This window comes from Miscanthus floridulus, chromosome 1, assembly GCF_019320115.1.
Source record: "Miscanthus floridulus cultivar M001 chromosome 1, ASM1932011v1, whole genome shotgun sequence".
NCBI classification, from domain to species: domain Eukaryota; kingdom Viridiplantae; phylum Streptophyta; class Magnoliopsida; order Poales; family Poaceae; genus Miscanthus; species Miscanthus floridulus.
The window spans coordinates 4,835,953-4,907,242 of NC_089580.1; the positions used below are offsets into that span (position 1 = coordinate 4,835,953).

General features: G+C 45.9%; 3 protein-coding genes and 1 pseudogene across 12 annotated transcripts; 3 read left to right on the forward strand and 1 right to left on the reverse strand.

The window, feature by feature from the left end:
• Positions 1-24,215: 24,215 nt before the first annotated feature.
• LOC136451347 (uncharacterized) lies at positions 24,216-28,499 on the reverse strand (annotated as a pseudogene).
• Positions 28,500-38,836: 10,337 nt separating this feature from the next.
• Positions 38,837-44,938, forward strand: LOC136520744 (BTB/POZ domain-containing protein NPY4-like). Of its 6 annotated transcripts, none has more exons than XM_066515319.1 (6): positions 38,837-39,124; positions 39,471-39,808; positions 40,510-41,016; positions 42,410-42,479; positions 42,825-44,009; positions 44,086-44,938. In XM_066515319.1, exons 3-6 carry the CDS (start codon positions 40,955-40,957, stop codon positions 44,668-44,670), a joined length of 1,902 nt encoding a protein of 633 aa, XP_066371416.1. In that variant the 5' UTR covers positions 38,837-39,124; positions 39,471-39,808; positions 40,510-40,954; the 3' UTR covers positions 44,671-44,938. The 6 variants fall into 6 exon arrangements, with proteins under 6 accessions (XP_066371416.1, XP_066372026.1, XP_066373141.1 ...); XM_066515929.1 differs by having other exon boundaries at positions 39,471-39,611; XM_066517044.1 differs by lacking the exon at positions 39,471-39,808.
• A 2,090-nt stretch (positions 44,939-47,028) lies between these two features.
• Positions 47,029-54,474, forward strand: LOC136471489 (uncharacterized). Of its 2 annotated transcripts, XM_066469231.1 has the most exons (13): positions 47,029-47,337; positions 47,441-47,536; positions 47,644-47,721; positions 49,072-49,152; positions 49,232-49,451; positions 49,540-49,598; positions 51,770-51,819; positions 51,923-52,010; positions 52,089-52,328; positions 52,413-52,505; positions 53,021-53,125; positions 53,659-53,775; positions 54,236-54,474. In XM_066469231.1, the coding sequence occupies exons 1-13, from the start codon at positions 47,266-47,268 to the stop codon at positions 54,311-54,313; spliced, it is 1,377 nt and encodes a 458-aa protein (XP_066325328.1). In that variant the 5' UTR covers positions 47,029-47,265; the 3' UTR covers positions 54,314-54,474. The 2 variants fall into 2 exon arrangements, with proteins under 2 accessions (XP_066325328.1, XP_066325320.1); XM_066469223.1 differs by having other exon boundaries at positions 51,923-52,328.
• Positions 54,475-55,793: 1,319 nt separating this feature from the next.
• LOC136471508 (probable anion transporter 7) lies at positions 55,794-58,582 on the forward strand. 4 transcript variants are annotated; one of them, XM_066469239.1, is made up of 3 exons: positions 55,794-56,113; positions 56,250-56,424; positions 56,778-58,582. In XM_066469239.1, the coding sequence occupies exon 3, from the start codon at positions 57,030-57,032 to the stop codon at positions 58,338-58,340; it is 1,311 nt and encodes a 436-aa protein (XP_066325336.1). In that variant the 5' UTR covers positions 55,794-56,113; positions 56,250-56,424; positions 56,778-57,029; the 3' UTR covers positions 58,341-58,582. The 4 variants fall into 4 exon arrangements, with proteins under 4 accessions (XP_066325336.1, XP_066325342.1, XP_066325349.1 ...); XM_066469245.1 differs by having other exon boundaries at positions 56,788-58,582; XM_066469252.1 differs by lacking the exon at positions 56,250-56,424.
• The last annotated feature ends 12,708 nt before the right edge of the window (positions 58,583-71,290 follow it).

Here is a 71,290-nt window from a genome sequence, read left to right on the forward strand (position 1 = left end):
GCTACCCAACACCCCGGAAACCTAGGCGGTTCGCGATGAAATACAAGCCTATCTGACGGCTGCCATGGCCTAGACCACAGAGATTGTAAATCAAGTCTAGGCTCCATCCGTCTCAGTTGAGTCAAGCCACAGCCGCTAGCTCCCAAGTCGCTCACAGCCACTCAACCCACGTGGCTCGCGCAACAACGACCCATCAGACAACCGTCAAGGTAGAAACGGTGACCACGATGGTGGTCAGGATGACAACCACCGTTGGGAGGACAACCATCGCGACGTCCGGGATGATAATCGCTGAGACAACCATGACAATCGCCGTGATAACCGCGGTCGCAGGGCTAATCCAGATGTCAATCGAGATCGCCGCGATGGCAATAACGATCTCCGCCATTACCTCGGTGGACACGATCTGCGCGCTCGCATCAACCAGAGAGCCAACGATCGAGCATCCTACGAAAGCTATCGCCATATGGAGTATGACACCGCCCACGGTCCGCCGGGTTTGAAGCAGTTTACTCCACATCTTCGCCAAGTCATATGGCCCAAGAATTTCAAGCTTGAGAAACTTCAGAAGTACGATAGTAAGGAAAACCCTGAATTATGGGTCATGCTCTACGAAACTACGTGTAGATCAGCCATGGCTGATGAGCACGTCATGTCTAACTACTTCCCAGTCGCTGTTGGCCATGTAGGTCACCAATGGCTGGTCAGCTTGCCGGCGAACTACTTTGATTCTTGGCAGGAGCTTAAGCAAGCCTTCATCGATAATTTCATCGCTACTTGTGAACAACCGGGCAACAAGTATGATCTGCAATGGATCCAAGATTGGAAAGATGAGCCACTACGCGAGTACGTCCGGCGTTTCTCAGAGATGCGCATCAAGGTCCCATCAATCTCCGACAACGAGGCAATCGAGGCTTTCATCACTGGCCTCCGCTTCCACGACGCCCTAAGAGACAAGCTCCTCTAGAAGAGACCTGAATCGGTCATAGCGCTCCTAGCCACCGCTAAGAAATATGCGGATGCCGACGACGCTAAGAAGATAATTATTGAAGAAGCAGCAAGGGTTCCACGCTCCAACCACCCCCCACACCACGACGACTACCGCGACAACCGTGGTCGGAACGACGATTTTGACTGCCGCAACCAGCGCAACGACTCCCGCGACCACCACGACCAACATAATCAGCGACGTAACCGCCGTGACGATTACAGGAGCAAGCATGCTCGGGAAGACGACGGCGAGGTCAATACCATTAAAAAGGGTGGCGGGCGTCGTAATTACGAAGACGACTATGCCAAAGCATTGAAAGGGCCCTGCCAGCTCCATCCTAAGTCAAACCATACCATGGAGAATTGCCGTGTTCTCAAGTCCATCTATACGTGTCAACAGGCTCTAGACACATCCGATAAGCCTAACGATGCAGGGGAACAGCGCAACGAGGATAACGACGACGACGATGCAGACCCTCGTCACAAGTACGTCAAGCCAACTGATCGCGTGCACACCATCATCGGAGGCAAAGTGTCCATTGAGACTAAGCGGGAACGCAAGCTGCTCGCCCGTGCTTGCTTGAACGTGGCCAACGCCGATAACCTCCTCGTCGATCCACGGCTCCCTCCGTGGTCTCACCGCAAAATCTCTTTCAGAAGGAAGGACCAATGGGCCGCAATACCGGAGCTAGGACATTTTCCCCTGGTCCTCGATCCTTGTATCAACAAGGTCTAGTTCGACAGAGTACTGATCGACGGTGGCAGCTCCATCGATATACTGTTTAAGAACAGTCTACCCGCCTTGAAGATAGCTCAGGCGGACCTTAAGCCATATGAGGCACAGTTCTAGGGTGTTCTCCCCGGCCAGAGCTCTACACCTCTCGGGTAGATCACGCTACCTGTGTAGTTTGGAACCCCGGACCACTTCCGCACCGACTACGTCAACTTTGTGGTCGCTGACTTTGACGGCACCTACCATGCTATTCTTGGTCGACCGTTGCTCACCAAGTTCATGGCCATACCTCATTACAGGTATCTGGTGCTCAACATGCCTATCGAGAAAGGAATCCTAACCCTCCGAGGTAACGTGTACGCCGCTTACACCTGCAAAGACGACAGTTTCAAAATAGCAGAGGCCCATGACCTCTCTATTCGCATGGCCGAGACCATGCTCGATGCTAAGAAGACCTCAGCCGACCACCTGGAGATCCCAGAGCTCGAGGCTCCACGCAAGAACATCAAGTCAAAGGAGCACAAGGTGATCTAGCTGGTCGACGGTGACTCCAGCAAAACGGCCCTTATCGGGGCCAACCTAGATCCCAAATAGGAAGACGCGCTCATCGGGTTCTTGAGGAGCAACGTGGATGTGTTCGCATGGAAACCTGCCGACATGCCCAGTGTACCTTGGGACTTGATCGAGCACTCCTTGAATGTCAACAGCAAGGCCAAACCTATCAAGCAGAAGCTACGACGGTTCACTCGCGACAAAAAGGAGGTGATTTGGGTAGAAGTGACACGGCTTTTGGCAGCCGGATTTATCAAAGAAGTGTATCATCCAGAGTGGTTAGCCAACCCGGTTCTTGTACACAAAAAGAATAATGAATAGAGAATGTGCGTTGATTACACTGATCTCAACAAACACTGCCCTAAGGACCCCTTCAGCTTACCTCGCATAGACGAGGTCGTAGATTCAACCGCCGGTTGTGGGCTCCTTTCCTTTCTCGATTGCTACTCTGGTTATCACCAGATCGCTCTCAAAAAGGACGAACAGATCAAGACGTCTTTCATCACGCCTTTCGGCGCCTACTGCTACACGACTATGTCGTTCGGGCTCAAGAACGCCGGGGCTACATACCAACGCGCTATTTAGGCCTGCCTCACAGACGAGATAAAAGACGACCTTGTAGAGGCCTATGTGGATGATGTAGTTGTCAAAACCAAGGAAGCACATACCCTTGTTGACAACCTAAAACGCACCTTTGCAGCCCTCAATACATTCCAATGGATGTTAAACCCAAAGAAGTGCATCTTTGGTGTTCCTTCTGGTATATTGCTAGGCAACATCGTCAGTTACAATGGCATACGCCCTAATCCGGAGAAAGTCAAAGCTGTCTTAGACATGAAGCCCCCCAAAAAGGTGAAGGATGTCCAGAAGCTTACCGGATGCATGGCTGCTCTCAGCTGTTTCATATCAAGATTAGGAGAAAAAGGGCTATCGTTTTTCAAACTGCTCAAAGCATCCGAGAAGTTTGAGTGGTCGGAGAAAGCAGACGCTGCCTTCACGTAGCTAAAACAATACCTTACATCACCTCCAGTCCTTACTGCTCCCAGAGAAGACGAAACTCTCCTACTTTACATTGCGGCAACCAATCGGGTGGTCTCCACTACCATGGTGGTCGAGCGCGACGAGTCGGGCCACGCCTATAAGGTACAGCGCCCAATTTATTTCATCAGTGAGGTACTCAACGAATCCAAGACCAGGTACCCACAGATTCAGAAACTGCTCTACGCCATACTGATAACTTCCCGAAAGTTGAGACATTACTTCGACGGATATCGTGTGGTGGTCATGACCGAGTTCCCTTTGGGGGACATCATTCGCAATAAGGATGCGAATGGGCGCATCGCCAAATGGGCAATGGAGCTATGCCCCTTCTCCTTGGAATTTGCAAGCCGTACTACAATCAAGTCTCAGGCACTCGTCGATTTCATCGTCGAGTGGACAGACTTAAGCACGCCTGCCTCTCTGGGATCCGACGAATATTGGACGATGTACTTCGATGGCTCTCTCAACATTGATGGTATGGGAGCAGGAGTTCTTTTCGTGTCACCATCCAAGGAGCAGCTCCGGTACGTCCTCAGGATTTATTTCCCGGCATCTAATAACGCCGCCGAATATGAAGCATGCCTGCATGGTTTACGCATTGCGGTTGAGCTTGGTGTTAAACGTCTCTATGTCTACGGAGACTCGGCTCTGGTCATCAACCAACTCAACAAGGACTGGGACACGACCAGCGAAAAGATAGATGCATACTGCAAATCAATAAGAAAGCTGGAAGGCAGGTTCTATGTCATCGAGTACATACACGTGGTCTGGGACAGGAACCAAACAACGGATGCGCTATCAAAGTTAGGATCATCCCGAGCCAAAATCCCACATGGCGTATTCATCCAAGACCTGCTCATGCCTTCCATCGAAGAGGAAGATTCCATGATCGACAAAGCTCTAGACCAGCAATTGGTGGCTATGGTTCTGGCGCCGAGCACAACCGAGCCGCCTCGGACCCTCATGAGCCAGACTGGAGAACACCTTTCATCAAGTACTTAACAGATGGCAGCGGTTATACTGATGGACAGAACACGAGCGCCTGATGCGTCGCAGTAAGCAGTATCTGCTCGTCGATGGCAAGTTATGGCGCAAAAACGCGAAGGAGGAAATCTTGATGAAGTGTATAACCCAGGAGGAAGGCGAACATCTCCTGGACCAAATCCACTCTGGCTCCTGCAGCAACCACGCGGCCTCAAGAACACTGGTCGGTAAGGCTTTCCGGGCAGGGTTCTATTGGCCGTCAGCAGTAGCCGACGCAGAGAAGCTAGTCCACCACTGTGAGGGTTGTCAGTTCTTCGCCAAGAGAATCCACGTACCAGCACATGAGATCCAGACGATTCTAGCCATTTGGCCCTTCGCATGCTAGGGACTGGATATGATCGGGCCTTTTAAACCGGCTCTCGGGAAATTTACATGCGTCTTCGTGCTGATTGACAAATTTTCTAAGTGGATAGAATACATGCCTTTGGTACAGGCATCTTCAGAGAAGGCTGTCACGTTCCTTGACCAAGTCATCCACCGTTTCGGTGTACTCAATAGCATCATCACCGATCTGGGTACTCAGTTCCCCGGGAACGCTTTTTGGGACTTCTGCGATGAAAGGAGCATAGTAGTAAAATACGTCTCGGTGGCGCATCCTAGAGCTAATGGACAAGTCGAGCGGGCAAATGGCATGATCTTGGACGCATTGAAGAAGAGGATGTATAGAGAAAACGACAAAGCTCCCAGACGATGGCTCAAAGAGTTACCAGCCGTGGTCTGGGGCCTCAGAACTCAGCCCAGTCGTAACACCGGCGTCTCACCATACTTTATGGTTTACGGCGCTGAGGCAGTCCTCCCACTAGATATAGCTTTTAGATCAGCACGGGTAGAGAACTTCGACGAAGGCAAGGTCAATGAAGTACGGGAGCTAGAAGTGAACAGCGCAGAAGAGAAAAGGCTTGATTCTTGTGTACGTACGGCCAAATACCTTGCTGTTTTGCGCAGGTACTACAACAAGAACATTAAAGAACGGTTCTTCGTGGTCGAGGATTTGGTCCTGAAGTGGAAGACGAACCAGGCTGGTGTCCACAAACTCGCAACCCCATGGGAGGGACCCTTCATGATCAAGGAAGTCACACGACCAACGTCTTACAGGTTAGCTCACCTGGATGGTACGGATGTACCAAACTCGTGGCACATCGACAAGCTTAGACGTTTCTATGCTTAACTACTGAGATATGTACTCCTCTTGTACTTTCGATTTACTTCAATAAAGCAATTATGATTTCTCCGACCACTCTAATGTGTCACTTCGAATTTTATGGTTATTCTAACTTAGCCAGTAAAAGCCGACCACCACTCCTTCTATGGTTTTCGGAGCAGGCCCTGTCTTCGGTTCTTCCCAACGCGTGCATGGGATCCGCTCTCTACGTTACGGGTGATCGGCAGGCCCCCCTTGGTTTGACTTGTCCGCGTCTACATGTGCATAGGTCACCGTACCTCACACTCCGACCACATGGCAAACTAGGGCCGCACAAACTTTTCGGGATGATGTGTCGAGCAAAATGGTATAACTAAACAGAACGTTAACATGTTCTCACTCAGTTACACCAAGAAAAAGTTTCAAGCTTAAATACGTTTTATACAAAGCAAACAAGCTTATAATGATATACAGTTACGTTATTACAAGCTTGCCTAAAGAGGCTCAAGTTTACAATAACACAACTATGTCCTCCTTCTACAACTCTAAGCCTATTACATTGGCTGGTCGAGGCGCGTGGCACTTACTGCTCGCCGCTTCCAATATCCTACTCGAGTCTCGGGGACTCTTGTGCTAGTCGAGCTGAAGGGGATGGCCCCGCCGGTGCCTGGCTGGTCGAGACCGCAGGCTTCGTTGGTTGGCTTGCAACTGACGGCGTTTCCAGTTGACTTGTCGATGGCGTCCCCTGTACAGGTGTTGTCCCCACCTCCACACAGGTTAATGTCACCAATTATCTTTGACGACAAGTCTAGCTGGGCCGTCCGAAGCTCCTCCGCCTTGTCTGGGTCTACCTCCTTTGGGTACCCAGACTCCAGACGCTTAAGATCGATTAGGGGGTAGTGGGCACGCACCATGCTTAGTACATGGGCACCCGTGTACTCACCCGCCTCCTTCACAAACTCTTGGAACCATCCCCACGCTTGTCTGCATCTCTCGACCAGTCCGAGCTAGGGCGTCCTTGGCTCTTCCTCTATGAGCGCCGGGTCAATAAGGTCGAGGACGGGCACAATGCCAGTTGCCACTTCTTGGCACCGGTTCTTCCACATGTCCCGCTCCTCGGTGGCCTCAAGGCATCGTGCTTTTCAGTCGTCATGCTCTTTGATCACGGCCTCTAGGTGCCTCTTGGCATTGACTTTTAAAACTGAACACCGTACAAGACATCAAATGTAATGACACGACAAGACAAGGTGGGCAATAGAATGAGAAAGGTGGTCTGGAATACTTACTTTTCAGTTCCTCCTTCATTTTGGTTGTGCGGTCCCGGAGTTCAGACTGGTCGCGCGCTAGTTTCTCGTTGTCCTGCTTCAGGTGACCACATTCTGCGGTCACGCGGCTATTCTCCCCTTGGAGGCAGGTCACTTCAGCTTCTAAACCTGCATTAAAGCTGTTACTGCCAACAATGCAACAACACAAGTCCTGCACTTGCTATATTAAGATTAAAACTTACTTGTTTTCTCCCGCTCTTTGTTATTGAGCTGGCCGACTAGGTTTTGGTTCTGTGCCTCTCGCTCTGTCCTCTCCTGGTCGGCGGTTTCAAGTTGGTGGCACAAGCGTTCCACCTCGGCCACCAGTTCTTTGTTATTCGCCGTGATTCCCTTAATCTGGTCGAAGCACCTCTTTCGGTACTTCGCAGTCTTCATCAAGTCCTGCATATAAACAAGCTCAGTCAGACAGATCGACTACATAATAGGGTCAAGTGGTCAAGCCAAACATACCTGGACTTCTGTCACCAGACGCTTTGCCGCCCGTTCGACTCTTAGGGTCTCTTTGACCTCTGGGATCTCTTCGTGCATAACCCACTCGTCGTTCCGCCAGCACGACACATATACATGTTGTCGCTTATCTTGGGGATGGCCCTAGACCTCTTCTACTTCGTCCTCTATAGCCTCCTGTTCAGGGGGCGGCACTGGTCTGGAATCTACAGTCTCCGCGACCACCACGGCTTTCCCACGAGCCATTGCATCGGCAAGAGTGCTCTGTGCCACCTCTGGCTGCTGCTCCTTGGCTTGGTTTGATTCCCTTGGTGCCAAGGTATCCACCTCAGTAGGGTTAGTGCTCGGAACACTTGTACTTAGCTCAGCTATCTTCTCGACGAGCTGCTCGGGGACTGTCATCGGGCCACTCGCCTGTTGAGGTTCCGGTGGAGTTTCTTCTACATGTTCCTCTATGGCTGGCTGATGGGTAGTTTTTTCTGCTATTGTTGGCGAAGTCGTGCCACACCCGGCTAGCTGGTCGGGGTTTTCGGTGGACGCCGACCTGATACACCACGAAAGAGTTCAGAAGACAATAATATTCAATACAAATTACAAGCTTACATCAAAGTCACAGATACTTACAGCTTTGAAGCACGGAATGATGTGGCGAAGGAGCGTCTCCTCGATCACCCCTGCTCCGCATGCTCGGCGGGTTCCACCGGGTCTTTCCCGATGACCGGTACTGGCGCGGGGGTTTGATGCTCAACATTTCCCTCACTTGTCCTCTATGTTGCAGTGGTCGGTGATGTGATCACTGCTGGCACAGAGGAGCCACCCTGCTCTGTCGACCCCATTTGTCTCCTCTTCTTTCGGGGGACGAGCCGGAAGATGTCTGCATCCTCTGCTTCGTCGTCTGAAAGGGGGAAGATGGCTTGGCATCGTTTGTTGGCAGCCGGACGCTTGCCAGCAGCTCTAGTCGATGTGTCCTCCACAGCCTCGAGTGCCGCCCAGTGGACGTCGTCGGTCCTAGCGCTGGTCTGGGTGGCTGGGCCGGCAACTTGCGGCCAATCCACACCGGGGGGCGGAGACACGAACACTGCTACCCGGTCACGACCATTACTCTAAGACACATAATGGAGACAACAGTCAATTTCTTGTTACAAGATGATTCTACAGTTACAAGGAAGCATCATTTACCTTTGGGGGAGGTCGGGCCAGCTTGAAGGCGTGCTCGATGTCATTTAACCTGACGTAATTGGGATCGGCCAGGTTGAATAGCTCCCCAATCCTGGCCTTGACTTCTATCTTGTTGAGCGCCTCTTTCCTGGTCCTCATTGGATCTGTGCTCCCCTAGTACTCGAAGCCAGGATGTACCCTCTTCTGGTAGGGCTGGATCCTTCGGCTGACGAAGTTCCCGACCACGCTTGGACCATCTAGTTTTCCCCACGGGATCATCCCGAGCAGTTCTGTGATCTGTTCCAAGTTCTCGGGCTTCTCCGACCAGGTGTTCTTCTTCTCTGGAATCAACCCCATGTCGCAGAGGGTGATTGTGTTCGGCTCTTCACGGATGTAGAACCACTTCTTGTACCATTCATCCAGCGAGGTGTTCCAGGGGCAGTGCAGGTACTGGGCCTTCATACCATCATGCAGATTGAGGTAGACGCCTCTAGCTATCTTTGAGCCGCTGCTCCCTTTCTTCCGCAGATAGAATAGGTGGTGAAAGAGGTCGAAATGGGGCTGGAAGCCACCATAAGCCTCGCAGAGATGGATGAAGGTGGAGACAAGAAGAATCGAGTTGGGATGCAGATTGCAAATCCCAATCTCGTAATACAAGCAGAGACCCTGAAGGAAAGGGTGCACTGGAACCCCAAAACCACGTTTGAAGAAATCCTCGAACACCACAATCTCACCTGGTTGTGGATCGGGGAAGCTTTCTCCTTCCAACGCACGCCATCCCGCGAGTGCCTTGTTGTGGAGCACTCCCATGGCGACGAGGTCTTTGATGGTCTGCTCATTGCTCCACGATTTCCACCACTCCTTCGCCATGACTCCGCCTTTCTTCTGGGCGTCTCTCTTCGCCATTAGTCTGTCCTTGCTAAGGGGGTGGATGCGGTGGCGAGGGGATTGGTGATGATTTTTGGAGGAATAGGGTTCGGCAAGAGGAAGAAGGAGGTTGCGGCGGCGAATGACAATGGGGATCGGTAAAAGTAACTTATCAGATCTATATTATAAATAACAAAGAGCTCCGTCGTTTTGTCCGCCTGAGATTCTTGGGAGACGTGCGCACGCACCGCAGACGGTTGTTCACACAACCTCGAGATCTACGCCAATAAACGCCATCGTTACCAGTGTACGTGCCTCTTCGTTAATAGTGTAAGAGGGCCCACACTGACGCACCTCCATACAGGTGCCAAGCGACTGTTTGCTAGAAAAGAGCAAGAAGACAGAGTGACGTACTATACCCGTCTGCTTTTTTGACCAGACGTGTCAGACTGGACTTGGCAGAGAAAGGAGATAAATAGATACACCAAACAAATACACCAATGGCGTTTGTATTTTCTATACTTGTCTTGTGCTCAAGGATGGATCAGACTACTACAATGCTCGGGGACTGCCCAGACCACTGCCATGCTCGGGGACTGCCCAGACCACTGCCGTGCTCGTGGACTGCCAAGACCACTACTGTGCTTGGGGATTGCTCTGACCAAAGCCGTGCTCGGGGACTGCTCCGACCACTGCCATGCTCGGGGACTGCTCCGACAACTGATGTGCTCGGGGACTGTCCCGACCATTGCTTGGAGAATGGTTCTCCTCGGCTACATGTGATTTGTACTCATATACAGTTGAGAGACATTTATTTAGACCTTGCTACAAGGTTCATACCTCGCCTTCCAGCAAGCTCAGGGACTACGTCGGTACGATGCACCTGCCGGTGCATCTCATTTTTGTTTGTACGACAATTGGGATCTCAACTTAACTGGGAATTCTTTTTAGACCCTGGCACCACGTGCCTACGTCACCTACTACTAGGCTCGGGGACTAAGTGGGCACACTTCACCTTGCGGTGAATGTGTTGGTTTTTTCGACCCCTACGCCTCTGACGTTCAAGGACGCTATGCTTCAAGACCACTTACATTTCTTTCCAGAAATACAAGTGGGCACACTTCTCAGGACGGAAATCTTTTTCTTTTTTCTTAAGAGCACCATACATTCTTCGGACAACTTACTTCTCCGGTGATGACGGTGGTCAGAAATGTCAAGAACTCAAGCCATACTTGTCGGAGAAGGTTAAAATGGCGTGTCTCAGCATAATACATGGTGCTCAGGGACTAGCTGTGGGGGTATTAACCCCTATACCCTTACGGCTAAGCTTGGGCCGGCTCGGATCGATGGGTCCGGTCCACCCGAAAGACGACGTGCGGCCCAGCCAACCTGATCAGAGTCCCGCACAAGGAGTCAAGGCGAATTTGGCGATCAAGCAGGATCCTGGTAGGTTAGAATAGGAATCCTTATCCGGCCGCATATGGCAATTGTAACTGACTAGGATTCGTTTCCAGATCTGTAACCCTGCCTCCCGGACTATATAAGGCGGGCAGGGGATCCCTCTAAAAACATCTCTCATTGACATACAGCAATACAAATCAGACGTAGGACATAGGTATTACGCCTTCTTAGCGGCCGAACCTGGATAAAACCTCGTGTCTGTCTTGCGTCACCGTCTTGTTTGTGGCTTGCGCATCTGTCTGCCGATAATCTACTACCTTGGGCATACCCCTAGGTAGACTGTCGACCATATTTCGTCGACAGTGGCGGATATTATCAACGCCGGCACCAATGCGGATATAGATGACACGAGTCAGTACTTTGCTGATTATGAGGATATCCTAAATATCCCGGTGGTTGAAGATCAACAAATTGTCGCGCAAGAAAATACTGGCGAGGTATATTCGATTATCTATCATCTCTTATAGATGCATGCGTACGTATATTTGTTGTTAATCATTGTGTTTCTACTCATGTAGCCGGTCTCTGGATCTACATCAACCACCGGCAAGAGTAGGAAAGTCCGAGGGCCAAAAAAGTCATTAGAGGGCCGTTTCATAATATCATAATTCGACACCGACACCAACAAACCATTGGGACCACATGCTTAGACATATGTCAATCAATGTGGGTTCATTGTAAGGGATAGGATCCCAGTTAGTGCTCATGAATGGAAGCAGAAGATATCTGCTCCTAATGTTAGTTTTGTATCTGATCGTGACAAGAACCTACCTTGGAGAGATATCACTCAGCATTTCACATTACAAGTAGATGATGCTTTGAAGGAGCTAGTGAGGGATTGGATAATGAAGAAGATGGCAACATTGTTCTAGAGTTGGAAGAAGACATTGTATAAAAAGTTTATCTTGAAGAATGATACGCTGGATTTCAATGCTAAGGCATTTGTCAAGTTGGAGTCCCATTGGGATGACTTCGTACAATACAAGACATCTCAAGAGAGTGAGGAACGTGTGATGAGGAATCAACAGAATGCCCGATAGAAACAATACCATCATCGCATGGGATCAGGTGGTTATAGGAGTGCTATTCCCAAGTGGCAGAACCTAGAAGCAGATATTACTGCCAAGGGAATCATACATGAAACAATAGAGAAGAACTAGCCTCAACGCGCGAAGAATTGGTTCTACGCTCATGGGGGAAGCCTAGACCCAGACACTGGCAAGCTAATTTTTGGCCAAAAAATTGAGAGAGCAACACAGTTATTCAACCTGGATACAACACTTTCATGGTGGCTGTCGGGGTTGTATCTCCAATAGACCGAACGAATACACCAAGAATCTATGGGTCAGTTATTCAACCTGGATATGCTAGCGTCTCGGTCGATAGAGTGCTCAAAGGTTACAGCAATGTTCCTCTTGACATTGAAGGCGGTGATGGGGAGAAGACACTAGGAGAAGCAGAGAAGACATTTATTCAATGGCGCAAACGCTTCATCATCATTCCCGGGGCACCATCGCTTCCCCTACCTCACCCTAGGTATGAATGAAAGTGAATGAAATATTATTTTCCATTAATTTTATATTGGCTTCAAAAATAATTGACTCACAACTTGTTTTTGTAGCAGGGTCTCCCCCCAGCCTAGCCTAATCATTCATTCCCCATCTCATCACAGCGTCGTGGAGGGCGAGACGACTTCATCCCCACGGCGATCTCCAACTCCTACACCGGCCCCATCGCCTCCACAACGATCTCCAACTCCTACACCGGCCCCACCGCCTCCACAATGATCTCCAACGCCTCCACGCCGGTCTCCAACACTGGCCTCATCGCCTCCACACCGGTCCCCAACACCGCCCCCACCCCCTCCACAGCGACGCACTACAGAGACGTCTAAGGTCCTAGCGGCAAAGAAGACCCAAAAAAAAGAGTTATTTCTCAAGAAATACTTCCTAAAAAGACTGATGAGCAAATAGCAGCTGAAGAAGACAAAAAAGTGAAAGATTTTTTTTATAGATATCGAAAAGCAGAGACAAGCGAAGCTTAAGGAGAAGTCGTACTTTTACATACCACGAGATCTGCTGAGGCAGAAGGTCGAAGCTCACAAGAAAAAGATGCTTAAACTTCGTAAGCCTCCGCCACTATTAGACTATGACCGCTCCCTCATGAAGTCACATGATACAGATAAGAAAAGGAAAAGAGCATCAGGGAAGGATGTAACATAGCTCGGACAACAGAAACAACCAATGCAAAATCTTGTTGTTGCTAATGAATATGGTTCCAACATAGAAGTCTATTGACCAGACAACTCTAGAGAAGTGTCGGTTCAAGACCTTAATGCTTTTTTTGAACTAACTGGTTTAACCTTGGATCAATTGACGGGCAAAGCTCCAATCCAGAACCTGGAAGTTGATACCTGGAAGACTTATAAATTTGGCAAAAGTCTGTACAACCCTGCGGCTCTGAATGAATTGGGTACGCAAATGTACTTGCTCAACAAGTGGTACATGCAGGCGTGTGGCAGGGGTGAGGAGTGGATCTTTGTCAGATTTAGAGACCATCATTACTTTCGTGGCGATGACATCTTACATATTAGTTTCGAAGAATTGCATCAACTATACCACATGGACGCTCTGGACAAATCAATCATTAGCTGCTTTTGTTTGTAAGTGATTCTTACTTTTATTTAATAAACTCACTTCCATGCGTACGCGTATATAATTATCCTCACATATAACTTATATTTATATACAGATTCCAGATGTCAGAGCTCCAAAGAATACAAGACACTAGTGTTGGCTTCATTGATCCTTATATCGTATTCAAAACCGATATTATTGTCAAGGAGCAGTGGGTATCTGAAGCACAGAAGAATATCATGAGGTTCTTCGTGAAGCAGCACGACAAGACAACAATACTTTTCCCGTACAACTTTGAGTAAGTGTTAATAATAATGTAGTCTACACATTTTATGTAATATCAATACAACTTATATGCATGTACGTGTGCGTATAAACCAATGCAGGTTTTACTGGATACTCATTGTCATTGAGTTAAACTCAAGTCGGTTAGTAATCTTAGACTCGTTGAGAAAAGAGCGGGCACTATACCAAGATATGATAGACATTATCTAGAGGTAATTTCGATCTCTCGCGCACAACTATTATTGAATAGACTTTGCCATAATTTATTAACGATCATACATTATTGGTCGCACAGGTAAGGATGGCAACGGGTATATACCCGTCGGGTATCGCTGGAACGTTCTCTTCCCCGCTACGGAGAATTCATCCCGTCCCCATCCCCATTAACTGTCTCGGGTATAGATTCTTGCCCATCCCCGTACCCGTCGGGTATCGGTCGGGTAACAGATACCCGACGGGTACTGCATACCCGATAAACAAGGACACTTGGGGTCGCAGCTTTGCAATCGGAGACGTTTCTTCTTCATCCGGGTATAAGTGTCGGAGTCTCGGAGATGCCGAGGAGAAGGAGCGAGGTTGCGAGGAGGACGAGCAAAGGTGGCAGAGAGACCGAACTGAGGAAGCGAGGGGCACGAGCGCTCGTGAGACAGGCGTGCTTGTGCTGCTGGCGGAGATGGTGAGGAAAAATTGAACGAGGGTTCCTAGAACACACAAATTATATATATGACTGTTCAGATTTGGACCAAAATATCTATGTTGAGCTTCTTTGGGCCTAATACTCGCATGACAGCTCAAATAGTCGGGTTCCCCAACGGGTAACGGGGACGGGTAAACAGGGAACGTTCCCGTACCCGCTATACCCGTCGGGTATGGATTCTTGCCCATTTAGATGCCCGCGGGTAAAGATATGATCCCATCCCCGTCCCCTAATGGATCAAATACCCATCGGGTATCGGGTATCGGGTCCCCGTTGCCATCCTTACGCACAGGGTTTGGAAAGAGTTTATTTGGTAACACCGCAAGGATTGCAAGGCACCACTTAATGTAGTTAAAATACCAGTAAGTTGTACTATATATACTTCCTCACGTATTTAATTACTATATCGTACTTCAATTTACGTGTGAGATGATGAGAATAATCTTCTTCTCGTACAGTGGTGTTTACGGCAGCAACCAGATAATAACTTGTGTGGATACTACGTTTGTGAATTTATCACTGCACACATAAAAAGAACTCCTGAAGATGTTCTTAGAGTACGTATATATCAATTTTTTATTTATTTTTAAATGAATATATATATATATATATATATATATATATATGTATTAATACTTTTCCTTTTATTTCAAATGCAAGACTGAATGGTTGAAACAAAGGGTCATGCAAAAAGACCATCTGAAAGCAGTTCAAGAATCAATAGCAGGATTTCTTCTAGAAAAAGTGCTAAATCCCAACGGCGAGTTCTACTTTGATCCTAAGAAATAAATGATGTAAATTAAATGTTTATTGATATCGTTATTTTTGAGAACAAGATTATGAAAGTGTTGTATATATACATATATATATCTATAATATATATAGTTTTATACTTTATTCGAATATAATAATGCTCCAGATGAGAATTAGATGTAATTATATGTGTGCGTGTATTTATATTAGCAGCGTAGAATACGTACATAAAAACATATTATATATTAAACAAATATGTGTAACTGAACTGAAAACAAATTAAACAAAAAAAAGAAAAAGAAAATGAACATTTAGTCTCGGTTGGGGTTACCAACCGGGACTAAAGGGTGCGGCCACGTTTGCTCGGTTGGAGGGCCTTTAGTCCCGGTTGGTAACACCAACCGGGACTAAAGGTCTCTCTTTAGTCCCGGGATCGTTGTCCCGGCGCGGTAACCGGGACTAAAGGCCGTTACCGCCCGAAACAACAAGACCATCCTATAGTAGTGCACAATAGCCATGTCATCTCACTAACTTTCAATCTCTTAATTGCAAGCTATCTACGTACATAATCTCTGCCGAATTTTATTCTAAATTCTTCGTAAGTTCTGCATCAACGCGAGATGTATCTTCTAGTTCATTACAAGAGAGTGTTTATTGATCTCCGTTTTTGTCCCCGTGTAGGCTGAGAGAGTGGGGATATGAACTCATATACAGTGTGTGCATTACTTGCCTTGTTTTCCTAGGCCGAACTAGCATCATGGGTCCAAAGCTCCAAAGCAGGTTTTCCCACGCACATTTCAAGCCATGCTCGGTATGCACTTGTGTCTGGGCTTGAATTCTTGGTTAGCCCAAGGATCGACAATTGGGCTTCATAGGAATAGTAGTTTTCTCTCGAATTGTTAAGATGGTGTTTTACCTTGTGGCAAAAGATGGCGTTTCCATCCCGTGGGGCCCACCATTGTACGGCGTTGGTCCCATGCATCAATGACCCGGCGTTGTGTCCAACTGCCCATAGATTCTCGCTGGCTGAAATGGAGCTTGCAGCTGGCAAAACATGGCGAATATCACCATTGTGAATAAATGGACGGGGCTTTATCAAATCACAAGTTCAGCTCACGTAAGAGAGTATCAAATCCGTACCTTTATCTCAAGAAATTTCAGTATAATTTGTACTCTTTTTTCAGGATGGAAAGCTCAACAAAACATTGCGAAGAAGCCGCCATTCCCACTTGCATTGTAATGGACGGGACTCCCTCTGCAGCAGGCAGCCACGTTTGGCGAGGCGCCATTTCCGGCCACGTCGCCCGCCTCAGGGGACAAGTCACTGTTTGTTTAAAAACTTGCTTGGCCGCACATGATGTCAACCGATCTAGATTAAAAATACGTAAGCTAGCTAGAAACCGATCCAGTCACAAGCTAGCTAGCTAGCTAGTCAGGTTAAGTCGATGCAGCACTGGTTGCATATGCATGCATGGGATTCCATTGTTCTCGATCTTTAGATGGACAACAAATGTTTTGTTTATTAAGTAAGGTTAATCAGTGGCATCCTATGTGGAATCATCCCTGCTAAGCTAGTGCGTGTGCATGCATTATATTCACATGCATGCATCTGTTTCACCGTCTTTGGATGCTCATAGCTTCCTTTACTTTAATTGTTATGTACTATATTTTTTTGATGACATGTTCTTTATTTGAATTCTTTATTGTATGTGAGTGGCCTGGGTAGGTATATATACGGTTCGTTCGGTTGGGCGGCCGGGCCTAACTGTAACTGTCTTGGGGAAAGGTCAACTTTTATTTATTTTCGTTCTAGTAAATTTGAAGCTATACTAGGAGCGATCGCTGGCAGTGTCAAAGTGTTGGTCTGTTGGATATGAATATATATGATAGTTGTGACGTCAAGCACCAGCTAGGGCTCGCCGGCCGGCGAGAGGATGGTGGAGCGGGTGTAGATTATGGATTCACAGATGTAGATCATGAGGTCCATGTGATATGAGTGAATGTGTACTACTAAAAAGTAATTTTAGAAGACAGCCTCATTTATATGTAGAGGCGGTTCAAAATGTCTGTAACTCTAAATATACTAGTGAATTTCAGAGGAGGGCATTCATTTACGATGACAATCAATAAACACCGCCTCTATAAATAAGGATTATTTACTGATGCAACTCTCTTAAGAGGCCTCTTTTGAAAAACTGGCATAACCAATTACACATGGTGTGGTCCACATACTTTTTGGGCTTATATATCGCGTCTCCTAGCTAGGGTTCTTAGTCGTCGCCTCTCTCTCACCTCCGTGCTCATGCCCCTCCCACATCCACGCCTTGGGAGTGGGTCCACGACCTAATTTATGGTCGGAGCGCGATCCTCTCTCTTGACGATGAAGTGACTAAATGATGACTTCATCCTCAGGAGCGGGTCCACAATGGTGGAGTGAGGTTGCCCCGTTGCCCTTCCCACTTCATTAAGTATGTGACGACGGTGCAAGTCACCCCTGGCCCTAGCTCGCCAAATCCACGATGAAGGAGCCCATGGTGCACCCTGTGTCTACCTCATGTGGATCCATGTTGCAGGAGGTCACCTTCGCCCCTACCTCGCTGGATTCGCGGTGCTAGAGGTTTGCCCCGACCCCTAACCTCACTAGATCTGCAGTGGAGGAGGTTCCCTAAGCCCTAACTCATCGAATCCGTGGTGGTGAAGGCCACCGTGTTCTACCTTGCTCGATCTGTGTTGTAGAAGGTCTAACTCGCCGTATTTGGAACGGAGCAAGTGGCCCCTAGCCCTACCTTGCAAATCCGCAACGGGGGATGTTGCAAGTGTCCGCAACGGGCAGCGGTAGGGTTCCAACACAAAAGGAGCGGCAATTGTCGAACTATTCTTTTTGTTTCTTATGTGTCACTAATATAGATGGGGATGCCACCCGCCTCTGATATTTTCCATAACATGCCTCCGAAAACCAGTATTGTCCATCCCTGAAAAATATTTATGTAATAGCTAGTGTGAGATGCTTATGACAACATGTTAAGTTATACACTAATTGATCATCCTAAAAAAGTTATGCATAGATTATATTGGTTCTATTAATTGTCCAATGTATTGACTGTGACTCGCTTATGACATTTAATTAGTTGCAAGTGGCTCATGGAAATCGACTTCTAGGGGCGGTCCAGAAGTTTGAGCCCAGTTAGACATGAGGGGCGGTTTTATTCCAACAATTACTATATTTAAGAAATCAGATACTTTTATCAATAGGTGTATTTACTCGGTAAATATTGTTTTCCACAATGCAAGTCCATACGAAATCAAGAGTTCAAAATTGGCAATATGAAAGGTAGTAGACAAGCACATACTCCATTCATTTGAATTATTAGGCATATTTTATTTCGTTTTACAAACTACATCTAGTAATTTTAGACGAAGGATGGAGCTAGGGAGTATATGATCGAACATGTGCTAGCATTAAAAAGCCGTTGCCTCTAATGCAATGCAAATTTTCAAATACTGCTTTTGAGAGGGCTGCGTCTATGATGACTTTTTTTACGAGGGACAATGATTGGTTTTCTGTGGACAACTTCGCGCGATGTTCCACTTTCAAAGAGAGTGACTGGTTGTATATATGTAGGCATGCTTAACGTGTGAATTACATCAGAGTTCCACCTTTAGTCCCGGGATCGTTGTCCCGGCGCGGTAACCGGGACTAAAGGCCGTTACCACCCGGGACAACAAGTCCATTCTGTAGTAGTGTACACAACCGTACAACTTTTTCAAAGAGAAAAGGTTTCATTATTTTCATTTAAAAATAGGTGTTAGTGTGATTCTATTTATTTTGTTCCCAGAGTCAGTGCGTCGTTGACCTGTTGCTGCCGTAGTTTTGTTTTTATTTTTGTGAGCTCTGGCCAAATTGTTTTTATATAGTATATTCCAGTAGTTTTTTTTAGGGGAGTATATTCCAGTAGTGTTGGGCATGGAGAGTGGAGACGGACAAGATTGTACAAACGTTGTTGTCATCAATAAATTAGGATAGCTAGGTCCTCCACACAGAAAATGGGCCGTCCAAGTTAATTATTGGACCGGCAAGAAACCAGCCTGGCCAACCTGTACGTACGCCAAGTTAGATCATCGTGTACTATCTCGGCGTCAAGCCGCTATATGCGAATGCGCTATCCACTGCATCTGCATGCATCATATCAGATCTGTGGTCTATATTTAAAGAGAAAATACATGCGTGTACCTTTTGTATCTATATAGGAATACATTAATAATAGGCTTTATATATATAAATACGGAGTACGGGATTAAGCACAATAAACATGTGGTTACATACTAAGCTCGAAAAGTGAGAGAGGGTTAAGATACGGCGCCAAAGCATGCATGGAGGCCGTCTCAGTGCAAAAAGATTCGATGCCACTGGCTGAATGCCAAATGAAGCCATGCAGGAGGACCGTGGATTGCTTGGCGTGGCGCGCTGCCTCTCTACCAATTCCAAACGATAATTTTGTCCACGGGACACTCATAAAGAGTGGATTTATGTGCAGCACACTCAATTCGTCAATTTTATCCGCTGGACATCGTGATTTTGTGCATTTTGCCTCCAACACACCAAAGCAAATAAAATGACCAGCTAGCCCACGGGCCCACTATCCATCCCCTTCGCATTTCTCCCTCTACTAATCTTCTTTTCTCCTCCCGCAGCCAACAATTGTGTTGACTTCACCAGGCATGTGATCTCTCTTTCACTGTTGAGTAGTACAGTACATCATCAAGAACTCTTGATTCCAATTGAGGGCGGCACGCTGTTGCTACTGCAGTCCGAATTAACAAGAAGTGGAGAAGGAGAGTATAAAACGTATGAGCAGCACACAGATTTTACAAGGCTTCGAGTTGTTCTTGACTGGAATGCTTGTCACCTTTGAAAATAATAGTCTAATTTACACTTAAAAAATAAAGACAACAGCTCAACTTGGATGAAAGAGATTTATCAATCTAAAGATTTGATGTGGCCTGTTCTATTGGCGTGCATAGGTGATCATTTTCCTGAGGCGCTTGTTTCCTACATAACACCAATTCGTGATTAACAAAAAAAATGAGGAAAGTGACAGAAAATTTTGATAAAGTTTAATCAACAAAACTTCTCAGCCCACTAACTTAATACCTAGCACAGTTGTAGATGGATCAAAAGAAATCTATTCTTGAGAAATGAGTGGAAGGGGAGGAACGGGGAAAGAGTCAAGGGCAAGATGGTCCTTTAACTGGGTGTGGTGTGTTGTGGACAAAAACAATGCTTTTGCAGTGTGTTTGTGACTAATTCAATGAGTACAGTGTGCTACACACAAATCCACTCTTTATGAGTGTCCTGTGGACAAAATTCTCAATTCCAAACAGACGGGAAGAAGTGATCCAAATCACGCTTTTGACTTCCCGGCCACTCTATGCATTGCCAACCCTACTACTGCGCTAGTAGTCGCTGTTATGGTAACTGAAACATACCTACAAGTACAAGCTGTAGATCGATCACCTCCGTTAGTTGAACATGCATAGAGAAGTTGCTCACGAAAATCCGTTTTCTACAACAGAGGCGCGCGGGTGAGGGTCCTAATAAAGCTAATAAGCACCTGACTCTCCAAAAGATCGACTCTCTCTATCCTTTCTGGTCTATAGATACTGAGATTTTAGTAAAAAAACTATAAATATAGAAAAATATGTTGGAGGGTACAGAGATATAGAAAACAATTTTTTTCTTAAAAAATAACTCTCTAAATAGTGATGTAATTAGATTTTTAAAATAATTTTGGATCGATGCCTCTTCTTTAAAGATGTCAGATTATATATCCATTATCTAAAGAATTTCCTCCATGAGTCGTGGATTTCATAAGCTGCAGGTTTGCGGCTAGCTGGTCTGAAAGCTAATAGAATTTACTTTTTCCCCTGAAAACAGTTTTCAATTGCACTAGTTTTGGGATGACACAGTAACTAACTTGCAAGATCATATACTGAATAAACGCATCAGATCAGTTATATATTGCATCACTCACTACTGGAGGCCGCGGCTTTGCCGAGTGTTTTTACACTCGGCAAAGAGCCCCTTGCACTCGGCAAAGTCCGCTCGGCAAAATTTTTTGCCGAGTGCTTTTTATCGGGGCACTCGGCAAAATAAAAAATAATTTTGTCGAGTGCACATCGGCCGTTAACGGTTATTTTGCCGAGGGTCTGACCCAGCACTCGGCAAAAAAAATTTATTTTTTTAAAAAATTACTTTGCCGAGTGTCCAAGTCCAGGCACTCGGCAAAGTTTTTTAATTATTTTTTTTTAAAATTACTTTGCCGAGTGCCCCTGTGGCACTCGGCAAATTTTTTTTTATTTTTTTAGAAAAAATTACTTTGCCGAGTGCCCCAGCCCAGGCACTCGGCAAAGAATTTCTGGATTTTTTTTAAAAAATACTTTGCCGAGTGCCCCTGCTTAGGCACTCGGCAAAGTTTTTTTATTTTTTTTAAAAATACTTTGTCGAGTGCCCCTGTCCAGACACTCGGCAAAGTTTTTTTTTAAAAAAAATACTTTGCCGAGTGCCCCAGCCCAGGCACTCGGCAAAGAATTTCTGGATTTTTTTGGAAAAAACTTTGCCGAGTGCCTTGTCCATGGCACTCGGCAAAGACCCCGAGAATTGTATTTTTTTTACATTCCATTGTAACAGACAATATATATATATATACACCAATCATCACATCTATATCACCAACATGCATTATATATCACAAGCACACGCATATTTAATAAATCCATCGAAAATCCATCACAAATGCACCAAAGTTCAACATCACAAGTTTATTATTACAAGTTCAACATCACAAAGTTCAACATCTCTACTGCGGCGACGGAACTACAGGTGTGGCCCCTGGACAGCGGTGAAGGACCGGACTGTGGTGAAGGGTTGACGTGATCAGCCGCCGGTGACACGCTAGCGGGATTGTTTGAACCCGCCGACGGAGGCTGCACAAAAGAGAAGAGATTGCATGTGTTAGACTAAAAATTGAAAATTTCGGCAGCACCTCCCCTGCACGGGGAGGTTTCCAACCTGCAAGAAACAACGGCACGAAGGCCGACAATCCCAACAGCACGAAGGCCGAAAATCACAATGGCACGAAGGCCGACAATCCCAACGGCACGAACGCATTAAACTTCCATACTCACAGGAGTAAAGTGTCGAACCGGAGCTGGAGTTGGCAACTGCACTTGGACACCCGATGCTTGCCCGATGGTTTGCATGATCTGATACATGTCCGCCATCTGCTTCTTCGTGGCCTCCAGCTCTGCGGTCAGGTGCGCTTGCGTCTCCCTTGTCTCCGCCAGCTCGGCCTGCAGTGTTTCAATCACATGTTTCAGTATTGCAAATCTGATCAATGTGTGTAACGTTCAATGTACGACGAGTGAAACCAGAATTACCTGAAGTTCGTCGACCCACGATAGTGTTGGAGTAGGCCGTGCATGTATGGGAAGGCTTCTGGCCGTGCTCCGTGCCCTCACGTCGGAGAGAGAGGGTGCAGAGCTCGAGGAGGCAGCGCCGTCAGCAATCCACAACCGCCCATGCTTCCTGCCTTGCCCCAGCCTCACGATCACCTCTGTCTCAAGGGGCTTAGTGCTCAGATTGTGATCTGAGCCACGGAGCGCCCTAACCGCCTCCGTGTAGTCTCTGACCTTAGCGTGGACGCTCGGGTCAGAGTAAGCCTGGGCAGGGGCATCCGGGTTGAAGATGACACCGGATTTCACCGGGCCCATGTGGGACACAGCCCATGCCCCAAACTCTGACATCGGCACATCCGGGTGTGCCACCTCCTGCGAGAAAGACGGCAAGATGATTAGAAATCAGGCAAAATTGAGCGTTAGAATAGATAAATGACATCTCGTACAAGTGCCCGCTTGAATGCGGGGAGGTTGCGGCTGCCTTGGTGGTGAGTTGGAGCGGTCCTCAGTGCCCGCTTCCACTTGCCTTGCTCGTGCTTTGCGATGTACGCCGGGTCAAGGTACCTGTCCACGATCCTCGACCATGCCGATCTATGCGACATGCACCACGAGGCCGGCACCTACACATCATCAAGTGTTTGATATATAAGAAGATCAATTCTGGACCTACTAAATCTCAAAACGAATTAATATTATTCACCTACCTGAAGGTACTGCTCCTTGGTCAGCGCCACATTTCTTGTGCCGGTTTTGTTGAGGGGCTCTTTCTTGATGGACCTATAGTAGTCGACGTGGGCCTAGAGTTGCGCCTCGTGAATCATGTCGCCGACGTACTTCTTACAGGCTCTGTGTGCCGTCTGATCCGCCAGGGTCTCTCTACCTTCTTCGGCCTTGAAGTACCTCTGCATACAAACACGATGTATCCGTTCATTATTTCAATAAAAAACTTAAGCAATAGAGGAGATGTATTGAGCTATGTTGTGAGACACTTACCCAAAAGTCCACCAAAACCCGCTCCTGCTTGTTGTCCTGCTCATCATCCGAGCCGAGCTTGTACCTGTCCCACGACCAGGCCGGCTCCCACCTCCCCTCTTTCAAGTCCACAAGGCCGGGGAAGTGTTTCCTGCACAGACATCCCAGGACGGTAGCGGGGGTGCGTGGGGGGTCAAGAGCACCCGACAGAACTAGCCAGCCCCTGCACAAGTGATTACGAAAAATTATCAGTTTCTCTTTTGATTTTCAACGTATCATATGAAGTACTAGTGATAACATCTATAGTTACTTACCTTCTTCCCACAGGACGAACCAGTGGGCGTCGGTCAGGAAGCGGAACCGGAGGAAGGCTTGTGGGACCTCGCAGGTAGGGAGCCAAGAAAGCAGAACTGTCCTCCGTCTGCTGAGTCCCCTCGTCCCCCGACGGAGTGTCTGTGGTCGTGCCCGTGGCCGCCACGTGCTCCTCTGGGGTAGGAGACGGGTCCTCTGGCTGGTCGAGAGCCGGGGGAGGAGGCGGGTCCCTCCTGGGGCGACCCCGGCCCCTCCCCCTCCCCCTCCCCATGCTGGGGCGACCCGGGCCTGCTCTCGCCGCTGGGGGTGAAGACGTCCCCTCGCCTCCATCAGGAGGGCGTAGCCTCTAGTACACCGAGAGCACCTGCCTCGGTGAACGGTTGCCCACCATCTTTGTTCTGTCACCTGCAATGTACAAAGAATGAACAACAAGCGTTAGTACATACATGTCAAATAGTTCAAAATGAATAAACATAACAAAATTTAATAAAAAACATAGTATTACATGGTTTAGGAATAATCTTCATGATTGGGGTCATAGGTCTCATCATCACTGTCAAAATTGTCCAAATGGGCAACACTATTCAAAGGTTCTGTGTCTTCTTCATTGTCTTTGCCTAAATGGAATCGCTCAAGCATTTGAATGTCCTTCGGATTTAGCACTACATCTCCAGGGTCCTCGTCATCAACCGTTTCATTGTCTACTTCCATGGCGGTCGTCACACCGGGTAAGACTATCTCAAAGCTCCCTTGTAGCTCATCTGCTTGATAGAACTCTCCATCATATGTGTTTGTGTCGAAGGTGTAATCTTCATCGTTTGGAACAGGTAGTTTACCGTGCGAAGATACCTAGTGCACAATAGACCAACCCTTAAGATGGTCTTTGTCTTGGCACGCGTATGGCGTATGATACACCTGCACGGCCTGTTGAGCCACAATATAGACATCTTTTCCTTTATAGACAGAATCATGCCTAATCTTGACTAGCCCAAGATGAGGGGTCCGTCTCGTTCGTGCAGGATCAAACCAGTGGCACTTGAATATGACAGGAGTAAGAGGTACCCGACCCTCATATTCAAGTTCATAGATCTCCTCAATTATTCCGTAGTATTTGACGTCATTAGTGCCCGGCGTAAAAACTTGGCTGTTGGTGGTTTTCCGACCGGGCCGAGTCTGCTCGTGTCTTGATGTGTGGAAGCGATATCCGTTCACATCATAACCGGTATATGACTTCACCCTTAACTTGAAGCTGTTTGCAACCTATCTCAACTCGTCACTCATGGACGCATTGGTTTGCGCCTGCAAGCTCAAGCATGATACATCGTTATACTATTGGAACGTACAAGCTACTAAGGAATATCGACGAACGTACGACCTTTTGTTTGAACCAAGAAATGAAATCAGGCCTCCCAGCTCCTGCACCCTCTGAAAGAAGGGTATCATGTTCGTGCGAGGTAGGATCCCTTGATTGATGCCACTCTTGACGAACAAATTCCCTGTACCAAAGAGAATCAATGGGGTTCGATACAGAACAGTGACGTCGTATTGAAACAAGTTCGTTAAGAACTTACTTAATGAATGGCGCAACCTCGACAAGGTTGGTGAACACATATAGCGTGATTCTGCGCCACTCTTCTGGATCCAATCTCTTGGGGGTCGATCCACTTGCGCTGCCTACTTGGCATTTGAAAAGGCTGAGGGTCGATTCAACTTCGCCAGCATTGTAACGAGGGGGTGGATTATGCTTGCAAGGAAGGTTCGGCTTGTAGTAGGATGTCGTGAAGTTTGCAACCTCCTCCCAAATGCTTGCCTCTGCAATGGAAGCCTCAATTCTAGCTTTATTTGTACATTTCTTGCGAAGAGTCTTTAGACATCGCTCGATTGGACAGCACCAACGGGCCTGCACGGGCCCCCCAACCGTGCCTCGGTCGGGAGGTGCACAATTAGATGCTGCTTCGGCAAGAAGAAGCCGGGTGGAAAGATCTTCTCAAGCTCATAGACCAACTTAGGTGCCATAGTTTCCAATTCTGTAATGATGGTCGAAGATAGCTCCTTGGCACAAAGCTGGCGAAAGAAGTAGCTCAACTTTGCCAGCACTAGCCAGACATGCTCAGGGACATAGCCTCGAACCATCGACGGAAGTATGTGCTCAATTCATATGTGGTAGTCATGACTCTTCATCCCATTGACTCGCAGAGTCTCTAAGTTCACTCCCCTGCTCAGATTCGCTACATACCCATCAGGGTACATTAAATTCTTGATCCATTGAAGTACTTCCCTCCTTTGATCGATTTTCAAGACATAGGGGGCCCTAGGCCTTCTCCACTGCTTTCCTGTTGCAGGAGGCCGCATCTCTAGGTTTGGCCTATCGCACAACGTCGCCAGGTCCACTCTAGCCTTAGGGTTGTCCTTAGACTTGTCAGTATCCATGAGCGTTGCCCAAAGTGCCTCGGCGATATTCTTTTCAGTGTGCATGACATCAATGTTATGGGGCAGTAGGAGGTCATCGAAATAGGGGAGCCTCGTCAAGCCGGACTTATGAGTCCACATATGTTGCTCACCATATCCCACGAAACCACCATCTTCGTTGGGCATGAGAGCATCTATCTGAGCATGAATCTCTGCCCCAGTCCTCAAGTACGGTCTAGGGTCCATCGCTTTGACACCTTTCGTAAAGCTCTTGACGTCTTCTCTGAATGGATGGTCAAGAGGGAGGAATTGACGATGTTTGTCGAACGACGAATACTTGCCACCCTTCTTCAACCATATGAACCTCACAACTTCCTTGCATATTGGGCATGGGAACTTCCCCTGAACACACCAGGCGCACATTAACCCATACGCTAGGAAGTCATGCAGGGAGTAGTGGTACCAAACGTGCATTTTGAAGCTAGTCTTCATAGCTCGGTCGTATGTCCACACCCCTTTGACCCAAGCATCGATCAACTCATCTATCATAGGCTCCATGAAGACACCCATATTACTCCCCGGGTGTCCAGGGATTATCAACGATAGGAACATGGTATGTCGTTGAAAGGAGACGCCGGGGGGGGGGAGATTCAGGGGGATGACGAACACGGGCCAACATGTGTATGGTGCAGCCATCATGCCATATGGATTGAACCCATCTGTTGCCAGCGCGACACATACATTACGAGCCTCCTCTGCTTTGAGAGGATGCCGTGAATTGAAGTACTTCCATGCATCAGCATCGGATGGATGTACCATCTTCTCAGGATTGTATCGTGTGCCGTTTTTGTGCCATGTCATCTATTTCGCGGATTCCTTGGTCATGAATAGCTGTTGGAGCCTCGGCAGGAATGGAAGGTGTCGTAGGACTCTCATGGGGATCTTAAGCTGCCTCTTCTGGCCATCGCCTGAGTCTACCTCCACGTACCTGGAGGATTTACACTTCGGGCAGTACTTTGCATCCGCGTGTTCTTTCCTAAATAGGATGCACCCCTTCGGACACACATGTATCTTGTCATATGGCATCTTAAGTGCAAGAAGAAGCTTCTCTGACTCGTACAAGTTCTTCGGCATAATGTGTGTCTTTGGTAGCATATCGCTCCACATGGCCACCATCTTGTCGAAGCCTTCTCGACTTAGGTTTAACTCGGCCTTCAACCCCATTACGCGACCAATGGCGTCCAGCTGAGAAACATTAGTATGATAATGAAGGGGTCTCTGTGCCGAGTCCAACATCAGGTAGAAGGCATCTGCGGCAGCCTCCATCTCCTCCTTGTCACGTCCTTCAGCGAACTAAGCTTGGTGCATGTCATCCAGCATGTCTGCTACCCCGGCATCATCATCGAAAGCCTTGAGCCATGGTCTCACCACCTCCTCCCTGATACGATCGGCTTCACCATGGTGGATCCACCGGTGGTAGCCCGGAGTAAATCCAAACTTCACAATATGTTTACCCATGGTTAACCTATCTTTCCTTCTTTTGTTGTCACAACCGCTGCACGGACAAACCACTAGAGAATGGCCTCCGACACTCTCACCAAATGCATGCTGTAAGAATTCTTCGACCTTGACTATAAACAGCAAGTCGTAATCGTGCTCGTCTCTCCGGAGCGTGTACATCCACTCACGGTCCTCCATCCTTTAACAGACGTATCAGCACATATGAGTCACCATCAATTGCATCTACGCGGTGTCTCTACCCTCTAATAGGTGAGGATAGGTCCTAATCCCACCCATGGATCCGTAGATGAGGTTAGTTTCCATGCTCCGCTCCTATCTGAGACGGAATTTTGGCAGCACCTCCCTGCTGTTCTCCCGATACACGTCCTGCAAGGGAGAGTGTGTATCCGAAGAACAACAGGGGGTGATGCCGAAACACCGTCTCGGACCGAAGCGGACCATGGAAACTAACTCATCTACGCATCCGCGGGCTGTCCAAAAAACGTGGACAATCTGAAACAGAAATGCTCGCAGATATGCAAAGATCTGCATACCTCCAAAGATATCTCTTTCGGACGGGAGACGCCTAACTAGGCTACACCGATCTACGACGACAGACAAGCGGAAAAAGAGATGATTTATACCTAGGGTGTCGGTGAAGTCAGGCTAGCGAGGCAGTGGCGAGTCGACGCAGTGGCGAGGCGACGCAGTGCAGGCAGACCCACGACGCCGACGAAAATGATCGGGGACCTCCGGGTAACCTCCGACAGGTCCTGCTCTGCAAAAGAAGAAACACGACACTATAAGTTCAAAATTTCGGCAGCACCTCCCTTGCACGGGGAGGTTTCCAAAACCTGCAAAAAACAACGGCACGAAGGCCGACAATCACAAACGGCACGAAGGCCGATAAGAACAGCGGCACGAAGGCCGACGTCACAACAGCACGAAGGCTGACAAACGGAGAAAGGGTGGATATACCTTGCCCACGCTCGTAGGCGGTTCGGTGACGGTAGGGGCGTCGGCGGGACGGGCAACGGAGAAGACGGCCGAGGCACCTCCTCCTCCCCTCTACCTCAGCTTCCTCCCCCTCTCCCCTTCTCCTCCTCCTTCCTCTCCTCCTCCTTCTTCCTTTTTCTTCTCTTTTTTCCTTCTCCTTTTCTTCCTTTTCCTTTTCCTTTTCTTTCTTTCTCCTCTTTTTTCTTCCTTCTTCTTCCTTCTTCTCCTTACTGCTGCTTCCTCCTCTTTCTTCCAAGCCGGCGGCAAGAGCAGGGGCGCACGGGGCCGGCACGTGCAGGGGAGGACAGCCGCGCGCGTCGCAGTTGGCAGCACGTGCGGACGACGGCGGCGGGCCGCGCTTACGGCGCGGCGCGGCCGGGCTGGGGGGTACTCGGGGGTGGGGGCGCGCCGGTGGCGGGGGCTCGCCGGCGTGGGCGCGCCGGGGAGCCGCGCGGCCGTGCTGGGGTGCTCGGGGGCGGGGGATCGCCGGCATGGGCGCGCCGGGGAGCCGTGCGGCCGGGCGGCGCGGCGGGGCTGGGGGGTACCTCGGGGGCGGGGGCGGGGGGCGGGGGCGCGCGGTGGCGCGGTCTCGCCGGCGTGGGCGCGCCGGGGAGCCGCGCGGTGGGGCTGGGGGTGTTCGGGGGCGGGGTCTCGCCGGCTGGGCGCGCTGGGGAGCCGCGCGGCCGGGCTGGGGGGTGCTCGGGGCGGGGGCTCGCCGGCGTGGGCGCGCCGGCACGGCGGAGCGGCGCTGGCCGGCAGGGGAGGCGTGGCGGGCGTCGGGGTGCTCGGGGGCGGGGTCTCGCCGGCGTGGGCGCGCCGGGGAGCCACGCGGCCGGGCTGGGGGCTGCTCGGGGGGGGGGGGCGCGGTGGCGGGGGCTCGCCGGCGTGGGCGCGCCGGCGCGGCGGAGCGGCGCTGGCCGGCAGGGGAGGCGCGGCGGGCGTCGGGACAGAGCAGGCGGCTAGGGTACTGGGGGTGGGGGGATTTTGGGCCGGCGGTTTTATTTTTTTTTAAAAAAAAATTTGCCGAGTGTAAGCCCCTTGAGCACTCGGCAAAAAAAAAATTTAATTTTTTAAAACTTATTTTGCCGAGTGCCAGCGTCAGGCACTCGGCAAATTTTTTTTTATTTTTGAAAATCAGCTTTGCCGAGTGCCCCCCATGGCACTCGGCAATTTTTTTTTTATTTTGGGCCCAAATTTTTTTCTGTGGCCTTGTGACAGTATTTAAAACTCTATTTTAAAATTTGGGGCAATTTTGACTTTTTTTGATATATTTCATTAGTTTATTTCGTTTCGTCTAATTGTTTGGGATATTTCAAATTTGAACTGTAGGTACATGGAATAATGAACTTTGGTCATCCAAAAATTGATACTCATGATATTTATGGTATGTTTAGGCCGTATGCAGAAAGTCACATGAAATCTCGAGTATCTCGTTGACGTAACATGTCGAGGTACTTGCCGGAAATGTGATTTTAAATTATATAAAATGCAAACGAAGTCCGAAAATCATGAAACTTGTCGAGGCGTCGTGTTATCACATGTGGAGGCTGTGGTAAAAAATTGTAAAGGTTTCGAGCAAATTGTGACGTCGGATGCCAAAAACTCAGGTTTTTGGCATCCGACGTCACAATTTGCTCGAAACCTTTACAATTTTTTACCACAGCCTCTAGGGGGCACTCGGCAAAGCTGATTTTCAAAAATAAAAAAAAATTTACCGAGTGCCCAAGGTTTACACTCGGCAAAATAAGTTTTTAAAAATAATAATTTTTTTTTTGCCGAGTGCCATCCGTTAGGCACTTGGCAAAGTCTGACGGTAGATGCCCGCCGTCACGGGCCGGCCACCTTTTGCCGAGTGGAACTTTTGCCGAGTGCCGCGGCACTCGGCAAAGCCTAGATTTGCCGAGAGCCAGGCTTTGCCGAGTGCATGGCGCTCGGCAAAGCCACCTTTGCCGAGTGCTTTATTTTGCCGAGTGCGGCACTCGGCAAAATATTTCTTTGCCGAGTGCCCCGATAAAAAGCACTCGGCAAAGTCTTAGGCACTCGGCAAAGTACAGTTTTCCAGTAGCGACTCCTACCTAGAGTCTTTCTCGATCATACTATCTGATATTTCTCCCACTAGCTCTATATATATATACCTCCTATGCAGCAGCCAAATAATGGAGCAAGTAGGTAGGTAGGCAATGCAAGTTCAAGCTCGAGCCGAGGTAGTAACCAAAAACGATCAGGCACGAGGAAAGGCCGCCGGCCGGTACCAGCCGCCCTCTGTATAGACCGCGTAGAAATCTGGTGTCGTGCTGGGCCTCAGACGTCGCAGTCATCGCTTGTAGTACCTTCCATCCATGCCACTGGCCGAGGTGAGATACCATGGGTTTGTCCGCCACAAACATATATATCACGCACACTGCACACGGACATGACAAATTCATCGATCGATATATCGCTGCCTAAACCAACACATATATGCCTCTGCCTAACTGCCCACGTACGTAGGTAACGCACCGTTTATATATACAGAGACCCACTAGAGCAAGTTAAAGCTAGGAGAAGCAACTATTTCAGTTTTCATCCCGCATCAATTCCTTATGAGAGCATGTTTTAATGAATCTATTTGAAAATACCCTTTTGGCACAAAACAGCTTTAAACAACTCGTAAATCTCCACTTGGGCAAAGAAAAAAGAAATCCAAGCTACCTATGGCACCAAGCATAATACTAGGGACAAATTTTGACCAGTAGCGTCAACTGTCAAGAGAACTTGTGTCCCCTGGTGGCAGCGACGGGGAGGATTTTGTCTGCCCGCTGAAGGCTACGTGGAGAAAATCCAGGCAGAAAATCCCATGTTTGCATACGAGGATAACCACAGTTACATTTTTTGTGGCCTTCAAGTGCTGCGCCGACATGCACGAGATGGAACGGGGAAAGCGACTCCATCCAGCATCCATGGATGGATGGATGAACAGCATGTGCAAGCCACACCATGCATCCGTGACCGACGTGCCTTTCTTCGAAACCAGGATCTGGAACAACCAACATACGCGATATGGAGACTATCCCATTATTAATTAAGGCCTCGATCGATTGTATGGGATTGATTCCCTGCCACACCGTTTCTTCACTAATTTCTATAACGCTGGAACCGTTCCTAGCGCGCGTTCCGGGGGTAACCAAACAGAGCCTAACTGCCGCATTATTCGTGATAGCTTTGTCCAAACATACTACTCTTTAATAAAGGGTGTGTTTAGTTGGTGGAAAAGTTGAAATTTGGGTACTGTAGCACTTTTGTTTTTATTTGGCAAATAGTGTTCAATTATGGACTAATTAGGCTCAAAACGTTCGTCTCGCGATTTTCAACCAAACTGTGCAATTAGTTTTTTTTCGTCTACATTTAATGCTCCATGCACGTATCGCAAGATTCGATGTGACAGGTACTGTAGCACTTTTTTGGAACTATTTTTGGAACTGAACACGGGCAAAGTCACAGTGGAACCTACTGTACAAGATAACATATGGCAACTCTTCAATCTCACATGCACCACACCACACATGACACAACCATGGTCAATGGGTTGTGGGCCTCCGTCCTTGCAGCTGTAGCGTATGCCTCTGCAAATGCTCTGGCGTCACTTGATAATCGCCCGGGGACAAAGACCAGGAAACCCGAAAAAGTTGATCAATGGATAGCTGGATGACCTGTATTAGGAGTTTCTTTTTCACTCACATCATCATGGGATACATCGACCTGTTTTGAGAGTTTGCACCTCCTAACTTGAACTCTTTTCTTACCACATTTATATGTTCCAAATGTGCTTTACTAGTGTGGCTTACCTCTTCTGCGGTACGTAGCTAGCAGTAGTCAATATAACTAGCTCTAATTTGATGATCTCCGTGAGTTTGGATAACACTAGATAAACTTAAATGCACACCTTATTAGTTAGATGTAATGAGACTTCAAGTAGAACCAAAGGTTAAGTTTCTAGCTAGCAACTCAACTTACATCTCTTCCTCTTGGGAGGCACTCAAGTTACCTACAAGTGGAATGAAGTCCAGCAGTAGCGTGGCTATGAATTTTCAAAGCTATCAGTTTCAAGATGTTTATAGGTGTATGATTCACTAGCAAAAACCTTTGAAAGGATAATAGTTTAATGAAGTGAGCGTAGCTAAGTTTAAGTTTTTGACTTGGCATGAATACTTGTTTTTTATTCTAATTTAATTCAAGAAGTAACAACCCTATTCTTTATGTAGCATGTGAATGCTAGCAAGTGCATGTTTGTCGACAACAAAACGCTTATAGTAATTTTGTCAATCTCGTATGTGCTACTAATATACTAGAGTTAGCCATTGTTCTCCTTGCATTTCAGAACAAAATGCATCAAGATCCTGCTGCACAGGCATCGAGTGCACAAAGGGGGTACACGCCCTTAAAGGAAAAAATAACTTTTCCGCTGTGACACTTCTCCAGTTCAAGCGATCCTTCCTCTTCAACTAGTCCACAAACACATTTGCTTCACGGGAAGCAGGCACTGACTATTGCCTCTAGGAGGGTGTTGGCTATGCCAGTGTCTCTGACCACGTCACTGTTCTTGACCTCAGTAGTCATGGCTTATCAACTACAGTTTTGACGGAGCGCTCTTCAACCTCACCTCACTCCAGTGACTTGATCTGAGTAAGAGTGACTTTGGTGGATCCCATATTTCGGTGGTTTGCTTTGAGAGGCTTTTGATACTCACACACCTCAGCCTTTCTTATGTAGAGGTTTCTATGGATGAATTCCAATTATGTTTGGCAAACTCCTGAGTGTCACATCGTTGGATGTTTCTTCGATCCATAGCATTGATGGTGCTAAAATAGACACACTTTATAATGTTGTTGATAGCTATAATTTTTTGCTCCTGCAAGAGCCTAGTTTCAAGACACTAGTGTCAAAACTCACAAATTTGAGAGAGTTCTACCTTGACGGAGTGAACATATTGGAAGATAACCGGGCCGGGGCAGAACTCTTGGAAAAATTTGTTCCTCGTCTTTAGGTTCTTAGCATGGAATATTGTAGTCTTGTTTGTCTATACATTACTCCATGTCACTTCTCCCCTCAATTGAAGTAATCAATCTCAAAGTGAATGGAATTTTCGGTGTGGTTCTAGAACGTACTCTATGTATATTTTCTCAATTTAAGAATTCTTTAGCTTTAATAGTTTGAGAGTAGGTTTCCTCCCAGAATCTTTCAACTAAAGAATTCAGGAGTACGGATGTGTCAAATAACTACGGATGAAGAAAATTTGCCTAGGGGGCATATAGCCCCATATGCATCAACCACTGAATGTACATGAGGATGCGCGTGTAGCAGGATCTCTCTGAGTTTTTAGTTGCAATGATTTTATGGTAATGATATTTGAAACTAAATTTCATTATGGTATAATCTAATCATCAAGGCCAAGGAGTAAATGGACTAGTTCTTTGTTGCTTGCTTGACCTAATAATTACAAACGAATGCATCATTTAACAATTTTTTGCTCTAGAAATGTTGCCGGTCACCACACCTCGATGCGGAGCTATAGGCGACCGTGTATAAATCCTTGAGGTGAAAGCAGATCAATGTGTAGCCCTGCAGAGAAATCAATAGCAAGGTGCAGCGAGCATGATGAATATGAGTTGGGTGGGCAGGCAATGCAAAGGCAGGAAACACACCTTGAAGTTGCTGGGCAAAGGGTATCGCCCGACATTGGGACGAGCAACGGTCAACCTCACCGCTCAGGGAAGAGCTGTCAGTCAGCATCAGGATCACGAAGGCTAGCGGGACCCTAACTTGAGTTGTGCCGCATGGACGGGTGCTTTCCAAATCTCTCCAAGCGGCAATCTAGGAAGGGGGTAGGGTCATGCCGCTACCCGATCCATTGTACCCTTGTCAGAACCGACGCTATACTTGAATCGTTGCACTGCAATCCGAATCGCCATGCCCCTGGCCGTTTTTGCCCCTGGGTGTTGGGAAGGTAGAGGGGGCGACGGTGGAGAGGTGGTGGGAAGGAGGAGGTGGCTCAGACTACGACGCCCAACTGGTGGCTGAGAGGCATGGGGAGAAGAGGAGGGGTAGACACAAGAAGGTGGAAGGGTGGCGGGCTCTTGTGACGTGATAGATAGAGAAGGGTGGTGGGCTCGTGTGACGTGATAGACAGAGGGGCGTGATTGGTTGCAGAGCAAGCCTCGAGCCAGTATGGCTAGGCTGTGCAGGACCAAAGAAGCCGGGTTGAGCTCGTGCAAGTGGTCGTGTTTGGTTGTCTTTGTTGTTGGTTCAGTACGAGATGAGATCATGTTTGGTTGCATGCATGTATCAAAGTTTTGGGTGTCTGACACATGGGTCCCTGCACCATGTGTGAATCAAGATGTCTTGCACGGAGAGGGAAGTGAAAAATGAGAAGACGTAGGCGTGCGGGATGGAGGAGGGCAGATGAACGAAAGGATGCAGACGAAAGGTACGAGCAGAGGAACCAAACACGGCCGCAATGCACCGAGTGATACCGGATGACCCTTCGGACGGCGTGAGCCGGGCAACCAATCACGCCCAGAGGGACCTGATGTGACCTGGTGTGCTGTGCTACACTTCATAATATTTTTGGGTCCTTGACCTGCAGTGACGCGGATTGTTCTTATGTGTCTGTGATTTGCCCCGTATCACAGACACGTCTCAATCAATCATCGCATATGTGTTTTCTTGACCCGCATATGTGATATGCGTCCTTAGAAGACCTGTTTATTCTGAGCCAACACATTATAGACACGTTTCATCTAGACGTGTCTATGATCACATATCATAGACGTGTTTTATTTCTGCGTCACTAGTCGGATGTCCTCTTTGTGTGCTTTTTTGGCATAGTGAATGTAAAACAATAAAGATAATTATCTATGATATTTCAATTGACTCTTTATTGAACGACAAATTCGATGTGTGTGGTTCGCCACGTCTATGCTGCTTGCTGTGCGGCCAGGGCCAGAGGCGGAGAGACCGCCGCCCTTCACGCTCTCGCTAGCCCCAGCTGCTCGTCTCTCGATTGGCCGTTGTCGTTGCAACTATCAGAGTGCACGTAAATGGGAAAGGAGGAGAGATGTGAGAAGCAGGGAGAGGGAGCTCATCACCGTGTCACGGCGTCAGGCTGTCACGGAGAGATACGAGAGACGAGCTTCTAGTAGTAGGCTTGAAGAGAGCCTACTTGTCGTGTCGGATTGTTGGGACATAAAAAACTGCAGGTGGGCAGATTGGATGGCTAGAGCGCATGGACTAGTAGGCATACATCAGCCCCTGCTCTAAGCAAAAACCATTACATTTATTGAAAGCTTTACAAGGTCGATTGTATTACATGCAACCAACCCTTTGTAACGAAAATTTATTTATATAATTCATATGGTCCGCTTTTACATTAAAATAGTTTAATTTTCTTCCACCTGCCCCATGAAATGACATTGATAATTTAATAAACATCTAGGTGCGCAATTTCAGCTTAAACAATCCCACCACACATAATGCACGCGTCGTAAACCTGCTATTAACCCTAGCGTCTAATACATACACCATTTTTCCAATGTACTATATTTATCCGAGCAGTTTACAAGTCGTTGGACTAATCTGCACTCACCTAGCAAGTTGTTGTATGGTGAATGTAATTTACTCTTTACCGAATTAATATGAGTGTCATGTCTATTATCATCAATTGGAATTGTAAAACCATAACATTAATTTCTCACACTCCCAAATGATGAAATATTGACAACCCACTAAAAGCAATAAAACGAGCCATTTAAATTCCTTTAATTATCAAGAAAATTTAATGCTCATTATAAAGGCATAGGACTATGCATGTTATATTTATGAAACAAATCTATTCATCGAATTGGTTAGTAGTAGAGAAATATGACATAATAAAATATTTTCACCTTGTCCTTGACCAAAATAAGTCAATTATATCTCCATTATCTATGCAACATTATTGGCAAACTTTTAGAAATAAAGATGACTTCTTTCATGGAAAAGAGAATTCTTCAAGTCACAAAATTGCCTTCATAAATCCTACTAGCTAAGGAAAAATGTTTTCATGTTGAATCACAAAGCACTGGCAAAAGCTAGACCCATAACCGATTCAATTGCCTATAAAACAAGAGAAATGTCAACACATAGAATTGATCATTAGGACCATTGTATATGAATTGTAAAACATTTAATGACAAGCATCTATGTCTGTCGCTTGATAAGCTTTCATTCATCCATAATCATTCAGATGAATACATCATTTTGCTCAATCAGAATTTCGTCCATCTCAATGGCAAACATTGCAATATCGTATGAACCTAAACTTGTGGTTGGAAAACAAGTCTCTTACTAACTCAAACCATAAGGCAAACATATAGACAACCAGACACATCAGTCATATCATTATGTACATACAACACAATAAACTTTTATGTTGCATGTCTTTTACATGGCATGTACGAGACAACAAAATCAAGAGCAACTATCATAGTAAATCAAATATGCTAAAACCTGTTGTAGTACCAAATGTAATTAAAACAATTAAAATTAGCAAAACCTTTACATGATCATAAATTATAGAATTGTACCACAAATCGACTCTCTGCACCAGATCGATAATCGATTGTATTGGCATCTTTAAGCTGATCTACCAATAAGGGTTGTTGATTCTTAGTTTTCTATATATCTTGAGTGATCTGGTCTGTAGCATTTATGATAAATAAATCTAGGTTTGATATCTCAGATGTCTCATTAATGTGGTTATTTATTTTATGGTCATGACGTTGCATGTAAATAGACATATCTGTTATTGGTTACTAATTGTTGAACCAAAGTAGGAGACGGAACCAGCGCAAGCCACTCGATGTGGTTGATTACATGGTTATGATTGGCGTATATGTAGAAAAGGAAAAGGAAATAGACGTTTTAAACCCATGTCGATAAAAAATTATCTAAAAACAAGATACTAGTTTTTTTGGGCTAAGAGAAGTTTGTAAGAAATCTAAACAGTAGTGTACACTCATCTCCATAACTCCCACAAAACAAATACACACACACATGATCAGCTCCTTGGACAACAGGAAGTAAATACGGAGACAAAAGTATTATTTTTCATGTCATATATAGCGAATAATTATAGTGTCCTAACTAAACAAATTTAGTTACATGTCAACTACACAACCTATCCATTTAAACTTACTAGAACCATTTTTTTGTGGTTGCCTTGAAAATATCTAGACCTTCTGCACACAGCATGCATGATTATGAATTTGTAGGACTAAATTATATCTAGACCTTCTGCACACAGCATAAATTTGTAGGAATAAATTATATGCTAGTCATGATTATGAAAACTTAAAAAAAAATCTGTTGGGGCAGTTCAGAAAAATCACATAGGACGATGGACGCTTTGGTTGCATGCAATTGATTGCCTTTAAGACAGCCTAATGAATTGTGACCATTTCTCATGTAGATATTTCATCCTGGTCCCCTAGCTAAGCTAAGCAGGGCTCCAATCAGATTATTGACTCCAAGTCTAATCACCATATCCTTCATCCCCCAAAAGATAAAAATTGCCTGACCACTGTTCAGCTAATGCTGCGATAATTCCAAAAGAACTTAGTCTTAATTATTGCATGCAAGAAATTAATCATATTCATTCTCATCAGGTCTTATCTTGAAGCAAGCACTCTTTTTTTTACAAAGGGTGGGAAAAGGGAGCTGAATATATACAATACCAAAAGTGTGCCTATTTTCTTCTGCTACAAAATTCTCCAAACCACACCACCAGAAAACTTTAGTTAAACAAGGTAAAGCGAGATGAAAAGCATGGACATGATTGTAAATAAATTAGGCTACATGATCTTTGGAGTCTGTCTAGGGAGGAGAGGGGCTCAGCCGCTCATCAGTGGACAGCAAGAGAAAGAGAATGGCCACGAAACATTGTAGAGGGTGGGGGCAAAACAGTCCATTCACAGGACCACCCCCATGGCCATGGGCATCAGCCATGAGCCCATCAGTCCTCCATCTCCATGCATCGCCACCCCAGTACGGCCCACCACAACTCCCACCCCCACCCCGCCGCAGCAGCTTTTAAAGATAAACCAAATCCGCTGCCCTTCCTTGCCCTGCATCGCAGTTCGCAGCAGCTGCTGCAACTTGCTCAGTCACAGGCACAGCTGATGAGCAGCGGCCAAAACAGAAAAGCGCGATTTGATCGCTTCCTCCTCCTCCACTACCACCACTAGCTAGCCTGCCGCCGACCGCCGTGCGAGCTCCGGCCTTGTGGAGCAGCTCGTGCAGCGCTGCGCGGCCGGTGCCGGAGGCAGAGAAGGAAAGGTGAGCTGCCGCTCGTGTGTTCTGTTCTGTCCGTCCTCCTTTTTTTTTCTCTTTCCCCTCACAGTTTTGCAAAGACAACAACTTCAGAACTTTGAATTCATTTCTGCGTCGAGGAAGCTTTTTCTAAAATTTGCATCGCATTTCCCCCCCAATCTTCCTCTTTTTTTTTTTTTAAATGTATAAATCCCTGGGATCGGCTACTGTTCCCCCCCCCCCCCCCCCCCCCCCCCCCCCCCTTCTTCTGGTAGTTAGTTACTGGAGTCGGTTAGGAATGTTTCTATGAATGATGTTGGTTTGGTCATTTCCTCGTCCTGAAAAGCTGCCTCTTCTTCTGCCTTTTGTCCAGTCCCCTCTCTGAAAAATCGCAGTTTTCATCTCTGCTCCGGGGGCCAGAACAGAAGCTCCGTTCCGTTCCAAGAAAGCCCCCGTTTGTCTCCCTGTCTTCCTCCGCAAATCCTCCCGGATCTCCTTGGCGCCGCCGGCGCAGGTAGGTCGCGCCATTGCCGTCACCCCCATCCCCCATCCAGGTTCTTGGGAATCACTTACTTCTGTGAAAGATGATCTTTTTGGGACTTAATTGCCACGAATTCTTCAAGGTCGGAAATGATTTCCGAGAGAAATTGTGATTTCAAGATCGGCTGCGCTGTCAGGCTGAGGCTGGCCTTACTCACCTTGCGCCCTCAGGTTAACTGAGGTCCCGTTTAGTTCCATCCAAAATCCAAAAAATTTTGCATAGTACCTGTCACATCGAATCTTGCGGCGAGTACTAAATGTAGACGAAAAAAAAACTAATTACACAGTTGGCCGAGAAATCGTGAGACGAATCTTTTAAGCCTAAATAGTACATAATTGGACAATTTTTGCCAAATAAAAACGAAAGTGATACCGTAGCCAAAAGCCAAAAATTTTCGGAGCTAAACACGCCCTGAATATAAATTGCAAATTTCTGGGAGCCACGCGTGTTCTTTCCGTTTCTTCAACCGGTGAGGAGGCTAGGCTGGACATAAGTGTGTATGTCGGGATGAGTAGTGGAGATCAACCTACTGGAAAATTTTCTCTGTCAATTTCCTTGTGCGCATTCCAAACCTGTTTTTGTCTGCGTTTTTTTCTTTTTCTTTTTTGAGTGTGCAGAACCAGTGGTCTGTGGATTGCAATTCTTTAGTCACCGTTTGACTGCCTACATGTGCCAGATCCTAAAACAATACAACAATTTCCCTGTTGCAACGCGTTTCGCCATCCATCCATTCATTCATGTGATTGCTTGCAAAATTAACGAGCTAAAGATTCCTCCCCTCACTGGTGCTTGTTCCAATGTCTCCCAACATCGAGTCGCCAATTATTCCCACTGTCCCCTCACCACAAGATGCTGCCCTTGTGCTCTGCAGGTGCTGCTGCTCCCCCTGCCGCCTGCGTCCTGTGACTGAGATCCATCCAGCTCGGAGGAGAAGGAAGAGGAGGAGCTCCTGGTCCTGGCTTCTAGACGTTGTGACCCAGATCTTGATGCAGCTGCCCGAGTAGTTTACTCATCTAGAGGAGGGGTTGGGTTCTTGACCCGATTTGGTGGGGGCTTTGCCACTGGGATAGGGGGACAGTTTGGCCTGCTGGATCTTTATCGCCAGTTGTTGGTCCTGTCCTTTCCGTTGGGCTGGGAAGCATTCACATGGCGGTGGCTGCCGGTTTGGTACTTTCTTGACGGATTGGTTAAGCGCTGTCTGTGGGGTTGTTGTGCTCCTCCTCCTTTCATCTCATTTTGTGGTGATTGGTGGAGGGAGGAGGAAGAGCTAGGAGGATCTTCTCTCTTGTTTTTGGGTCATTTCTCGGTGTGGCACAATGAAGTACATGAAGCTTGGATCAAAGCCGGATGTCTTTCAGGCAGAGAGCAGCAATATCAGGTTAGTTGATTTGTTCCTACCTTAGCACCTCAGTTCGTTCAAATTACAGAGGCATATATGTTGTTTTTTGACTGGTCATCCTGGACTTTGTTCTCATTGATTTAATCAGCTTCACCGCTGCTGGTCATGTTGCACTGAATTTATCTTGATGAAATGTTCTAGAGATTCTGGGATAGAAATTTCAAGATCCATTTCACTTGATAGGAAATAGGTCTCAGCAGTTATAATTCATTTTTCTTAACATATTTGTGTCTTAATATGCATCTTGTCTGCTATTGGGCCAAGATTTAGTGGATCTGCTTTTTGACTATTCGTTTAAAAGAAAATTTAAATCAATGGAGTTGCTCAAGGGGCCAATCATACTGAGTTTTTCTGTGCTATGTTTCTTAAATGGGAAGGAAAGGAAGTGACGATATCCATAGGGGCTTTTGCTTTGCTTTCTATTTGTTTGAGTTTAGAATTTAGCATGGAACATCCAATAATTTTGAAGTGTGTAAAATTAGTGTTATGAATTAGAACAACACTAAAATTAAAATTAAGACTAGTTCCATCTTCACAGAGCTATATGACTGACAGCTGTGTTTTATATGTGGCTTGTGTGTTAGTTATTAAGGTGTGGATTACCCTCTCATTTAACAACCAACATGAAACTCATGGTCTGGAATACTAGCAGGCGCATCTGATGATGACATGCAGATGGCTAACTGTATAACTGATCTTGTTTATACGCTAAGTTGTCCTTGATTCTTTTCAGTGGCATATGTTCTTAAAGCTCTTATGTACTTTGGAGGCTTGTGACGATTTAACCATAGGAGTTCTTTTCTCTAGTTTGCTTTGTTTTTTACCTTTTTGGATAAGTGGATTGGTTGGTGGCATTGTGGTCCATCAAGTAAATTTAATTCCTGGAGCTCAATAATTTCTCTTTACCTTTGATAGAACTAAGTTTTTAATCATCTATATGTTGGACCACATGTCAATTCAAATTAGTTATACCTGTCATACACGCTGCTGGTATATCTGAAGTTGCTTTTGCCTTTTTCTAGTTTTGCTTATGGTACTTGGGCAAAAGGCTAATGTTCTGTCACTGTTATCTCACCTTTAGCTGATTCGCTGAGCGATGATTTTGTTTTGTTGCGTCATTTCAGCTCTGCATTATTGCAACATTTGCAGTATAAGGATTTATCTAACAATCATTGCATCCACATAACAAGTTTTTCTATCCTAACATATCTTACCATGATTTTAGATAAATGATACATGTGTACTTACTATGTTGCCTCACATTGGGTAATTCTGCTTATCATGCAATATCTTCACTTATTTGCTCCCATTTCCTTTCCTCTACTTGCATCACTTAGCTTCAATGCTAATGTTTTGCAATCATGCTTTTCAGGTTTGTTGCGACAGAGCTGGCAACAGACATTGTTATATCCATTGGGGATGTCAAGTTTTATCTTCACAAGGTATTGACTTCTTTATATTCCACACATTATTAGCCTCAGCATGCATTGAACAAGAGTAGACCTTATTGTGGTAGAGCTATATTTTGTGCCACCTGAAAATCTTAGGTGTGGTTATGAGTACCATTGGCACATCACATCCTACTCCTTTTACTTGCTCAAAAAGAAAAACATCCTACTCCCTTTGTCTGCATATTCCGCCAATTGTGTCTGCGTTCTGACTAGATGCATTTGCTTAGCAGCTCGTTCATATCTAATGCAGCATAGTTCTGTGTCAAACAACTAGTTTACATGCTTTTTTATGTACAAAGGGAAAACAATCACATACCCTGCAATTTTTTTTTTCAGTTCCCTCTTATATCAAAGAGTTCACGCCTACAAAGGTTAGTTGCTTCAAGCAATGAGGAGAAAAATGATGAAGTGGATATCTCTGACATCCCTGGTGGACCTTCAGCATTTGAAATATGTGCTAAGTTCTGCTATGGCATGATTGTAACACTCAATGCATATAATGTCCTCGCTGCCCGCTGTGCAGCTGAGTACCTAGAAATGTTTGAGACCATTGACAAAGGAAACCTCATATACAAGATTGATGTGTTTCTGACATCAAGCATATTTCGCACCTGGAAGGACTTGATCATAGTTTTACAGAGCACAAAGTCACTGCTACCTTGGTGTGAAAATTTGAAGGTAATCAACCACTGCATTGACTCTATCGCGTCGAAGGCATCAATTGATCCATCAGAGGTTGAATGGTCATACACTTACAACAGAAAGAAACTCCCATCTGAGAATGGTATTGATTCACATTGGAATGGTGTTAGGAAGCAACCTATGGTCCCTAGTGACTGGTGGGTTGAGGACCTTTGTGAGCTTGAAGTGGATTTGTACAAGCGGGTGATCATGACCATCAAGGCAAAGGGAAGCACACCAGCTGTTGTCATCGGAGAAGCATTGAGGGCCTACGCATACCGCCGCCTGCTTGGCTCCCTTGAAGATGCTGTGAGCAATGGAGTTGATTGCACAAAACGTCGTGCAGCTTTTGATGCTATTATATTTCTCTTGCCTGCTGAGGAAGGCTCAGTGTCATGTGGTTTTCTTCTTAAGCTGCTAAGAGCTGCATGTTTGCTGGAATCTGGGGAGTCCCATCGCGTTAACTTGATCAAGAGAATAGGCACACAATTGGATGGAGCTTCAGTTTCAGACCTTCTTATACCACCAAATACTGATGAAAGCAATATATACAGCATAGACCTGATCATGGCAATAGTGGAAGAATTCATGTTACAGAATAGTGATAGTGTTAAGGAAAAAATTCAAGATGATGAAGAAATCGTGGAGATTGAGAATGTGACATCTGTTTCCAGCCCGTCAAAACTGGCAGTTGCAATGCTGATCGATGGATATCTTGCTGAGATCGCCAAAGATCCCAACCTTCCTCTTCCAAAGTTGATCGAACTTGCTGAAATGGTGTCTTCTCTACCCCGACCAACACATGACGGGCTCTATCGTGCCATTGACATGTATCTGAAGGTATCTCATTGTGTTTCCACCAAGTGCTCCCATTGTAGGGAGTTTGAATACTTAACACTGCTTTCCATGCTTACAGGAGCACCCCAGCCTATCAAAGAGCGAAAAGAAGAAATTATGCGGACTGATGGACTGCAAGCAGCTGTCACAGGATGCGTGCATGCACGCCGTGCAGAATGAGCGTCTCCCCTTACGCGTGGTTGTGCAAGTTCTCTTCTTTGAGCAAGTCCGGGCATCAATTGCTTCTGCAAGGAGCGACCCTTCATCTGAGCTCCCATCTGCTGTTCGCTCGCTTCTTCCCAGAGAGAATGGCAACTCTATTGGTAGCTCCAGGTCAGCTGCGACAACGACAACGGAGGAGGAATGTGGGGTCCCGGCATCGAGTGACATCAACTCTTTGAGGTCAATGAGGCTCGCCAACAACAGCGGTGGAAGCGAGAGGAGCAGTGGCAGCAGTGACATCAACAAGAACAGCGATGACAAGAGCGCTGCAGGGAAAGCAAAGGGGATGCTGATGCCGAAGAAGATACTGAGCAAGCTCTGGTCTGGGAAAACAAACGCCGGTGAGAACAGCAGCTCAGACACATCGGAGAGCCCTGGGTCCGTGAACCCGGAGGAGGCGAAGTCCACGCAATCACGGATCACAAGGCGCTCAGTATCCTAGTCGCAGGGGGTTAACGGAGTCACAGCTTAGTTTTGTTCTTGCTCTTGATTTGCCTTCACTCGAGAGTAGTAGCAATCTCAAAATGTGGAGTACTACTACTGGCCTCACTTTGTCATGTCGCCAATGACTCCTTTTTTTTTGGCATGGGATTGCTTGTAGCTGGAGTAGGTTTGGTCATTGGTGATGTTTTCAGCGAAGCTCCATGGGATATTTATGTGACCTTTTTTCATGGTAGGAATACAAAGAAAGTACAGGTCGTTATAATTGATGTATTTTTGCAGGCAAAATCATAGTGTTTTAGTTTGCTTCTTACTATATAAGTATAACATCCCTTATACTTATACATAGCATATATTTGAGTGAAATGGTCTTAAAGTGTTGAGGCTGATCAGAAAACATCGGCTGCTCATGTTTTTAATACGAACAGTAGTTATGAGCTGTTTTCGGCAGTTCGGCTACACGTAGGAATTTGTGAGAAATACGAGCTACAGTCGGGCTGAAAATAGAGAGAAGAAGATGCATTATGAGTGCGATACTTGGCCTAGCTCGCCATATTCATGACTCATGCACCTCTCATGGGCAGGTCCACTGAAGCCACCACAAACCAAACACATCACGACTAACTCAAATTAAAAGACTAACTTGATATACGAGGGTTGTCTATCTTATACGAGGGTTGTCTATTTATATGTTGTGCTCATAACCATCAGCTTCTATTATTCTAAAAAAAACATCAGCTTCTAATGTGAGACTAAACAGAACAGAATTTGAGCAATGTTTCATATTAGATATTTTTTTTAACTCTTCTCAGTTCTAGTTATATGCCCGTGCTGATATCAAATTACTGTAATTTTGCGTTCCGTGGTCTATTTCCCTATGTTATGTTGAGACGTATGGAAAAATGAAACAATGTATAGTTTTTAGATAATGATACCTTTAGGGCGTCCGTCATTTTCCGGACGGGACCGACCCGCCTGCCCCACGCCTCGCGTTGTGCACCCTCCCCTGTGCCTCGCGCCCTCGCCCGCATCTCACGCCTCGCGCTGCTGCTCCCCCGCATCTTGCGCCTCCTGCCACGGCCGCGATCCATCTGTTGTCGACCGTGGGCGATCTCGAGTTCTGTGTCAACAAGCCTCTGTTAGGAGGCAGCAAGTAGATGAGCATATGTTGCAACCGTATATTTCATGCGTTTCAGATGTATATTGCATATGTTTTATCGGGATGTTGCAAAAGTAGATCTAGTGTTGCATATGTTGTGGCTATACACGTATGTTGCAAGTGTTGTTTCAAACGTTTAAGCTATTTCAAACATATGTTGCAAGTATTTTTATCTGGGTGTTGTACTGGCTATACACGTATATTACAAGTGCATGTTTCAAATGTTTCAGCTGTTTCAAACGTATGTTGCAAATATTTTATCTGGATGTTGCATATGTCGTAGTGGTCATATACATATGTTGCAAGCGTACGTTGTAAATGTTTCATCTGTTTCGGACGTATGTTGCAGCAAATGCTTTATGTTCCAAGTATTGCATGACTAGGTGTGGGAAGTGGGCGCAGGTGGAGGTGGTCCCCTCGGGTGCAGCGGTCCCCGCGTGCGCGTGAGAAGTGAAGCGGGCGCGACGGTCCCCACGTGCATGCGCAGGCATATGCGTACCGCAACAACAGGCGGGGCCGAGCCGCAGTAGTAGTAGCGCGCGGGCAGGTGCGGCAGCAGCGCGGGCCAAGCGCAACAGCAGTGGGTGGACGGGCGGGCAGGAGCTGCATGCATATGCGTGGGCATGCGGCAGACGTGGGTGTCCGGACTGACGCCCCGTCCGGATGTCCGAGCGTTCGGGTGCTAGTCTTTTCCATAGTTTTTTTCAGACCATATTGATACGGACATCACTGCTTCAAGGTATACAATAACAATACCAAATCCGTCGTTGCTAAAGACCTTTTAGAGCTTATTATTAGATCAAATTGGTTGGACGGGAGGCGTGAACCGCTCAGGCTCAAGCCCTCTTTCCTCTCCAACTCTAACTTATTCTTTCATATTAGGTTATTTGGCTTTGAATTTGATATTAATATGTGCCTAAATTATAATTATTAGAATGAATTTAATTTTAAGGATCTAAAAGGGGCCTTAATGAAAATTTGCATAATTCCACATTTTTTACGATTGGTGCTAACTTGCTGATATCAAACTATTACTAAAAAAGCATTACAATTTTTTTACTTCCTGTACAAGTCTCGCGCATGTCTCTCTATTCTGTTACGGAGTACAACGTAGCCCCAATGGCCCAGTTCGTTTCACAGTACGAAAGCCCGGCCCGACGATAAGGAAAAGGCCCAGTTTGGCAATTGCAGCCCCAAGCCTCCAGAGTCTCCCACTCCCCATCGGGAATCGGCGCCGCCACGGCCGACGCTTGAGACGCTCGCCGCCGCCTGGCAGGCCGCCACCGCGCACGACTCCGTCTTGCTGTCCTTCGCCGCCTCATCCTCTCCTCCCCGGTTCTCGCCCCTAACACTAGCACTAGTACCAAGTCGAGAGGCGTCGTCAAGGGGCTGTCCAACGCGCCGGCGACCCCCTCAACCACCGCAGTTTCGCCGCAGATGGACTTCCAGGTCGTCGTCCTCGCCGGCGGCACCTCCGACTCCGAGAAACTGTCGCCCCTCGTTTCCAAGGTGGTATCCCCCCTCTCTCTCCTTTTCCCCATCCCACCTCACCTCATCCATGTTAGTCCCGCGTCTTAACCTCTACCTAAGCTTCCTCCTCTTCACTGCGCAGGACGTCCCGAAGGCGTTGCTCCCGGTCGCCAACCGCCCCGTGCTCTCTTACGTGCTTGACCTCCTTGAGGCCAGCGACCTCAAGGACCTCATCGTGGTGAGCTCCTCGCTCTTCCGCTTCTCTTCCTCCCGTCACGGCTGTGGTCCCAACTTCCCAAGCCAGCCACGAGCAGGATATTGTTTGGCTGATGTGGTGTGGTGCAGGTGGTTGAGGGGCAGGAGGCAGCGCAGCTTGTCGACGCTTGGGTATCCAGCGCGTACCTGGATCGGCTTCGAGTGGAGGTGAGTTTGGTTCTGATTCGGCGTCTGAGATTGCAATGCCCAATGCTCGGTTACTTGGGGTATTGCCTTTGTGTTAGTGCTATAAGAGTGATACGTAATTGGAGAATGTCCTAGAAACAAGCATATAAATTTGTTCTAAGGATGCATGAAGATAAATTAGTTGGATACATTTTCATGGCAGAACCGAAACAAGCCTTTAGAACTAGGTATTAGGTGAATGTTTCAGTTCTTAGATTAGATTATTGTTCATGTGGATTTTTAGTTAGTTTGACTAGGCACCCATCTACTAGCATTGTTATGGTAGGCTGTCTATGGAGGCAGGTTACCTATGTTTATATTGTGACTATATATGATTTTTTTTTTGTAAAATTTTCTCTTGTGTTGTGAGTGGAATTTCATTTAAACAAACTGGTTTTGAACCGTGGATATTCTATCATACCTGATACCTGTTTGTCTGGGTTGTTGAGATGCTGATCTTACGATTATTGAAGGCTAATCAGCGTTGGAGAGGGTGCCACTTAGGTGTTGCTGGGCCTCCCCTACTGTCCTTTTTGAGCGAGCTCTTATCCTTTTTGGCTACGACTTCCTTTCATGCTAGTTAGCCACCTAAGTGGAGATGAGGCACTAGGCAGCAGCCAATCGCTCCCCAAGTTTTGAATCGAATGCCTTCTACAACACGGATGTTAATATATTTATGATTTATGAATGTAGCATAACATAAACGAATTCTTTAGTTCTAAATGAAAATTTGATTTCAAGTATGTTCCCTCTATATCTCAGTACCATTTCATGTTGTTCATTTGTTAACTGTTATTGAAACAAGAGTGCACTATCACTGTGCTCTCCCATTGTTGCTTTTTCTTGTGTTTAAAGTTGGAGTTAAGCTGCTAGTAGTTTGAATCTTGCAAGATTTATATTTTGTTTACCAATGCTTGAATGTAATCTTTATTGTTTTTTCAACACTTTCTTTGATGAAGTGAGAATGTGAAGTTTGCGGACTATATGTCAATCCAAACATAGCTCCATTAAAATTTAAATATCTTGTGAGCATGTCTTTGTTCTAACTTATTTCCTTTTTTCATCAATGCTAATCATTAAGCCCATGGATGTTTCTGTTCATGTTATATTATATATAAAGTCAGTATAATATATGATTCTATTTCTAGTAACTTCAACTTCTTGAGTTCATTCTTGTTTTTATAAAGTTCTCTCCTAATTCTTTGTTTTCTTTGATTGACATTTGTTTATTTATGGTATACTAGAAGCTCAATCTCATTGACAAACAATTGAATTACTGTAGGGGAACATATTTTCATTTTGTTTGTGGAAGTAACTCTTGTTTGTATTCAGGTAGTTGTGGTTTCTGAAGACCTTGGAAGTGCTGGTGCATTACGAGCTATTTCAAAGCGACTGACGGCAAATGATATTTTGGTAATTTTTGTGATTTCATACTATGCCAATGTTGACAAAATGTTGCATGATTCTAACAAATTGAGCTGTGTTTGAATAGGTAGTTAGCGGTGATCTGGTAACAGATGTGTTGCCTGGGGCTGTTGCTGCTACTCATAGAAGAAATGGTGCAGCTGTTACTGCTTTACTATGTTCTGTTCCTGTTAGTGGTCCTTCAGACACTGCTTCTTCTAGTGGGAAGGATAAAGCTAAAAAGCCAAATCGTTTGAACATAGTAGGGCTGGACAGGAGTAAACAATTCTTGTTGCATATCGTGTCAGGTTTGCTTACTGTGATTTCATTAAGTGTAATAGAAGGCTAGTAATGTCATGCATGCATGATTCTCATACCTGTCAATGTCACCTGTAGGAACCGATGTTGAAAAAGATGTTCAAGTTCATAAAAGAAAAATACAGGCTGTTGGTCAGGTAAGGCAGCTATTCTATGAAGTCAGCTACATTTGTTTCTGAGGAATTTCGAGTTTCAGTGCTATACTTATGTTGACATTGTTATGCATCATGATTCTTGAAAAACAAACAGGCCAACGTAGGTTGTGTCAGTCTCAAATTTTTGCAACTGGGTTGTCCTTGCAGTGATTTAGATAGACAAATCGGCGGCCCATGGGCATATAAGATATAGGAGTATTGCTGGACGATTGGGTTCTTGTCATAGGCACTCGGAGTGGTGTATGGATCTCAGGAGTAAAAACTAATCCTGGGTTTTGGATGCCAAATAGGAGGACTAACCATGGGCTAAAAAATTAATGATGATTAATTGATGGTTAGACCGTTAGAGGCCATTAGAAAAATTAGTTCACATTTAGCCTATTACTGCACGATGACTAATTTTTAGCCCTGAGATCTAAACACCCCTTAGGCATGGCAACTGTGGAGTATTTGTAACATGGGAAAAATCTTGTGCTATATTGCTATTAGATTTAGCACTATACCTGAAGGGCGGGCCTGGTGCAAGCGGTAGAGTCTTACCGCCTGTGACCGGAAGGTCCTGGGTTCGAGTCGCAGTCTCCTCGCATTGCACAGGCGAGGGTAAGGCTTGCCACTGACACCCTTCCCCAGACCCCGCACAGAGCAGGAGCTCTCTGCATTGGGTATGCCCTTTATTTAGCACTATACCTCTCACTAAAATAATTCGATGTTCACACAGTGATAAGCTAGCTTTACAGACTCAAAGTAGCTGCTGTTTATACTGGCAGTCAAGCACAAATGATGACAGTCAAGCACAAATGATGAGTTGCACAAATCTGATAAGTAATAATTAAGAACTCACACCTCTTCATTTCCATTGGAAGCATCGGAAAAATGGAAACTTTCAGAAAGTCTATTTCAGCTTTCAACAATGTTCTCCTATATAAATTATAAAATGCATGTCTTTACTATTTGTCTTCTCTATTTCATATACTGGCCTTTTAATCATGTTCATAATGCTGTGTTGTTGGATTATGACATTGAACAGTATCTGGTATGGTCGTTCCTTTGGAGTTTGGGCATTCCTTTATTTTTTTTGATATGATTATCTTTGGGGTGCATGGAGTAATCTTGTTACTTTGTTTTCTGCTGTTCTGTCTTATGTTATGGTTAGCAGGTCTTGAAAGTCAATAATGTACATAATCCAATGACTTCGCATTTCTAAGTTGAAGTGAGATATTTTATTTTATTTTGGTTGTTTTTGCTCCTGTGCATGGGCACTGGTATAGGATGTACTTTTACCAAATGTAAATGTATTTCAAAGCTTAATTCACCCTTTATTTTTTGATTTGTAAAACCTCCTTTTAACAAAGTTGTGGCCTGTGGGTTGGTATCGCAAGACATGCCCATTTTGGGCAAAAACTTTAGTGCCTTAGCTATGGACACATTACTTGATAAAAGTATTGAGTCTGTCAAATTTTATTGATTGCTGAGGCAATCTGATATAACCTTAAACTTCACAAATGCACAACTTAGCTGTGAGAAGTCTGTAAATCTCATTCATTCTTTCTTTGTTGTCTGTGTACATTATTTGTTTACAAGTAACACAACAACTGCTAATATAGGAGTCATACTCTTCTAAGGAAGAAAGTGAAGAAACTTATCGTCCCTTTATGGATGATCTGTTCTTGGAACTGAATGATAGCTCAATTGGTAGAACCTCCAGTAGAGAGGCTCGCCACTCACCAGCCAGCTTTCCTGAGAACTGGTTTCACCGAGTTTTCTAGCCAGCCATGTTTGGACACTGGCACTCCTTAAGCCAGGGTGAAGTATTCTCCCTGTGGTCAAGTTCTTTTTTCTTTTTAAGATGGCCTCGGTCCCTTGATAGCTTAGTTGCAAGGATGCTATCATTTTTATAATAATTGCATTTTTGTTGGATGTTCATATCAAATTTTACTTCTGCTGGGTTTCAACTCTAGCCTACCCCAACTTGTTTGGGACTTAAAGGCTTTGTTGTTGTTGTTGTTGTTCATATCAAATTTTAATGGGAAGTAGTAACAGTCATGTTAATTGGGCTGTAATGATTTGGTTTAATTTAAATTCAGAAAAGCACTCAGTTTGAATGGTTTGATGAACTATAAGTTGAACTAAATATGCTATCCTTCTTTTGTTAGATGGAAATTCGAAGTGACCTAATGGATGCACATCTTTATGCTTTTAAGAGGTTAGTTTATATTTTTTTAACCTTTTGTGATGTCTTATTTGATCGTTCTTTTATATGCTCACACTAAAGCATAGATTTTGCCATAATTTACTACTGGTCACAGGACAATATTACAGGACGTACTGGAACAGAAGGAAGCATACCGTAGCATTAGACTTGAAGTCCTCCCGTATTTAGTTAGGAGTCAATTGGTATGCTCATGCTTAATAACATGTATACATGTAACACTTTTGTCTGAAGCAGTATTTAACTGTTGTAAAATTGAACAGAGATCAGCTCCATCAGGTGGCAGTGGAACAGCGGTTGACGAAACTGGGAGTAGTGCTGTTCAGTCCAGTAGTAATTTGCATTGTTTGTCGCAGCATCGTGTCATTGCACCATCTGCTTTCAAGCAGGATGTACTATCAAGATCAAGTGGTGGACATAGGTGCTGTGCTTATATTGCTACTAAAAGCAAATACTGTCACCGCTTGAACTCAATTCAGTCATATTGTGATATCAATCGAGATGTAAGGATTTCATGCTACAGGGAATTATTTGTCACATGCACCACTATCAAATCATGATTAAATTATTATTATTTTGTATTGCAGGTTATAGGGGAAGCTAGCCACCTGTCTGGTTATTCGTTCTCTGCACAAAACAATATCATCCACCCATCCTCTGTTCTTGGATCAAAGACTACAGTAAGTCTGTTGAACTACTAGCAAGCTAGCATCATGAGATGGCTGCCTGAAAATACAGAACATATCATGAAATGAATTTAGGATGTGATTATGTTAGCTGCTACCATGTTGCGTATATATATAAAAATATTCATTTGTTTGCTTTAACTAAGATAATATTGATCTTTCATTTGTGGGATTTCAGTATCAGTATGCTTCAGTTAAAATTGTGATTACTTTGCCATGTTGGCAAGCATTTAAAGAGGGATCATGACATGAAAGTACTTTTATTGAGAGGTTAATAATGGTTTTTCATGTGACAAATCTAAGACTTTTTTAATGCATGACAATTATCAAACTCTACAATGTTTGGTTGGCTGTCTAGATTATCTAGTTGACTTCAGAGGTAGTAATAAATTGCTTTTGGTATGTTAATAATTAGATTTTTTTTTCATCCAATTCTGCATGATGTTTGATGTTTGAAATGGTTACAATTTCTATTTTGGCTTATTTTGTTGTATTTTATGTTTGTTTAGATAGGACCACATTGTATTCTTGCTGAGGGTTCACAGCTAGGTGACAAGTGTAGTGTGAAGCGATCCATGATTGGTCGTCATTGCCGAATTGGTTCCAATGTAAAGGTAATTCCAGTGTGACTTGTTATTTCGTTGTAATGATTTTTGTATGCTCTAGGTTTAAAAAAATTACTACCCCGATATCATGTTAAAAAGTTGTACTTGCTGGCTTATGTAGCAAAACTTGGAATTGGCATGTTCGGTGTGCATTACAGGGTACAGAAACTGGTTGTATTTGTAACCAGTAGTGTTCTTTTAGATATAGCCTGCTTAGGCTTAAGAGTGTTCCTTAAGCCTTCCTTGCAGAGGCATAGGTATCCATATTTCTATACTATTATTCTTTGCCATTATGCTGTATTCCTTGGAAAAGGAGTCAATGTTCATAAACCTTTCAAAGATTCTGTTAACTAGCAAGATGCAATTGATAATATCTGTTTGTTCTCTGTAAGGTATCCTTTGTGATTGTCTTGCAATTATATCTTGATGCTTTATTGAATTACTGTTTTGCTTTAGATATCCATGCCAGATTTGAGTTCCATTCTGGGTTAAGCTTCTTTGTTTCCTTCTCATGAAAGAAATCATTTCCACCCATGCTGCAGATTGTCAACGCTGTTGTGATGAATCACGTTGTTATTGAAGATGGTTGCCACATCCAAGGTTCTGTTGTATGTAATAATGTTCAACTGCAAGAACGGGCTGTTCTGAAAGATTGCCAGGTACTCTCTTCTGTAATCCCTGTAGCAAAAAGAGAGGGACATTTTAAAATGCATGCACAAGAATTGGCCAGCAATATCTTCCATTGTGTCAGTCTTACTAGGTCTGTTTAATACTCCCTCCGCAAATTATAAGTCACTTTGACTTTTTTGTTACATCCATTTTGCTATGTATTAGATATAACGTATGTCTAATCTATGTACCACAAAAGTCAAAGCAACTTATAATTTGGAACGGAGGAAGTAGAAAAAATAACCATTAGTGGCCAAAAGTTTGTTTTTTGGACTGTCAAGGTCCATAGTGATTTAATCTTGATCAGGAGTGGAGCTCCTTAGTTGCCCAGTGATGGTCTTATCATTTGGAGTGCAGCTGCTTTACCAGTTTGTTAACTGAAAAGGATGCAAAGCTTAAATTCATATTTAGTGTCTTATTCAGTAATTTCTTCAATCTCCCATTTTTCAGGTTGGAGCTGGTTATATTGTGACTGCTGGCAGCGAGCACAAAGCAGAATCCCTAGCAAGAAAGTACAGTGAGCTTTGACTGTTTTGTTGGATCCTGAATGATTTTGTGTTCACTTGAGATGCACCCCCTTAGAGAAAAAAGGGTAGCAGTTCTTGTCCAAAATTTATAAAATATGTCATTATATGTACAACAGCACAGTTTTGATTGCAGTGTAACAGTGCGAAAGGTTTTGTTGCTTATTCGGTACCAGTTTTGTACCAGGCTGCTTGAGCAAGTTGCATGCTGTCTTCAGCAGCACTTCTCAACGAATGAACAGTGCTTTTCTTTCACAACAAATTAGCATCAGCATAAGCCAGATTTCATGGAAATGAACAGAGAAATTCTAGATCCGGTTCCTTGCGCGGGACTCACCTGTCAGTCGTGGGCCAAAACCGTGGGCCACCCTTGTGCATCCTCCTCTCTACCGTGGTCTGCCCCGCGTGCATCACGCCTCAGTACCTCACCCTATGGTGAGGAGCACGGCTGATCTGCTCCGACCTGCCTCGGTAGCCAGCTAATGCGTGAGGAGCGTGGCCTAGAGAGTGCCATGAACTTGCCAAGCGCCGCACTCCCTCACTCTATCAAACCTTTCACTTGATGTGGGAGAGGAAGAGCTTTGCCCCGCCCTTAAGTTCATCGGAGCTATGCTCCTTCACCGCTCTGGGTTCACTGCTGCCTCCTGTCATCCCGTGCCAAAACTCTGCTCGTGGACACCTGAAGCGAGCCTATCTCCTCGTATTGGAGGGATAGGCTTGGCCTAAATCTTTGACGGACATTCTTTCCTCGTTTTGGAGGGATAGGCTTGTCCTAAATCTTTGACGAACATTCTTTCTGAGTGACGGTTCTATCTCTTGTGACTCTAATCCAAGCATCGTAGTTTTAGGGTAGCCTTGTCCCATCCTCGTGAGCCTCTCAACCAATTGTAAACTAGATTTTAGAATGTGAGGCGATTGTTTCACACAACGATGACGACTTTCGTTTAGCTTTTTTCTCTCTACATCATCAAAAATTCTACATGATTTTGTATGAGACGATCTACGAGATTGTTGATATGTAGCAATGTTTTTTAGTGCCTTTTGGTCTTCCGCGTTGGTGAACACCGTCCACCAATTACATCGTGTTACGTAGGACAGTTATAAACTTATAATCAACTTGAAGCATGCCATCGTGCCAGCTCGTTTTAGGGTGTGTTTAGTTGGGTGAAATTTTGGAATTTGGCTACCGTAGCATTTTCGTTTTTATTTGGCAATTAGTATTCAGTCATAGACTAATTAGGCTCAAAACGTTCGTCTCGCGATTTTCAACCAAACTGTGTAATTAGTTTTTTTCGTCTACATTTAATGCTTCATACACGTATCGCAAGATTCGATGTGATGACTACTGTAGCACTTTTTGGAAAAAAAATTTTGGAAGTAAACGAGGCCTTATATGAACTTAGAAGCCATCATGCACACCGAATCCTCGCTCGGTGGGGTTTCTGGGCCTCAAAGCCCGTTTGTGCTGCCAAGGTCCGAACACTCGGTTTTCTTTTGAGACGGCGGACTCCTCCCTCGGCTGCTCCGTCCTTTGCTCGCGCCGCCACCGTGAATCCTCGCTTCGCGACCCCGCCTGCTCCTGCTGAACTCCATCGCGCTCCTCCTGCCACATCGCCAGGGCCCCACTGCAGTCCCTCTCGAGTACTCCCCCTCTCTCTCTCTCTCTCTCTCTCTCTCTCTCTCGTGGTTCTCCCGTGCCCCGCTCTCTGTGTCTAGTGGCGACTGGCGACGACTGTGCCGCCGCCCTACGCCAGGTGCCCAGGTCTCCATCTTCGGCACTGCGCCGGCGACGAGCACCCACCAGGTACGCCCACCCCTTCTCGTCCGTTCTTGCCGTGCGAAACCGAGCGCCCATACCCTAGCTGGAGCTATTTGTATTCGGATCTGATCTGATCCAATTACAATTATGTCACGCCTACATTTTTTTTTCTTTTTTGCAGAAATTATTGGACCCATTTCCTTTACTGGGTCCGCCCCTGGATTCGAGCTTGGGGCCAAGTTAATTCGAGCTCTGAGCATTTTTTTGTAGTATCTTGCAATAAAAAAGCTAGCACTTGGAATCCGAGTGAGATCTAGCTCAGACAGTGCAGTGGCAGGTCATTTTCTCTGGCCAAGGTTTGTAATATCTTATAGCAAAAGCTTGCTTCTCACTGCTTGGATTTTAGCAAGATCTGGCTCCCAAAGTGTAGACTTGTAGACTGGCGTGTTCAGTCATTTTTCAGGAGCAACACTTGTTTTTCCTCTAGAAGCCAAAATCCAAGTTTACTTATGCAAGTCTTCTTGTTTCCTCCCCGGGATCTCTGGGTTGTAGAGGTTGTGAAAGGTTTTATGCCTTTAGATCACCCTTTTAGAAAACATCAATCATGCTCAAATCTTGTGCATAATTTCAGCTATTCGTTTAGTCGGTCAGCTAAATTGAAGTATCCATTTGGAGTTCTAAATGTTGCTCCTTTGTTGTTTTTGGGCAGGGCTTTTCAGTTCAGCGCAGCATATCAAGATTGTCTCTGTTAATTTGTGTATGAGATCAGTTAACTGATAAGGACATGTGAAGAACCAATGATCAGTAATTTGTACACTTCAGATCCAGATTGTAGTATCCTCTGAGATGGACAGAAGAGAATCAGGCTTATGGTAAATCCTGGTGAATATTCATGGGAGGTCAGCAAGTTCTGGCCTGACTAAGACTAGTTAAAAAAACAGTGCTTCATCTCAGATCATCAATGGTGAGAATGAGGTTCCCGAAACGTTATCTCATAGTATTGCTGACATTCATCTGCACAAATGTTTGCTACATTGAGCGTGTGGGTTTCTCGATTGCTTACACCGTCGCAGCTGATGCCATCGGTGTGAATCAAGCCAACAAGGGCATGATACTGTCTATGTTCTATTATGGTTATGTTTTATCACAGATTCCTGGTGGATGGGCAGCACAGAGAGTAGGAGGTAGACGTGTTCTGCTACTGTCATTTGTATTGTGGTCTATGATATGTGGTTTAATCCCACTCGATCCCAATAGAGTAACCATTCTGGTCCTTTCTCGCCTATTTGTTGGTGTAGCACAAGGTTTCATATTTCCTGCCATTCACACTGTTCTGGCACAGTGGGTGCCACCACAGGAGCGCTCTCGCTCTGTATCTCTCACTACCTCAGGGATGTATCTTGGTGCAGCCTGTGGCATGCTTTTCTTCCCAAGTCTGGTGAAGCACACAGGACCCCAGTCAGTTTTCTTTGTTGAAGCAGTGTTGGGAGTAGCATGGTCTGTAATATGGTTGAAATTTTCCAGTGATCCACCTCGTACTGATCTTCCAAAGGTATCAATGCCAAAAGTGGCATCTCGAGACATGATTAAGGCACAAGCAGGAGGGGTTGTCGCACCTCGGACGGTAAAGATCCCATGGCGAAGGATAATATTCAGTCTACCTGTTTGGGCAATCGTTGTAAACAACTTCACCTTCCACTATGCCCTGTATGTTCTTATGAACTGGCTCCCTACCTATTTTGAGCTTGGCCTTAAGCTTAGCCTCCAGGACATGGGTTCCTCAAAGATGCTTCCCTATTTCAATATGTTCATTTTCTCCAATATCGGTGGTGTGATTGCTGATCACTTGATTACAAGGAGGATTTTGTCTGTTACCAAGACAAGGAAGCTTCTGAACACCATCGGGTTCATTGTCTCAGCATTTGCACTCATGGCCCTTCCTTTATTTAGCACACCCTCAGGCACTGTAATGTGTTCAGCATTATCCCTTGGTTTTCTTGCTCTAGGAAGAGCAGGGTTTGCTGTAAACCATATGGATGTTGCTCCGAAGTTTGCAGGGATAGTGATGGGGGTCTCAAATACGGCGGGGACACTGGCTGGAATTGTTGGTGTCGGCCTCACTGGGAATATTCTGGAGGCGGCAAAGGCTTCTAACAAGGATCTAACAGACTCGGAAACCTGGAAAACAGTCTTCTTTGTTCCAGCATACCTTTGTATTTTCAGTTCTGTCATTTTTTTAATCTTTTCGACTGGTGAAAAGATCTTCGAATAAAGTGTGGTTATTTTTTGCCTATTCTTTTCTTCTCATTTACAGTGAGGCAGGATAGCAAAACGGGAATCCCACATGTATCTGTAGCATTTGTTACTAAATTTCAGATTTCAGACTGCATCATACACGTGATCTAAAGTTATGTCAGGAAAACTCACATTTTCATTATGAAGACTCATCTCATTGGCACAGTCGCACTCACACGCTGAGTGCAGCTAACAGAATTTGTTGTGCACCAAGTTTATCTTGTCTTCTTGGTTTTGGTACATATAATCTCACCCAAAGTTTGTCGAGTTCCCTTATCTTTGCCCTGCAATGTAAACATATGATGATCCCAATGAGAATAAACAACATTGCCATTTGCGTATCTGCATGACCCTTGTTGAGTTTAGGCAAATTCACTAGCTTAAATGCTCTGAACCATTTTTCGTCTTTGGATCTTTATTTGAGTTGTGGTCATAGACTTGGTCTTTCAAGCATTTGCTGAATTCACGGTTCAGGTGAGCATGTGTGTTTACTTAGTAGTATATGGTGTTTTTTCCTGCCCTGATGATATATTGCCTTGGTTAAATGCTTATCCTTTCTCAATTCTTCATTCATCCTTTTTAAGTTATTTTTTCTTGTCAGCACAGGATTTCTTGACTATTTGACTTCTCTGAATGTGCATGTGCAAGGTCTAGATGAACACTGACCATATATTAGTTGAAGCTTGGTTGTGCATGCTGCATAGGCCGTAGCGGTTTCTTCCTTCTGGTTTTCAAGTACTGTGCTTATTATATCTGAAAAAAAACATGTGCAGAAAGTATATAATCTGATGCCAGTTTGGAACTCTTTTCTCAATGATGATGTTTGCTTCAACTGGAGGTCCTAGATTATCGTTATACGCGTTCAGAAAGGTTGTCGTCACATGCATCTTTCGATTGGAAACATTTGGGCTGGCCACATGTCCGCGTGCTCTTTGCTGACCACGGCGGCCGTGCAGCACGACAGCACCGCACCCTCGGTGGCTTGGTGCAGCAGAACAAAACCTCAGGCCACGTTTAGTTCAAAAAGCTTTTCAAAAAGTGATATAGTAGTTATCATATTAAATCTTGCGTGCATGGAGCATTAAATGTAGACGAAAAAAACTAAGTGTACAATTTGGTTAGAAATTACGAGACGAACATTTTAAACCTAATTAATTCATAATTAAATACTAATTGCTAAATATAAATGAAAGTGCTATCGTAATCAAATTCTCAAATTTCGCACCGGTAAACGAGGCCTCAGTATAGTTTGCACTTTGCAGCGCCATGTGCGGAGAACGTGCCCATCCCATCATTCCAGTGCCCCAATCCCAGGGCCAGGGGCCCGGACGGCCGGACCTCTTCGTTGAATCGCTGTGAGTTGTGACGCCCGGCGCACGTAAGAGGGAGCAGCAGGTGGCCTCGGTCACCAGATCGATTTTTTTTAATTTTAACATTTTTTTCGAAACTAATTTTAAATTTATCTCCGTTTTTTTTAAACTAACACTTTTTGTCGTGCCTATTGCTCTGGCGCGGCCATATGCCTGTGCCGCGTCATACATGGTGACACAGCACAGGGCTGACGTGGCGGCGATCAGGAGCGATGACCGTTGACGGGACAGGGCATACCGCGCCACCCATCTTGACGCGGTAGTGCCGCGCCAGGGGTCATGGCGCGTCTGGGCCAAATAAAACCCCGCGGCCGAGCTCCCGGCCGCACGCACCCCTGCTCGCCCGCGCCGCCAGCCAGCCGACGTGCCCCGCCGCCGGCCATCGCCCGCGCCCACGCCGCGCCCGCCTCCAGCGCCCTCGCCGGCCGCGCCCGGCCACTCCGGCGGCCCTCGCCCTCGCAGCACCCGCGCTGGCCGCGCCACGAACCTCGGCGCGTCGAGGCCGCCCGCTCCTAAGGTACCTCCCTCTCGGTTTAATGTTATTATGATTATTATTGTTTTAGCATAATTAGTTTGTGATATACTAATGTAGTTTTTAGTTTTTAGGTTAGGATTTTGGGTTTAGGGATTGATTAGGTATTTGTTATTTAGTTTGTAGTTATTGATTTAGTTAGGGATTGTAGCGATGCGGTTGTCACTGGTAGATCCAGTTATTATTTAGTTTATAGTTAGTTATTTAGTTAGGGATTGTAGCGAGCCGGTCGAGGGATCGTATTCCATTCGAATGTTTCGATCGTAAGTTCATCCCGCCGTGGTCGTAACGCTGAGCGTAACTGGCTCCCTCGCTTCTTGGTTGGCTTTGTCGTACTACGATCTCTAGCCTCTATCCACGTCCCTAGCACATGACCATCGGGCTTTACCTCTTTTGCGCGCTTGTTTATCCTATCCTTGTGCCGATTTATTTTAGGTTAGAGTGAATATTTTACTTTGCAATGCTATATAATGTTAATTTGAATTTTGTTAATTTGAGTACTCTAACGCTTTGTTTATCAATTTATAACAGGATGTCTCATCCCACGCAACACCCGTTGTACCCCATTCTTGAGGTGGAGTACGACGACCAGCACCGAGCACACATCTTGAGTGACAACGACGCAGAGGTGGCCTTGCCTCCTTTGAGGCCCCGCACGTACACCAGGGCGCACCAGTGGGACGAGCATTACACGTCGTACATACGGCGTGCCGGCTTCCTCGAGCTTGTCCGTGTTGTCAACCACGGTCTTCCGTCCCTTGACCCAACACTACTTACCGCATCTGTAGACAGGTGCGAGTGCATTCTTTGTACGTAAACTTTCTTGTAACAAATTTGAGGCAACTAATAGTCGTTCTATTCTTATAACAGGTGGAGGCCTGAGACCCACATATTCCACCTACCTTGTGGCGAGATGACCTTGATGTTGCAGGACGTGAAGGCTATTTTAGGCCTTCGGTTGGGGGGACTTCCAATGACAAGGATAGTTGACAACGATCACTGGAGGGAGCTGGTGGCTCAGTTTACTGGCTTTGTTCCATCGGACGATGAGACTTTCAAGAAAAATAAGTGAGAAATTCAAGCCTATTTAATATTTGCATCGCTTTCCTGTAGCCATCGGGTCTCATTTTCTTTGGTAAATTTTAGGAAAACTTCTGGTGTTTCGTCGTCCTGGATCACGGAGCGCTTTGATTACTTGGACCCACAGGCTGAGGAGGCTTAGATCGATAGGTTCGCTCGAGTGTGGCTCTGGCACTTTCTTGGTGCTTTCCTCTTTCCAGATGCCTCGGGCAACACCATCAGCTGGATCTTCTTTGACATACTACGCTAGCCATGGGAGAACATAGCCGAGAGTTCAACATAGAATACATTGCTCGGACACCGCTTATGTTGCCTTTATCTCCAAGTTCGTATAACAACTGCCGAGCAGCACACGTTCCACGCTGTTTTTTATGGAAAAGACCCAGTCACCGATTTTTCCCTACACGTGCCACAGGCTCTGTGCTCTGCGACATGTGTGGTCGGCTGCGGTTCCTGGGTCACGTCTGTTACTCATACACGTGCACGGGCTCCGCACTCGACGTTATGGACTATGGACTGGCCAAGGCCATAGGGATCAGTAGCAGACCAACTGTTCGGACATTATTTGAACTACGCATAATCGCGTTAGGATTGAAACTATGAAGATTTTTTCGCCGAACTACAAGCAAACTGTATATATTGCATATACATGCACCTTATAACATTTATTCGATGAATAATTGTTTCTTGCGCTTTCGCGCGTTCTAATTACACTATCAAGCTTTTACAGATGATAATCTATGAGCAGATTACTGAGCTTCGCCATTACCATCCGTCTCACCAAACAGGTCTATATCACCGGCCAGCATCTTTGCTGCGTCTTCCACTTCATCCTCCAGCTGCTGTGTCCCCACATCGTCCAGTCCTTCGGCGAATCCACCCCCTATCGACTGAAGGTCGATGGTCGGGTAATGGGACCGAACAACCGCGAGGACATGGGTAGTGACGATCGTAATGTCATCGCGGTTGAAGGTCTTGAAGTTCTCCCATGCTGCCTTGCACCTCTGGATTATGGTGTCAGGACGTTGCCTCCTGCCGTCGTGCTGAGCAGTCGATTCCAGGTCGACGTAGTCAAGCACCGGCTTAATTACGACGATTACAGCGTCGAAGTTCTCCTTTTGGACCTTGGCCTCCTACACCAGCACGTCGAACTGTGCTTTGGCTTTATGACGATAGCTTGCAAGCGTTACAATGATCCATTATACAAGGAAGCTACTTCAACAGTAATTCCGACAAGGAGGAATTCACCTTTCAGCTCCTTAGCAAGTTTGTTCGCCTGCTCTGCTTCCTTTGCCTTCTCCTGGCGAAGTTGATCGATGGCCTGGCGCATCTAGCTAAGCTCAGCGTCTTGCTCTTCAAACACAACAGTTGTCAACAAAACTGCGGCTATTCGGCAATACAAAACTACATTCGTTGATGTACCATACCTGCTTTCTGTTTGGATACACTATTGAGCTGTTCGGTTTTCCTCTCCAGCTGCTCGGAAGCACTTTTTAGTTGGTCGGAGACAGCGGCCAGCTGCTCGGACTAGCTCTGCATCTGCTCGGACATAGCCGCCAGCTTTTCGGTCAGGACCCCCTTCTGGTATTCCAGGTCTCGCACGTTTGACTCCGCAAGGTCTCGTTCGCGATGGGCCCTCTGGATATTCTTCTCCGAGAGGTTCCTGGCCTCTTTGAGTTTTTCGTTCTCCTTAGCAAGGGGCTCCACTCGCTTTATCAGCTAGCGGCGCTGCTCGGCAACATGAGATATTTCCTGCAAAATGCACGATGACAGTATCGTTAACCAATTCCAATAAACAACCCGGACCTTTCCAGATGAGGTATTCACCTTGATCTGTTTCATCACACCGATAAGGGCAGTCTCCAGTCTCCTGAACTCCTTGGTGGTGTCCTCCTCTTCGACAATCACTATTTCATTGCCGCGCTTTCGGAGGATCTGGACTGCTTGGGGTCGAGGTTCGTCACGCATGATCTCTTCCACCTCATCCTCCTCCGTTGCAGCCGGGGACACCACCTGGGGGCTCGGTGGTTGGATAGCAGGTCCGACCATGCTCTCCGAAGCTTCGGGGACTGTCATCTGCTCCTTCAGTGCTGAAAGCTTTTCCGCCCCCGATTCCACCATTGCTGAAGGTGCTATCGCCGACTCGTTCACCGTTGTAGACAGTCGCTCACCGCCATCAAGCCCACCAGGGGCAGCAATTGGCTCCCATGCGTGCTCTCGAGCACTCGGGGACTCTAGGATGTGGTCTACTGGCATCTCCGCTGCTCTAGGGCCAGTTTCTGGTTGCTGCTCAGTCTGAGTGGGCGGGGCTAGATCTGTTGTTTGCCTTGCACTATATCAAATCAGTTATTCAGTCACAACAAAAGTAAGGAAAATACAGCAAAGTAATGTCAGCACAAGGACACTCATGGTTTGGTCTGACGGTTCAATTTCTTGAACCGGCGGTGCCGGCCTGAGCCTCCAGGTGCAGCCACGGGGTCGACTCTAGTGTTCGGTGGGGGAATTCTCGGCTCTTCCTCGGTCAGCCTCGGTTCCGCCTGCTGCTCAGGTCTGCTTCCGTTTGTTGCTTGGGGACTTCCATTGCCCGCCTCGTGGGGACTTCCGTCGTCTGCTACGTAGAAATTCCCTCCGCTTGTTGCTCGGGGACTCTCCTTATCGAAGCTTCACAAACTTCTTTGCCTACCCCGGTTTGTTCCTCTACGTGTGGGCTGCGTGGAGGATTTTTCATGCCCGGGGGAGGGTTCGCGATAATCTCATCGTTGTTAGACCAATCGAACACCATGGTCCTTCATGTTCGATTGGTCTGATCATCGTCAAGGGAGATGCCACCTGGTTTGCGGGGAACGGTAGCCGCTGTTTTCCTCTTTTTTTGGGCTGGCTCATCTACCGCCGGCCTCTTCCCCTAGATTTTTGCCGACACTAGGGGAGGGCTCTCCGTCCGACCAGTATCCATACCTCTGGACTCCGAGGAGACGACAACAGAGCTTTCTTCAGGTTGAACTGGTCGTCGTGCATCCACTGACGGCGACCAATCATTTCTCGGTACACCCAAGAAATACACTGCCCTATCCTATGAATGGATCTTCACATGAATAGGATCAGTTTATTGCTCGGCAAATGACAACATATAAAAAAACTTCTCGGAAACACATAGTCGGGAAATTCACCTGAGGAGGCAGATTCTTGCAATTGAAGGGCTTTGTGTGCCCTGACAACCTGAAGGAGGATAGCAAAGCGAACAGCTCGACAGTCCGCTCTTCGACGACGTTCCTAGACAATATTTCTAGCCTATCTCGGGTACCGTCGGTCTCCCCTTTGAATTCAAAGCCTGGGTGCACCCTCTCTTTATAGGGCTGTATGCAGCGCACTATGAAACTTGCCGCCACCAATCCGCCATTGGTCTTCACACCCTTTATCAAGCCGAGGAGTTCATTCACTTGCTCCATGTCATCATTGCTCGATAGCTCCGACCAACTCCTCTGGCTTTTTGGGATGTGGTCAGCGTTATAATGAACCGCTGGGTGGCTTTGTTTCATGTAGATCCATCTGGTGTTCCACCCCTTCAGCGACGTGTTCAGTGGTACGGTAAGATATTCACTCGCCATTCCATCCCTAAGCTGGAGATACACCTCGCCGACCACCTTGGAACCAGCGCCGCCTCTCTTCTTTAGCTAGAATAGGTGACGGAAAAGATTGAAGTGGGGTAGGATTCCAAGGTATGCCTCACAAAAGTGGATGAAGATTGAGATGTGCAAAATGGTATTGGCGTGGAGATTACATAGAGTAACCCCCCAGAGCTCCAACAGATCCCTCAGAAATTGGTGAATAGGAAACCCTAACCCATGCTAGAAATAGTCTTCGAATACCACTGCTTCGTTAGTATGAGGCATGGGAAAGGACTCACTGAGGGCTGGCCGCCATCCGACGGTAGCACGGTCGGGGAGAACGTCGGCTTCCACCAATCGGTTCAGCTCAGCTTCTCCTATTTGTGATGGCACCCACTCCTCATCGCGTCGGGCCACGGCATCCACCTTCTTGGGACTCGTCTTCTTCAATTTCATAGCTCCTCTCTTCGGCGCCATCTCTCAGATCTGGTTAGGGTTTGGCGGTGGAGGCAAATGTGGTTGCGGATTCGGCGGCATGAGAGATGAGGAGGAAGATGAAGTGGAAAAGGTGGGAACGGGGTCTGCGGCGGCACTATTATATAGGATTTTCCCCACTGTTCCCCATTCAAGGGTTTTTTGGGAACCGTTCCCATGATCCGCGCCGCTCCGATTTCTCCGATGCGGCATATGGGCCGTTACCTAGGCTTCTACACAACCGCAACCCATGTCGCTCATTTATCGATGCCATCAGTTGCTCCTCGCTGAAATATCGCTGACTTCTCCGCCATTTATTGAGGCTCAGTAACTGACACTGTACAACCGTTACTCCGGATTTTTCTCCACGGTTCGATTTCTCTGATGACTCTGCCTGTAGCTTGGGGACTGGCGGCCTGCTCCATTGGTCTTTGATTGTATTTCTATTTCTGACCCTGGCACCACGTGACTGCGTCACCTACTGTCAGGCTCAGGGACTAAGTGGGCACACTTTACCTTGCGGTGAATGTGCTTTGTCTCTTTTTGGGCCACGCCCGAGGACTGACTGCCGGCTCAGCTGGTTTTCTACTACTCTTCTAGTTTCTGACCCTGGCACCACATGACTACATCATCTGCTGTTAGGCTCGGAGACTAAGTGGGCACACTTCACCTTGCGATGAGTGTGCGGGATTTTTTTCTCGAAGACTACATGCCTATAGAGGAAGATTGACTCCTACAACGTTTTTTGGACTCTAAGTGGGCACACTTGGTCCACTGCAGAGAAATTTTTGATTCTGAACTTGAACTCCTTACACCCTTATGGCAAGCCATACTTGGGTCATACTGCTCAGCGATAGGTCACACTGCTCGGCGGCAGTTCATGCTGCTCGGCGATGGTTGACACTGCTCGGCGATAGGTCACGCTGCTCGGTGACAGGTCATGCTGCTCGGCAATGGTTCACACTGCTCGATGACGGTTCATGCTGCTCGACAGTTCAGCATGGTGATTAGACCATGAGCTTGACTGCTCGGCGTTATTCGCACCTGCTCGGACGAGCTCAAGACGGCGTTGCACAACGGCTACATGGCGCTCGGGGACTAGCTGTGGGGTGTATGACCCTGGATACCCACGGCATACCACATGGGCTGCGCCCCTAGGGGTGGCCTAGCCCACAAGAAGAAGCCTTGCGGGGCACAACTCTGCTCGGTGCCTTCCACAAGACATCGGGAAGATATCCTAAAGATACTACGAGATCTGTTAGGATATGTATGATCCCAAGATTCCTGTAATCAGTTATTACTTTCTAGTTATCTCTCAGATCTAACTGACTTATAACCCTACCTCCCGGACTATATAAGGTGGGCAGGCCCCCCTCTAAAATCACAGCATATCATACGATAGCTAATACAAACCAACAGACCACAGGAGTAGGGTATTATGTCATACTGACGGCCTGAACCTGTCTAACTCGTGTGTCTCTGTTGCCTTCTTGTTCTTAATCTGACGCTCCTCTGCCGATCAATCTACCTTCGTGGGATACACCTCGGAGGACTGCCGATGATATTCTGTCGACAACCACTAACTCCTCGGAGTCCTTCAACCATGTATTCACCAGAGTTCGATCGTTGCCTATGTCTGGAATTGTTGGGTTCTCCTTTCATAAGTGCAACGAATATTTTGTGAAGAGGTGGGAACATGCGTAGAGAAATATAGCTGAGCTGGGGCATTTTGGAAAGGCTAGAGCTAAACATTTGAAGGAGGCCAAGGAATTGGCCAAGCAGCACACCGTCAAGCCGTATGGACCCCACCGCCATATCTTTAGTGTACGGGGCAAGGGTGGCACAAGCTTGGGCGGCGAATGTTATGGTGGACAAAACTACCGAGTTGATCTTGAAAAGGTAGAGTGCAGTTGCAATGTCCCTCAGATCATGCATGCCCCATGCTCTCATATGATCATGGCCTATAGGGTTTGCGGTTACAACTATGAGGATCTACCATATATGTCACCCTTGTATCTCTGTTCGAACACTGTTAGTATTTGGGAGATGAGCTTTGAGCCATACCTTGACCCAACACAGTGGCTACCTTATAATGGTTATGACTACGTGCCATATCCGGATCTAATGAAGGTAGGGAAGGGTAGGAGGAAGAAGAAGCGACTGAAGGGGGACATGGACGCTATGAGAGGATACGACGAAGACATGTACGGCGGGGGAGACTTCAACGAAACCCATGGCAGGAATCTTTGCTCTATTTGCAAACAATCTGGCCACAAGGCTAGCCGGCATAGAAGACAGCAGGTGATTTCATATTGTGTTCGTATTGCATAACAAGTAGTTCAAATTTTGCAATGCTACATAATGTTAATCTAAAAATTGTTAATTTGAATACTCTAACCCTTTGTTTATCATTTTGTAACAGGATGGCCCCTCCCACACTGCACCAGCTGTACCCCCTTCTTGATGTGGAGTACGACGACCCCCTTCTTCTACCGGACGATGAGGTTTCCAAGAGACGTTCAAGGGATCCTTACATTCGTGGGACTTAGTTCATTACGTCGAACTTATGTCGAACGAATATTATCGTCGAAAACTTGTAGACTCATAAACCAATGAAAATGTTGTGTGGCAACTTATCGTCCATTTATTTGCTTCATGTTCGTTTTGTACAACACTTATAGTTTTGTACAGCACTGACAACAACTCAATTGTAGCTAGTCGTTGTCTGTCCATGTCACTGCCGCGCCGTGGTCTATGGCGCGTCACTGGCACAGACTCACCGTGGGCTCTAGCGTGGCACAACCATGCCTATGAAGCACCAAAACCTGGGCTATGGCACGGCAAATGATTACGTTCATTTTAGAAATTTTGAACGCATGATACAAACAGATGTGATCACTTAAGATCGATCATGGGTAATTCGAGTACATGAAACATGGGTACAATATATCAGTAGTTCAAATGGAATATAAGACAACACAATAGAATTTCTACTACATAGCTACATTGATCATTAATAAAGATGGAACTAACAGACGGCGCAATCAAAAACCCTCAGTTAGAAACATACTGAGTAAGCAACTCGTCGTTCGAGTGCCAATCCTCAACCACAACCCTGTTGCTATGGCTAGGGTCACCTGCATTGCCCTGATCTGCCTTTCGCCTGTAGTAAGCGGCCTCCGCTTCATCTGTGGCCTCTGCGGCCTGAGTGAAGAACGCGTCGTCATCCTCCTTCGCCTGCAAACCCCCTCTGCTAGAGCGATGAGCTCACTCAGTCTGGCAGTGTCGTCCTCAGCCTCCTCAGCCTCCAAGCCCACATCTGCTAGAGCGATGAGCTCGCTCAGTCTAGCAGTGTCATCTTCAGCCTCATCCGTCGGCAAGCCCGCCTCTGCTAGAGCGATGAGCTCGCTGAGTCTAGCAGTGTCATCCTCATCCTCGTCCCCCTCATCAGACAACACAATCGGTAATTCAATGGTGCGACCAGCTCGCTTTCTGTGCTCATTTAGCTTCTTTTCCTCGTACATTGCACGGGCCACCTCTGCAGCATGGTCCTCGCTGCATCCAATCCCTTTATGTATAAAATTCAATCAGTTAGCAACGTGATTATATTACATTTAAAATCAGGCAACGAAAAAGGCTTTCAAGCACTCACTGACACATAATGAAACAACATGCTCGTTCAAGACTTGCATTTGTACTCTTGTCTCCTCCCTTGCCTCCTTCCTTGCCCTCTCCTCCTCTAATGCCACCCGTCTCTTCAATCCCCATTTGACAAGCCCAACGTCGATCGGGTTACAAATACCACGCTATCTAGCAAACTCACGCATCTTGTCTTTGTAATGTTTAATGAAAAGGTTGACGTAGTCAGGTCCATATCCCCTCTTCCGTGCAATTACTTGCTTCCCCTTCAGTTCATCCAAGAACTTAGCTTGACCATCATAACATTCCCACCTGCATTTCCTTGTGCTCTGTTCAAACGATATATTATATCATATATGCCTTAGCAAAATAAACAAAATACGATTTTATGGTTACCACAAAAATAACCAACCTCATCATAGTCAATCATATGTCCGCAATAATGGCCTATTCCAAGCTCCGAATGGACTAGACCATAGTTGGATTTAACACCACATTCGCACTTGACTGGTGGTGCTTTATAAATTAACCTTTCTTTCTCCTTTTGTTTTGCTTTTGAAGGTTCTTCGGGCTATTTGTTCTTAGGACCATACAATCACTCCTTGAAACGACACTTCGCCATTGAATACACCTAGATAACGTGACATTAGTACATGACACATATAGCTCAACATTTCAACAAATACACTTTGCACTTACTTCATGCTTGTTTAGACACACAAACTCCAACGTATTGTCAGGGTTTATCACGGCTTGGTCTTCGCAATGGCACAGAGGAGGTTCCTCGAGTCGTCTAACTGCGGCTAAGTGCTTCTCCTTAGTCGTCATTGGAGGGGGTTAGGGGGAGGTGGAACCCACCGCTCGAAGTGCTCTCGTGGATGTCGCCCTCTCCACCAATCATCGAAAAGGAGGTACCTGGGACAAACTGGTCTGCATCGTCGATCCACTGAAAGAAAAAGCACCCCTTATGGTCCTACACAACAAAAATTCAACAAAATATTAGTAATCTAGTAATACAAATGAAGAAGAAAAAGATAGTGGAAACAATTACTTACATTAAAATGACAGCACGTGTAGAAGCAACGAGCCGCTGTGTCCGGATGTCTCGATTGAAACACGTCGGCCGGACGACCACAATCACAATTAGGGATAGGGAGTTCAGGAGGGACGGGGGCATCTTTGCTAGACTCGTCGGGATACATTTCTCTAGGACGACTCCGTTTTTACCATAACTGCTCCTGAAACGCATCTTCCATCTAATAAAACGGTTCAAATTAAACATCAATCAAAATAAGGCAAATTAATGTAAAATGTAATCATTTGCAATGCTAGTGTTAGATTTAAAATTAGTTTCGAAAAAGTATTAAAATTAAAAAAAATTACCAGTTGGCTTTTGCATGCGCTGATGTTAGCGCTGACACAGGCGAAAAAAATGCAAAATATTTATTTTCAAAATACTATAACTTCTTAACGGTGTATCTGTTTTTAATTCCATCTGCACTGGTGTATTCTATACGACGAGGTGAACAAAACTAGACCACATTTGCATATATTTCGAAGGATTTTTTCTAGTAATAATTTATGTATATTAACTTATAACTTACGACTTATGCATACAATTTGTATTGAATAACTTATGTACACAAGTTTTATAGAATAAATTATGTACATAAGTTGTGTTTGATAACTTTTGTACATAAGTCGTGTTCGTAACTTTTGTGTTTCTAAGCTTTGGTATAAGTTATAAGTTAATTCTTTCCTTCGTGTGTTAATAACTTTTGTGTTTGCAAGTTTTGGCACGAGTTATAAGTTAATTCGTTCCATTGTGTTTAATATTTTTTTTTAATATTAGTTGTGTTTCATAACTCTTGAGTTTTTTTTGTATAAGTTATATGCTAAGTTAATATATATAGATTGGTAGTAGAAGAAAATCGAAACATATGCAAGTGGGATCTAGTTTTGTTCGTCTCGTCGCGTAGAACACAATGGTGTAGACGGAATTAAAAACGGATACACCTCTAGAAATTATAGAATTTTGAAATAAATGTTTTGCTTTTTTACGACCTCGGCTGTTCTTGGAAAAGCGCGCAGGAGAAGAGGTGCACGCGCAGGTGCAGCTGCTGGTTGGATCATTCCATTGTGTGGCTGCCAAAAAAAAGAGAAAAGGGTGGGGTGGGGGTTTTTTTCAAAAAAGATTTGTCTGGAAATTATTCGCTTGATTTCTTTT

What these genes read in the sequence shown, in the direction of transcription:
- LOC136520744 (XM_066515319.1), top strand. Translation starts at nt 40,955, where the DNA reads ATGAAGTACATGAAGCTTGGATCAAAGCCGGATGTCTTTCAGGCAGAG. An exon ending in GCAGAGAGCAGCAATATCAG is followed by an intron (nt 41,017 to 42,409) that starts GTTAGTTGATTT and finishes CATGCTTTTCAG; the next exon opens with GTTTGTTGCGACAGAGCTGG. An exon ending in TCAAGTTTTATCTTCACAAG is followed by an intron (nt 42,480 to 42,824) that starts GTATTGACTTCT and finishes TTTTTTTTTCAG; the next exon opens with TTCCCTCTTATATCAAAGAG.
- LOC136471489 (XM_066469223.1), top strand. Translation starts at nt 47,266, where the DNA reads ATGGACTTCCAGGTCGTCGTCCTCGCCGGCGGCACCTCCGACTCCGAG. An exon ending in TGGATCGGCTTCGAGTGGAG is followed by an intron (nt 47,722 to 49,071) that starts GTGAGTTTGGTT and finishes GTTTGTATTCAG; the next exon opens with GTAGTTGTGGTTTCTGAAGA. An exon ending in CTTGTTGCATATCGTGTCAG is followed by an intron (nt 49,452 to 49,539) that starts GTTTGCTTACTG and finishes TGTCACCTGTAG; the next exon opens with GAACCGATGTTGAAAAAGAT.
- LOC136471508 (XM_066469239.1), top strand. Translation starts at nt 57,030, where the DNA reads ATGGTGAGAATGAGGTTCCCGAAACGTTATCTCATAGTATTGCTGACA.